Source organism: Suncus etruscus, chromosome 3, assembly GCF_024139225.1.
Source record: "Suncus etruscus isolate mSunEtr1 chromosome 3, mSunEtr1.pri.cur, whole genome shotgun sequence".
NCBI classification, from domain to species: Eukaryota; Metazoa; Chordata; class Mammalia; order Eulipotyphla; family Soricidae; genus Suncus; species Suncus etruscus.
Genome location: NC_064850.1, coordinates 57550403 through 57622250, shown reverse-complemented (window position 1 = coordinate 57622250; position 71848 = coordinate 57550403). Strand labels below are relative to the sequence as shown.

The 71848-nt window shown below is 41.8% G+C and overlaps 2 protein-coding genes across 3 annotated transcripts in view; one reads left to right on the top strand and one right to left on the bottom strand.

The window, feature by feature from the left end:
• The window catches only part of RO60 (Ro60, Y RNA binding protein), a 14164-nt gene extending 5080 nt beyond the window's left edge, over window positions 1–9084 (bottom strand). The window contains exons 1-5 of the mRNA XM_049769727.1: window positions 8463–9084; window positions 5146–5366; window positions 3742–3888; window positions 3188–3325; window positions 612–728 (exon numbers count right to left, since the gene is read on the bottom strand). Of these exons, the coding sequence (XP_049625684.1) occupies window positions 612–728; window positions 3188–3325; window positions 3742–3888; window positions 5146–5366; window positions 8463–9042 (1203 nt within the window). The 5' untranslated portion in view covers window positions 9043–9084. The remainder of the gene's footprint in view (window positions 1–611; window positions 729–3187; window positions 3326–3741; window positions 3889–5145; window positions 5367–8462) is intronic.
• Window positions 9085–20034: 10950 nt separating this feature from the next.
• UCHL5 (ubiquitin C-terminal hydrolase L5) lies at window positions 20035–67093 on the top strand. 2 transcript variants are annotated; one of them, XM_049769735.1, is made up of 11 exons: window positions 20035–20210; window positions 27443–27506; window positions 29118–29223; window positions 36657–36782; window positions 36897–36958; window positions 37037–37167; window positions 45648–45711; window positions 53815–53917; window positions 56648–56758; window positions 61552–61650; window positions 66650–67093. In XM_049769735.1, the coding sequence occupies exons 1-11, from the start codon at window positions 20135–20137 to the stop codon at window positions 66692–66694; spliced, it is 987 nt and encodes a 328-aa protein (XP_049625692.1). In that variant the 5' UTR covers window positions 20035–20134; the 3' UTR covers window positions 66695–67093. The 2 variants fall into 2 exon arrangements, with proteins under 2 accessions (XP_049625692.1, XP_049625691.1); XM_049769734.1 differs by having other exon boundaries at window positions 20038–20210; window positions 56645–56758.
• The last annotated feature ends 4755 nt before the right edge of the window (window positions 67094–71848 follow it).

The window sequence follows — 71848 nt, the reverse complement described above, 5'->3', positions numbered from 1 at the left end:
TCACATCTTACTGTTCGCTCTTCGTGTGGAGGACGCAGCACATCCTCACCATCACTGCAGGATTTTAACCCTCACTCAAAATAGCAAAATGCAATATGTATTTAATATATTATTGTTAAAATTATATGCTTTAGTGTGAGTATTTGTTTGTTTTGGCAGGTCACTGTGTGGTGTGGCTCTCTGACTCTCAGTGTAAAATTTTGGCTTTGTGTTGAACTTGTTCGCCACCCCTGAGCTAGCTCCCAATTCTCTAGAATCAATGTTCTTTGAACTTCTCTATGAACTAAATAATTTTTCTTGGCGTTATCCACTTCCTCAAAGATATGACTAGTATTTGTTCTTTTGCTATAAAAACACATTTCTACTGTGAACTGTTCTTTAGGCCTGTTTATCAATATAGTCACAATGACATATATCTTAAGAATATAAGCACTAATTTATCTTTATTCTTAAGTGTAAAGCAACCATAATAAAAATGTGGCAGGCAGAAACAACAAAGGTGAGTGAAGCATATTAAACATGTTACTGGATCAGCTCCAGCTGTCTAGTCTGCTCCAGAGGAAAGAATAAGTTTGTGAGATGGCAACAATTCTCAAGATTGCTGCCCTCACCATGCACATGTATGCAGCAATGGCACTGGCATTGAGGACACTACCCAAGACTCTCTGGTGCATAGATTCACTGACATCAACGGCAAGCAAGAAACGTTTCTCAGTGGGCTCGACAGTCTAAAGAGAAAAAATAAACAATTAGAATTAAGTATTTCTAATAGCTTATATTTACTTTTCTCTCATTAAAATTTTTTCCTAAAGGCAAAGAGGTGGCTCAAAGGGATGGAGCAAATGCTGTGCAAGTGAAAATCCTGGGTTTGATCCCTGCCACTACATCATTCCCTGAATACTGATGTGAGTGCCCCTTGAGCACTGAGCAGGGACTGGCCCCCCAAAAAAACTAAACTGAATATAAAAGGCTTCTAATTTCAGAATTTCCAACTCATTGACAAGTATCTAAAATACTTAGAAATTTGCTAAATGTGCATCAACAGATAACTAGATAAAGTGGCAATCTATGCATAAACAATGGAATACTATTCAACTATACAAAAGGTGAAACTGAGGATTGGGATCTTTTTTTTTTTTTTTGGTTTTTGGGCCACACCCAGTAGTGCTCAGGGGTTACTCCCGGCTGTCTGCTCAGAAATAGGTCCTGGCAGGCACGGGGACCATATGGGACACTGGGATTCGAACCAACCACCTTTGGTCCTGGATTGGCTGCTTGCAAGGTAAACACCGCTGTGCTATCTCTCTGGGCCCCGGATTGGGATATGTTTTAAGTGGTAAAGAAAGCACTTATCATGTGCAAGGCTCTAAATCTGAACCCCAGTACTGCTGGCTCTCTAAACTTCCTGCCTGAGCACCTGTCAGACTTGCATTCTAGGTGAGCCTCTCTATACAAAGGAAAAGATGAAATTGTAACTGGAAATCCAAATTAGTGATTACCTGATGGGAAGGGAGAAGAAAGATAGGTAAACAGGGTGAAAGAGGCCAAATACAAGATAAGGAATGAAAGTGGACATTTAGTGGTGAACTTAATGTTGCAAATGTTAATATTTTTATGATACATAGCTAAACAATAATGCAAAATTTACTTTAGATTTTGATGTTTGTATACTGGGAAATCCTTTCATTTTGATAATGAATCTCATGTGTATGATCTTTTCAACTAATATTCAGTCTGACTGATAGTATTCCATTAAGTAGCAACAAATTCTTTTAGCTTGTTGTTTTGGGGCCACACTCAGTGTTACTCAGGAGCTACTTCTGGCTCTGAACTCAGGAATCACTCCTGACAGTGCTTGGGAGATTATATGGAATGCAGGGATCAAACTCAGGTCTTGTGTAAAGCAAGTGTCCTACCCCTGCTCTCCTATCTATCTCTCCCTCCAGCCTAAAACAATTTTTTTTAAAAACAAACATTTAACTTAATGGCTCTGGGTTAATTCCTGTTTCTTTCTTTCTTTCTTTTCTCTTTTTTTGTTTTTGGTTTTTGGGCCACACCCGGCGGTGCTCAGGGATTACTCCTGGCTGTCTGCTCAGAAATAGCTCCTGGCAGGCATGGGGGACCATATGGGACACCGGGATTCGAACCCACCACCTTCAAGGCAGTGCTATCTCTCCGGGCCCAATTCCTGTTTCTAATACAGTATTTTTCCTTCTTTCCTTCCTTCCTTCCTTCCTTCCTTCCTTCCTTCCTTCCTTCCTTCCTTCCTTCCTTCCTTCCTTCCTTCCTTCCTTCCTTCCTTCCTTCCTCCCTCCCTCCCTCCCTCCCTCCCTCCCTCCCTCCCCCTCCCTCCCTCCCTCCCTCCCTCCCTCCCTCTCTCCCTCCCTCCTTCCTTCCTTCCTCTCTCCCCCTCCCTCCCTCCCCTCTCCCTCTCTTCTCCCCCTCTCTCCCTCTCCCTCTCCCTCTCCCTCCATTCCCCCCCCCCCCCCGTCTCTCTCAGGCTTGGGGGACCATCTAGGATGCTGGGGATGGAACCCAGGCTGGTCATGTGTAAGGCAAATGCCTACCCACTGCGTTATTGCTCCAACCCTAGTAAGAGATTTTTTTTTTTTGAGTCACACCCAGTGACTCCTGGCAGGCTTGGGAGACCATATGGGATGTTGGGATTCAAACCACTGTCCGTTATGAATTGACTGCATGCAAGGCAAACGCCTTACGGCTGTGTTATCTCTCCGGCCCCAAATAAGAGAATTTCTTAAAGAGACAGAGGAGTAAACAGGAACAAAAGAGAAGATGCAAAACTAAGTCAAACAACTTCACAGGAATTAAAACAAAAATTTTGGTAATTTAAGGATCTTAGGATAACTGGTTGTTTCCAAAGATAGAAATACTTTAGGGCCCAGAGCAATAGCACAGTGGGTAGGTTGTTTGCTTTGCATGTAGCCAACCCAGGTTTAGATCCCTGGCATCCCATTGGTCCCTGAGCCTACCAGGAGTGAGCAGTGAGCACCGCTGGATGTAGCCCCAACCCCCCCAAAAAAAAACTTTATCAAGAAACTGAAAATCCTAATTACACACCACCTTCACACAAACTCCAGAAAAATGAGTATCTCGTCAGAAAAGCTGTAATTATTAGCTTTAATTATTGACAAAAGAAAGTAAGTCCTAACTGAGCCATTTGTTTTACCTTAAATGATTTGTAAAAAGCAGCATCCAGTGCTTTTAGAAGTTCTCTATCTGGGTGCCACTTGTGTTTTCCTCGGAGGCTGCGACCCTTATTGTAAGTTTCTAACGCAATCAAAATATGAAACGGATGTATGCGAGCCTAGAGAGAGACCAAGGTATAGTTAAAAAATGCAAATAAAAACAATCATGTCTCTGTTAGATTTATCAGCATATTAAAAAATGTATTTTACAAATCAAACAAAAATGAGAACAAAACTCTTAGATTTCATAATCGAACACAGCACTCTGAATGTAGCTCAAAAGGCTAGAACACATACATGTCTTCAATGTGTGGAGTTCCAAGTTTAACCTGTGGCACCTTAAACTCACGAACACCACCACGTGTGCAAACCACCCCAAATAAAGAAAATTGAAAAACAACAATAACAACAACAACACAAACAAAATACAATTTAATAAATCTTAGGAAATCTATTAAGTATAATAATTATACTTCCAAAATGAAGGAACCAAAATTTCTTTTAGTGGTAATTACCAGAGATAAAAAACGCTAACCTTTTTTAACAGTTTCTCATTACACAGTTTTTCACACACTAAAGATACTTCTGGATATGCAGGTTCGAGCACAAAATTGGCGGCCATTTTCTCCAGATTTCTTAATAAATCAGTTAAAGGCATTTCTTTTAGCAAAGCTTCCCACACCTATTGAAGAAACAGGAAGAACTGTAAAACATATATAGAAAAAAATAACAAATGAAGCACATGAAACTTAGTGTAAAGATCCAATCAATAATAAAAACAATATATTTCTTTTTTTTTTTTACTTTATTTAAACACCTTGATTACATACATGATTGTGTTTGGGTTTCAGTCATGTAAAGAACACCACCCATCACCAGTGCAACATTCCCATCACCAATGAAACAATATATTTCTTAAAGTATTTACTTACAGTCCAAAACACTTTCGATAATTTTTGTTTGTTTGTTTGTTTTTGGGACATGCCCAATGAGCTCATGAGTTATTCCTGGTTATGCACTCAGAAATAGTTCCTGGCTTGAGGGACCATGTGGGATGCCAGGGATTGAACCCAGGTCCATCCTGGGTCATTCGTGTGCAAGACAAATGCCCTACTGCTGTGCTATAGCTCTGGCCCAACACTTTCGATATTTTGATATAAAGTTTGTGAGGTCAAAGCTTATCAAATTCATTTCATCTTTACTTCACTAAGAAATTTAAGTATATATTATGAGAAACTATATAAAATTTCATTTATTTAAATTAGTAAGACAAATCAACCAGCATTTTCTGGAGAATACTGAGTGCCAGTTATACCAGGCCGTATTTTATGTATACATTCATTTCAAGATACATACATTTTATTTTTTTTAATTACTTTATTTAAGCACCGTGGTTACAAAATAGTTCATGATTTGAGTTTCTATCATAGTGCACTTTTCCTGCCATCAATGTTCCCAGCTTCCCACTCGTCCCCACTTGTCTCTGGAGCAGGCGTTTTGCTTCTCTCTCTGACACTGTGGTCTATACTACTGTTAATGAAGGGGTACTATGCATGTCACTTTATCCCCTTTCAGAACCCAGTTCTTGCCCAGCCGATCAGTTCCAACTGTCACTGTCATAACCACTCTATCCTAACTCCACTCACCGTTCTTTGTGGCAAGCTTCATATGATGGACTGGTTCTCCCAGACACCCGTTCTATTGTCTCTGGATATTATTATCATACTATCTTTTATTTTTCCCATATCCCACAAATGAATGAGATTATTCTGCCTATCCTTCTTCCTCTGAATCATTTCATTCAGCCTAATCTATCCATGTAAACAGAAGTAACTTTCAAGACTTCATTTTTCCTAACAGCTGCACAGTATTCATAGTGTAAATGTACCTAGTTTCTTTAGCCACTCAACAATATGAATACATTTTCTAATGGACTTACCTCTTCAGACTTGAGGTGATCTGTTAGAAGATGTTCCCTTACTAATCCATGCTCCTCTATTAGGTGGATAACTTCCAGTTCATCTTTTGTTCGCTTCACTTTTTCTACAGCCTCCAAATACTTTAATAATTTTTCATTCTCCACAGAAAGTGCTTTTTCTTTATACAATTCATGGACCTCTTTCCAGCCTTTTGTGATGTATTTGGTCACGATAGCAAGTCCTTTAACAACAATAACAAAGGTATAAAGTATTACCAAGTATTTACTGTGAATACATTTGCCTATGAGGCACAACCAGATGCAGTTTCTTGGTTTGTTATTGGGCCACATATGGCAGTGCTGGGAGCTATTACAAGCACTACTGTAAGCGTTAGAATCTGAGGTTTTAGTCTTAAGACCTCCTAGACAGGGAGTCAAGTCCTGAATGATCACAGGGCTTAGAAATGGCTACAGCCCTTACACTTTCAGGGTCTCAGTCTGTTGCTTTTTAACAGTGCGGAGGAAATGGACACATACATTCTCTTTATTTGGCCTGTTCCTGGCTCAACTACAAACGAAGAAGCTCCTGCTACATATGGGGCTGAGTGCTGCCTTTATGTGTGAGGCTCCACATTTGCTGATACTTCACAGCATCCCCCATACATGTGCTCCTCAACAGCTCTGGGTGTGATCCTAGTGTGCCTGAGCAGAGCTAGTGAAGGCTTCTTCTGCACAGCAACAAAGTTTTAAAGCAATCCACCACCTGTCCGCTGCACTGATGTGCTGTTCACAAGAATATTTTTGGATTCAAGTTACTATTCAAGAGGGGAGAGAGTAAGCAGGTAGAGCACTTGCCTCACATGTAGCTGTACTAGGTTTGAGCCTACCACGAGTGATTTCTGAGAACAAAACCTAGAGTAAACCCTGAGTCCAGCCAGGTGTGACCCCCAAAATAAATGACTTGGAATAGATTTTTTTTTCCTTCAAGTTCTCATCAGAAAAGCTCCAGAAGTGGTTAACCAGAACTGGTTGTCTAAGAGTGTTAATTTCATTAAAAACAGCATTGAGCCTGGGAGATAGCTCAGACAGCAGGGTTCATGTTCTTGTGGGAGCAGAAGCGGTCTTTTAGCATGATGATTTAGCCTGGTAAACTAGAGTGTTTTCCTTGACTGAAATATCTGCAAAGTGAGGGCTTCAAACTATTCCCAAATTCATATTCATGAGAAGCCAAAATATAGATTTTTATGTTCCCTTCTGAATTTTAAATGCTGGCATTTTTTTCTTTGTGTTTACGCACGATGGTGCTCAGGGACTCTGCCTAGGCTCTGTGCTGGGGGTGGGGAGGGACATGTGAAATCTCTTAAACTCCTGCATGCAAAGCATGTGTCCTAGCTGGCTGAGTAATTTTTTCAGTCCCCCTTTATCTCTAACATACCTGGCAGGCAAAAAAGACAGCTCTAAGCAGACAGGTCCAATGTGCCATTTCTAAGCTCATTTAAATATAATCCAATCCAAAGTTGATATACTTCAAGGTAGAGCATTTTAAGTCCCCTGACTCTTGCTATCAGTCTTGCATTATCCTAATGATCACATGTTTCATATGAACATGTCTTCTATTTTTTCTTTCCAATTAAAATAAAATTACCTAAAGTGTAACTTTTTATCTTATTCAGCTTCTAGAACTGTGCTAGTCAGAGTATCTACACACTAAACACTTGAGGAATTACACCACACTTTGACTTGAATTTCTCAGTTAAAATGTGTATTATGTTATTAAAATATTAATAAAAGTTATTAAAATAAAATTCAAATAATCATGCCTGTTAGATTAGTCAGTATAGGAAAAAGAAACCCAGTATTCACAGATCAAACAAAAAATATGACACCATAACTTTTTTTTTTTTGGTTTTTGGGCCACACCCGGCGGTGCTCAGGGGTTACTCCCGGCTGTCTGCTCAGAAATAGCTCCTGGCAGGCACAGGGGACCATATGGGACACTGGGATTCGAACCAACCACCTTAGGTCCTGGATCGGCTGCTTGCAAGGCAAACACCGCTGTGCTATCTCTCTGGACCCGACACCATAACTCTTAGATTTAATAATCAAACACAGGACTATAGATATAGCTCACTTTGAACAAAACAAAAACTATTTTCTTAGATGCTTCTGCTTTGAATTTGTCCTGCCTCAGTGCTTTCAATCTTTCTGTAAGAAAAACTAAGTAATTATTGCAGCTATACCTAACTCCTCAAGTCGTTTACTGTACACACAGAGAAACTGTCCCTAATTAGCATGTCCCCTGCTGACTGGCTGAAGCTAATTAACATCCTGCATTAAGACAGACACTATTTCATCTTCTTTTTTTGGCTGGTTTTCGGTCACACCCAGCGGCAGTGTTCAGGGGTTACTTCTGGCTCTGCACTCAGAAATTACTCCTGGCAGTCTCGGGGACCATATGGAATGCTGGGGTTTGACCCTGGGTCAGCGATGTGCAAGGCAAATGCCCTACCTGCTGTGCTATTGCTCTGGCCCATGAATGGTTGCTTTTAAGTTCCCAGCACATATGGCCTAGGAAGACAGGAGGAAGGAGGTGAGATGAGCAAGAGCAGTGGAGCCTAACTCTCTGCCATCCACTGACAACAATGGTTCTCTTCCAACTGAATTTTTTGTTTGTTTGTTTGTTTAGTTTTTGGGCTACACCTGGTGGTGCTCTGAGATTATGACTGGCTCCGCATTCAGAAATTACTCCTGGCAAACTCGGGACTCTATGGGATGCTCAGGATTCAACCTAGGTTGGCCACGTGCAAGACAAACACCTTACCTACTATGCTATAGCTCTGGCCCATATAACTTGAACACTCATTTCACTGCCAGTCACCAGGGATTGAGTACCCTAGATGGCATGGTACCACTTTGGGAAACTGAGTATTATTATCATTATCATTATTATTATTTTTTGGTTTTTAGGTCACACCCAGCAATGCTCAGGGGTTACTCCTCGCTCTATGCTCAGAAATCGCTCCTGGCAGGCTCAGGGGACCATATGGGATGCTGGAATTCGAACCAATGACCTTGTGCTTGACAGGCAAACGCCTTACCTCCAAGTTATCTCTCCGGCCCGAAGCTGAGTATTATTAAGATCATTTGGCATGTGATTCCTGATTACAAAAGTCTGGATTATCTTTGTTAGGTGTCCGACTCCAAGCTGTCATTTGACACAACTGAATTAACAAGATGCTTTGAGGATTGCAATCTCACTTCTAGAAAAGGTTGATTCCAAAGCTATGTGTTCACTGCTTGCCTTCAGCAGTCCCTCTGCCCCCCAGATTCCTGCTTACCTTCACTGGAAGGCTTAAGGTGTGACAAGCGTAAAAGATCCTTGTGAGACCAGCCATTCCTCTGTTTATATTTGGTGACAGCCAGGGCCAGGGCCATGCCGCCCTTCTCATTGTACCAGTCTGCTATGGCCTTGCGGAGGGCGCGGCCCCACATGCCACATTTCATGCTTTCCTTCAGGTCTTTCTTGAACTGAACGAAAGTGAAGAGGTGCGTAGGGATGCGGCACACTTCAGGCACAGCTTTGAAGGCAGCCTGCTTGGTGCTCTTGTCAGAGCACTGTGAACAGATGGCCAGTGCGAAGAGCATAGGCTCATACTTGGCGGTTCGTCCTTCTTGGCTGAACGACTTTATTTCTTGGATCACATCACAGCCTCGGCCATCCTCAATTAGTCGGATTAAAGCCTTGGCGTTTTCCAGGCCCAGCTTCTGCTCTTTGATGTAGTATGTTCCACCCTCAGAGCCAAAGCATAAGAAGCGGCGTAGTCGGTTCAAGTCAGTGACTGGCCAGACGAAGCCATCCCCGGAATTGGCCACCTGCTTCTCACTCAGCGGCTGACTCTGATTTGTGGACTCCTCCATCTCTGTTTTTTTAGACCACTCAAAGGACCAGACTGGTATTAGAACTGGGTAGAGACAGTAAAATGCATTATTATTAAACTGCTGCTTGAAATGACAATTTTTGTTTTTGAATTGGGCCACACCCAGCAGTTCTCAGGGGTTACTCCTGGTTCTGTGGTGGACTTATTCCTGGTGGTGCTTAGAGGATGATATGGGATGCCTAGATCAAACCCAGTTTGGTCAGGTGCAAAGCAAGCACTCTGCCTGCTGTACTATCTCTATGGCCCCTAAAATCACTTTTATTTTTTGATATTTGGGATGCCCCCAGCAGTACTCAGGGGTTGTTCTGTGAGTACCTTGTAGGTAGCACTTCCCACATGAAAAGCCTTCATTCAGGACAGCTGTGATATCCGTGGCCTTTTATTTTAATAGTTTTTTCAATTAACTCACCATATTACAAAGTTGTTCATGATCGAGTTTCAGTCATACAATGTTCAACACCTTCACCAGTACTCGGATGTGGCCTTTTAACAATATTTCTGAGAAAAATATGGTCTGAGAGACAGTACAGCAGGGACGGTGTTTGCAGTGCAAGCAGCTTACTTTGGTTTGATTTCTGGCATCCTATAAGGTTTCTCAGCAACACCGGATAATTCCTGAGTGCGGAGCCAGGAGTAATCCCTGTGTATCACCATCTGTATTCCCCAAACAAAAGCAAACAACAAACCAAAATTTCTTAAGATTACTAAGGAGTCACATTTTACTACAGCTGACTGCTTCAGAGACTAGCAAGTAGGCAAGCATGAAGCACTGAGGTGCGGAAGAGATCCATGGTGCCAGGGAGAACAACAGTAACAATGGACACTAAAAATGGCCTTTTTTTTCTTGGAAAACAAAAGACTTATTGGGTTAAGAAACCTCCACCTGTGCTCTCCCTCCCCTTCATGACCTTCTGCTGTCCTTGAAGGAAGGCCAGGTCTTTTCCAGTCCCAAGGGCCAGATCTTGATTCCCCTAATCCAGTGACAATCAAACTCCCAATCAAAATTACTTGTAATAATTCACAGTAACATTAATGGAAATAATGTTTTAGACAGAGAATGGTGGGACCACCCAATACTTGTAAGGTTTCATAAATTCATGGTTTGTTTTAAAAAAATCAAACTCGCAACTGGGCTGGAACCCGAGTAACTATACTTATCACAAGCTACCAGGTAATGCTCAAAACCCTTGCCTAGTGACTGGCCAGTGTGACACTATCGCTGAGATTATTTGGGAGGGGGCGTGGCGTTGTGGGGAATTGGACCACACTTAGTGGTCTTCAGGGGACCATGTGGTTCAAGATAAATACCTCAACCCGTACTGTATATCTGGACTAACTTGTTAAGTTTTGTTTTGATTTGATTTTTTTTTTGGGGGGGGAGGTGTCATACCCGGCAATGCTCGGGGGTTACTCCTGGCTCTGCTCAGAAATCGCTCCTGGCAGGCATGGGGGACCATATGAGATGCTAGAATTCAAACCACTGTTGGTCCTAGGTCTGCCGCTTACAAGGCAAACGTCCTACCACTATGCTGTCTCTCTGGCCCCTGGACTTGTTAAGTTGTTGAAGTTTATTTTTTTTTTACTCTTCAAAGACAGAATTGGACTCTTACAATGAAGACTCCCTTCCCTTGTTTTAAGATATTAATTTGCAAATGTACCTCCCATGAGGCATCAACTATGAAATATGGGTGAGCCAGTTTAAGAAGATCCAGCTACTTATAAGAATGGCATAAAAAAAAATCAATTGATCTTGGGACTTGGTATCCTAAAACTATCTGGAATGATTCTATTTAGAAACTTCCTGATTTCTGAATATATCATTTATCTTTGTTTAAATCATCTATATTATTTGTTGATAGCATCCCAGCTGCTGTCTTCTATAACTACCCACATTCTCTTTCTTCCATTATCACTAACAGTGACCAGAATTAGTTGTCTGGCAACGATACTTTTCTTTATATTCCTGATAGAACATCTGCAATGACCCTGTATCAGTCTAAGGCCAGTAAGAACCTGAAGTTTCCAGCCCATAACCACCACCAACCAACCCAACCAGCAATTATTGTATCTCAGAGATAAGCTATGAGAGTAGCACTGTTAGGAATTACCAATTGGGTATGGCCCCAAATCAACAACCCCCATACTCCCGTCCCCAAGATATGAAAGAGATAACTGTTCTATTAAAACATTTTTTCCCTGCCTTCAGAGAAATCACACTACATTTGGTTAGGTAGGACCATACAGGAAGGAAATAGCAAAGTGGAATGAAGCACTAGCACTGGTGACAGATAAACTCTTAACCCCGGTGACAGCAGGAGACCTACTCACTAGCCCAAGACCAGGGCTTTCTAGCACTGTGGAAAGATCACTGATCTATTTAGTATCAACACCAGGTAAGCACAGGATGAAATAAAGCTGTCTCAAATCCAGTAAGATTCGTGCAGAGAAGACAAACTGAAATACTGGTTGACTTGAGTTCAGGAGAAGGTATTCCAGAAGAGATTCAGAAGCCTGGTTTTGCCTTGGATTTTAGAAAAATAAGCATCTGTAGGGCAGAGCCATCTTGGTTCTGAAGATGGTTGCAAGCCTGAGCATGTTTATACACAGTGGGGGAAAAAGGATGGAATTCTGACAACTATCTCACAACCACTAGAAAGCAAACTTTTAAAGGGACAAAATTCAAAACTAGAATATGATGTGTTGGATAGGTGGGCAGCACGCTAACTTTGGGTTAAAACCCAGCACAGAGAATGGTCACCTCTGAGCACAGGGTAGGACTAACCCCTAAGTACCACTATGTGTGGTACTCCCCACAAAAAAAAAAAAAAACCAAAAAACAAAAAACAAGAAACAAAAAACACTAGTATGGTACCAAGGGCCTTAAGCAGGAGCATTTCACGGAGTAAACAGGTAATAATGTCAGACTGCTTGGAGATCAAGTACACTGGGCCTGGAAACCATTATATTTAACTCACAAGAACGTGGAAAAATACCAGATACTGGAGGAGCTTATTATAGTGAGGCTAAAACAGAATACATATATATGCTTCACATCAAGAGCTCTGTCATAAGCAGCCAAGTTCCAAAAGAAAGGGTGGCACTATGGGAACAGAGCAGCATGGGGATGCTGAGGCTGAAACACTGAACTTGGAGAGGTGGAGCCCACCTAGGAAGGGGAGATCCACGGTTCTGAGACTCCTGAATGGATTCTGGAGCATCCAGTGTGAGTCCAGCTGTAGCTGGTGAAATACAAGCTTCACCATGTATTATGTGGCTTAGGGATGAAGGTAAGAAAATGAAGAAAGTGCTTAGGTGGGGAGGAGGGTACTGGAATGGGTGCCTAGCTGGGGAGGGCAGGCAAGGGGATAAGGCAGAGTGGGTCACTGATCATGCCTGATGTGTAGGGAAGGGCAGGGAAGAATGGGAAGCTCACAAACTGAGCTGATGAAAAGACAGCGATTCCAGTGGAGCTGGGAAGACCTGAGTATCCCATTATCTCTGGTGGAAAGTGGCTCGGAGCTGTGGAGGCTGAGGGAAAGGTCTGGTTTTGGCAGTCATAACATCCTTTCTGTCTTTGAGCAGGTGAGGCAGAACCTCCCAGGTGAAAACATTTCTTCTATTTAATCTTATTTCCTTTCACTATGGCTTCAATCTAAAACACTAAAAGTCCAAGACACACCTCAGTATTTATGCCTCAATTGTTCATTTCAGTACAAGACTTTCTATTATATTTTTATTTCTATGTTATGTTAGCCAGTATAAGCCTCCAGCTTTTTTACAATAATACTCACTAATGGTATTTCATGTGTTTATTCCTCCTTAAGGTAGATAAGAATACAGCAATTACATTTAATACCAAATATCCTAATACTTCTGCTATCCTTTCCAAGGTGTCCAAATGGTAAAGGTTTAAAGGTTCTTTTTTGTTTTGGGGCCATACCCGGTGACCCTCAGAGTCTACTCCTGGCTATGTGTTGGAGACTGTTTGGCATAACTAAAAGCCCTTCATTCTAAAATCAAAATGGAGTCTCTGGAGAGACCTAAAGAAAAGGGAGTCATTGCATTCCTCAGAGCTAGGGGAGTCAGCCACAGGCACCAAGATGCTCCCATAAAGATAGAGGTGGGCCTGGGCAGAGATTAGATCTTATACTTTATTGCTCTAACAACTTGGGCCTCATGATTAATGAATACCAGCTTCGTGATGTACAGCCTTGCTAATTTTGAAAAAACATAATGTGCCTGTGGAAAGTTACAATTATTCCAAGAATGCCTTGCCCCTTTCTCTTTGTTTGGCCTGACTATAAAAGGCTGTCCCCCTCCCCAAATAAACGGACTCTTGATCAGAACATTTCGCCTTGAGTCTCCTTTATCTTCCCAAACCCCTCTTTTCTTTCAGACTGGAATCCACTTAGTGGACCGTGAATAACTGTTGTGGTCCCCAGCCTGGACGAGGTCTCTGGGGGGCCGCAGCTATGCACTCTGAGATTGCTCCTGGCTTGGGGACCATATGGGACGCCTGGGGATCAAACATCGGTCCGTCTTGGGCTAGCACGTGCAATGCAGACGCCTTACCGCTTGCGCCACTGCTTAGGGCCAAAAGTTAAAGGTTCTAAACCAAAATGCACAATCATTTCCTCTGGAATTCTTTTCCTTTGTATATCATTTCCTGTGACTAGAATTAACTACATCATTGGGATCAGGGAACAAGTCTGAGATGTATCCCTGTCTCTAGAGCACCACTTTCATAAAATCAGTTAACATACTTAAGAAACTAAGCATTAAGGTTGATTTTCAGAAACATTTGTCTTTGGCTTTTCTTTGCCATATCCTTTCTTATGAAAATATGCTTCAAAACAAATAATATTTTTAAAATGTAATTAAATATTTTAGATAAATTCTGATTAGAAAGACAATTGTAATATATGTAGATGATCAAAATAATTCTTGCTTTGGGGTCATACTCAGCTATGCTCAGGGCTTACTCCTCCTGGCTCTGTGTTCAGGATTCACTGGTGATGTGGTATTCAGGAGACACATGAAATGCCAGAGTAAACTTGGGTGAGCTATGTGCAAGGCAAGTGCCTTCCCTGGCAATAAAATAAATTGTGAACAATTTACAGAGAAAGTATTTTAAGTATAATTTGAAGTCTAATCCTAAAGTTTAAATGGTATTATAAACCAATGATGAATCATTAACATTTTACAAAATGTCACCTTGGGCCAGAGAGATAGAGCAAATAAGGTACTTGCCTTGCACGTGCCCACACCCTGGGCTCAGTCCTGAGCACCACAAATTAATATTGACATGGGTGGGCAGAGAGCGCATGAGACTGGAGCACTAGACTGGAGGGGAGGAGCTTGATCACCTGGTGGAAAATTAACCAATCCTCTTCAGCAATGAAACCCAAATACAAGCCAGGACAACATCTATCTCTGTGGGAGCTGCCAAGTTGACAAGGGAACTGCTAAAAGGAAGCTGCACCAGGATTTCAGGACGGGCGCCCTTCCTCCCAACCCCCCATTCTGCGTTCCTACTGGGTATTCTATTTGAGGGCTCCTGTGCCTGCAATGGTAAAGATGTCACTGTGGAGAGTTCCTGTGGCAAGTCCTGAGTCTAGACCTGGCTGGGAGGAACTAGGGTAGTAGGAATACTTTTGTATGTGGCTGGTGTAGTCAGGAAGGGGCACCTGGGCCATCACTGCCAGGAACCTGAAAAGGTGCCACCCTACTGCTAGCTTAGAGGAAGGTAAGACGCCTCTGAGAAGCCACAAAGGCCTTGATTGCCTGGGAAAAAATAAAAAGAGCCTCCAGAGCTCCAAAACCTTTAGAAAAAGCAAAAGCTCTCACCCATACAGGAGCTCCAAAGAGCCTCCCTGTGCAATGAGGGTCCCCTCTAGAGCTGCTTACAGTCCACTATAGGTGCCCATTTACCTTCCAGCTCTCTGGAGACCGTCCCATTCTCTGGAGGCCTATCCCTTAATTAAACTCGTGTTTTGCAGTCTGTGTCTCCTGGAGTTCTTTCCAGTGACAAGACTGGGCCATGAGTAGTAGCTGGTAATTTCTCATACGGTGCTGCCCAGACACAGCACCTTAAGAACTTGGGGGCAGTAAGGACCTCCCAGCTGTGCAGATTAAAGGAGCTTCCAGAGCAGGGTGGTAACGGCTATAGTAGTAAAGTGGGCAGGACCCCTGTGCATACATTCCCTTACTGACAACAGGAAGGACATCTGGAGGTGTTGGCCTTCTTGTCTCCCGCCCCCCAGCTAATGCTCACTTGTGCAGGAAAAGAACAGCCCAATTGAGTAGAACTATGTGGACAGTTAGCTGGTGCCAGGGTATCCATCTCTTGCCACCAGCATCACAAGTATCAGAGACAAAAAACACACTGCGCTTCAAGTGTGCGATTTGTGATAGAAAGTAGGAGGAACAAGAAAAGAAAGATGTTGCAGAGTTGGGAGAAAACTGCAAAAAACATACACAGGGATGAGGGGCCTTTATTAAGAACAGATCAAACTAATCAGTCCATATCAAAATAACACATCTAACTGAAAAGATACACAAATGTCCAATCGACTCAAAAAAGGGTACTGAGCATTATTAATCATCAGGGAAATTACAAATGACAATGGAGAGTGGTGAGAGAACACAGCAACTAAGGCACCTGACTTGTACATGGCCAGCCCAGGTTTGATTCTGAGACCCTTGGTCACCTAAGTACTACCAGGAGTCATCCCAAAGTGCAGAAATTGGAGATTACCAGGTGTGCCACCCCAACAAAACAACAATAACAAAAAAATAAACAGACAGCAAAATACTAATCTATACCCGCTAGAATGGTAATAATCAAAATGACATGAAGTGTTGGTGAGGAATTGGAGAAATCATAAGCATCATTATATTGCTAAAGGGAAGTAAATGATAATTCAAACAGCAATTCTTTAATAATCTTTTAAGAAACTGAGAGTGTTTTCTTTCCCTAAGTAATTTCTTTCTAGGTGATGCAAATGTCCTGAAATTAGTGGTGATGATTTCACAACACTCTGAATATACTAACAACCATTGAATTACTTAAAAAGTAAGTATTCATGATTTGTGAATTCCATACAAAAAAATACTAGCCAGGGCTGCAGAGCTAGCTGCAAGGGTTGAGTACATACTCTGCAAGTGGGAGGCCAGATTAGACCTTTGGCACCAGATGGCTCAGTGTGGGGTATCACTAGGTGTGACCACCAAAATCACAATAGCAAAAACACTAACTAAATGAAAACATATTTGAATTATGTAAATAATGTTGCTTACTCAATATTTTCTTTTGGCTTTGTTTTATTTTGGGGGCCACAACCAGCCCCAGTCAAGAAATACTTTGGGCTCATTGCTCAGGGATCACTCATGGGCTAGGCTTGGGGTGGGGAGGGGTAAAAAGACATTGCTTAGAATCAAATCAGGGTCATCTGCATGCATGGCAAGCCTATTAATCACTGTACTGTCTCTCCAGCCCAATTCTTTATTTGTAATATTTGTCTTTAGAAAGCAATTTGATATACACACAAAAACAAAATCACAATTTCTTTTTCCAAACAAATAGGAATGATCTCCTTCTTCAGAACTTAAACCCCATAGTCAATGGTGAAGGGGCAACTGGGCAGTGCCTGAGGAGCCTGGCTAGCAATTAATCCACATCCGAATAACCAAGCACTCTAAATCCAGATTAACAACCAAAAAAAAAAAGATAGCTAATTCTTCCTTGGACTTGTCTGACCTGGACAATGCTCTTAGCAGATGAAGTATTAAAGTTACGTAAAGTTTTGGGAAGAAAGGAAACACTGCTGTTATTAAATGCATGGTCACAATCTGAAACTGATCGTGGACATCTTTTTTTTTTTAAACTTTAGTTATTTATAGATTCATTGATTGATTGGTTTCTGAGCCACACCCAGCAATGCTCACGGGTCACTACTCCTGGCTCTGCACTCAGAAAAAGCTCCTGGCAGGCTGGGGAACCATGTGGGATGACAGGAATTGAACCAGGTCCCTCCTGGGTTGGCTGCATGCAAGGCAAATGCCCTACAGCTGTGCTATCTCTTTGCCCAGATCATGGACATCTTACATATTGATCACTTCCTTCTTTCTTAATTCTGCATGTAAAATCAGCAAATACTAGCAATGCACAATTTGTAACAACATTTTTTATTTTTCTTGTTTCTTGGCTTGGAGGACCATATGGGATGCTGGGGATTGAACTTCAGTCCATCCTAGGCTAGCACAGGCAAGGCAGACACCTTATCACTTGAGCCATCACTCCAGCCCCTATAACAACCTCCCCTTTTTTTTTTGGTTTTTTTGTGCTCAGAAGTGGCTTGTGGTAGGCTTGGGATATGGCATGTCGGGATTGGAGCCAGAGTCTGTCCTGTGTTGGCTGAAAGCAAGGCAATGCCTTACCGCTGTGCTATCGCTCCGGCCCCTGTAACAACACTTCTTTCAGTAAAATTTGAACATATATTACTGAGGTAATAAGTTTTATTTAAAGAAATTTACTGGACCCGGAGAGATAGCACAGCGGTGTTTGCCTTGCAAATAGCCGATTCAGGACCAAAGGTGGTTGGTTCGAATCCCGGTGTCCCATATGGTCCCCCGTGCCTGCCAGGAGCTGTTTCTGAGCAGACAGCCAGGAGTAACCCCTGAGCAACGCCGGGTGTGGCCCAAAAACCAAAAAAAAAAAAAAAAAAAAAAAAGAAATTTACTTAGAAAAATATGAGAGGGAGATACTCCAGAGTGGAAATAACCCACATATATCTTCCATAATACTAAAATCATGTTTAAGGATTCCTACATTTTAGGGGGAGACATATGCATCTCAGCAACTTTCCAAAGTCTCCTGAGCAGTTCCTAATGAAAACTGCTACCCATTTATGGCAGGCTAACAAGCACGCTGTTTATTCTTTTTTTCATTAACACTCCAAGTTGACTAACAATGTAAAAGAAATAATACTGGAAAAACAGGAACTGAAAATTCAAAGAACTTTTTCTGAGGGTGAGAGACAGGAGCGCAATCAAATGTGATGAATGAGTTTTTGCACTGTGGCAGATGAATGCCTGCCTACCACCCTCAAAGGCACATTCGGCCTCCTGGTTGCCAGATCTCATTTTGCTCAACCAACCCAGAAACCTGAGATTCCCCCCAACATCTTGGATTTTGAAATGTTGGCATTGTTAGAATCAATAATGATCTCCACCCCTGCACCTATTTCCATTTAAGTACACTTTACAGGGCCCTCTTGAAATGAGCTTCTATTTTTGTTTGGATTACTTCATACTTCATACCAATTTTGGCTTCTACCCCTTAAAGTGGCCAGGCCTGTTTTCATACAAAACCCGCTTTGTGGTTTTGCACCCGGCAACAGGGAGGATCGGGATTTGGGATTTTCTGCTTTGACTTCATAAGACAGGTCACAGGAGACCCTCCAACTCCCAAGTACAGGAGGCCTGGTTGAGAAAAGCAGTAAGGAATAGAATAGAAGTTCTGTCTCCTCAAGTGTTCTGTTCTGCATGCCTTCTCAGAACTTGGAGCTTTCCAGGCGATGCAAAAACAATATAATAAAAAAAATGTAAAAACAAGTTACATACATATATGTATAAGTATATAATACATATAGTATATATATTCTTCAAAGAATGTAACACTAATGTTCTGCATAGTCTGAGAGCAGTTTTTGAATCTCTTTTGGGGAGTGATTAGGAACAGGGATAGATGTTTTACCTTATCATTTCATTTTAGGACCACTGTGGGGGGGAAGACTGATTATTTCCAAGATAAATACAGAGTATGGTCTTTTTGACCACCTTTTGATAGGAACAAAAGGTGGGGGCACCCAGGCTAGGACAATGACAAAAATATGGCCGGGGTGGGGGGCGATGAAGAATAAAAAGGAATTATTGGTCTGGACTGTCTCAAGGGGGTGGGGGAACCTAGATGGGGCCTAATCATCCGAGGGACCCAATACCTCCTCCAAGATCACAAGCACCGAGATTCCCAAGGCCATTGTAACACCCTTCACCCTGGTGCTCAGGGCTCCTCCCAGTTTAAATAAACTCCCGGGACAAAATGCTCCCCCGGCCGTTCGCCTTTGTTCGAGAAGAGCTGCAAAAGGAGGAAGGCAGGCTCCTTTGCTACTGCTCGGGAATTCCGCGCTCGGGAACACCCGGGGCTGCCTCCCTGGCCTTCAATCCAACCTAGCAAATGCTAGCTGGCATCTCCGGACACATCCGAGGGCGCTGATTTATTTCCCGGGCTTCCCCGGACAACCCGGCGAGGGAGTGATCTGCTTTCCCCGCGACGCAGCAGGGGGCGGCGGTGCAAGAGCGGGCAGGCGCGGTCGACACGGGAGCGGGGCCGGGCCTCGGGCCTCGAGCCCGGGTTCCAGAGCGAGATCCCCGCAGCGAGGCCGCTCCCGCGCGTCTCCAGGCCCGCTCCCAACGCACAAAGGGGCCGAAGCCCGTGCTCGGCCTCACCTGGCGCCCGGCGGCCGAAGTTCCGAGCCCGATGACGAGACTGCAGCGACAACGGCAGCGGCAGCGGCGGCTCCGACTCGCCCTGAACCTCAACGCAGCCTCCAGGTTGGGTTCCCAGGACCGAGCCCCGCCCCTTTCGGGCCTCGCCCTGCCTTCGCCCACTCACTCCCCCCCCCCCCTCGCACCGCGAGGTCCCGGATGTTTCCTCGGCAGCCCCGCCCCTCAGCGCTCGGGTCCCGCCCCCACGGCTTAGCCGCTCGGGCCCTACCTAGGAAGTTTCACCGTCGACGGTCTCCAGGCTGGCTGACTCGCGGGCTAGAGCGTCCTCCAACGCGCCGCTCTGTTGGCTGCGCGGCAGGTGACGGCGCGCGGAGGCTGCCGGGAAGTGGGCGGGGCGACGTGGGCCGGGCCGGGCCGCGCCGCGCCGGGCGAGCGCGCTGGGCAGCGGCGGCCGCGCAGTTGCGCGCGCGGGGCGGCGCCGCGGGCCACGGCACCCAACCAGGCGCCAGAGCGAGGCGAGGCGGTGCGGCGCGGATCGGTGCGGTGCGTGGCCGGCCGGGGCCATGTCGGGCAATGCCGGGGAGTGGTGCCTTATGGAGAGCGACCCCGGGGTCTTCACGGAGCTCATTAAAGGATTCGGTGAGCGCCCAGAGGGGGACTGGGCAGACTGGGCTCGCAGCAGCGCGAGTCCCGGCTTGGTCCTGGCTGGCTGGGGCCGGGGGGACGGACACGGCCGTGCCTGCAGCCCTGCAGCCCTGCAGCCCTGGTTCCCTTTTCCGTCCTGGGCGCGCCTCACGCAGGGTGGGTGGACCTGGGCCCGAGCGCCTTGGTGCTGACCATTCCGATTTGCGCGATCCGCTAAATGGGGACCCACCAGCCCGATCAGGAGCGCCCCTACGCGACGCCCATCCCCATGCCCCGAGCGCGCCTCCCGGGCCCTGCTGCGCCCCCCGGGCCCATGTGGTTGGTGTGTATGTCACAGGCGCGTGGCCGGGTCCGCCTCATGCCTGGCAAGCCACATGCTCGCGCTCCTCGCCGCATTCCTTTACCTGCGCTGGATCGCGCTCTGTGTCCATGCTTTCTCCTCTCATCAGCCCCTCTCCCCGACCCCCCACCCACCCCCGATCGTTTATTTCATTTCAATTTGACATTTCCTCAAGTACGAAGGAGTTCTAGCCGCGTGTTGGGGAAACGTGCACCGCCCGTCCGCCCGCCCGCCCTCCTCTTGGCTCCAGCGTCATCTGTAGAACTTCGCCTATCTCCCCGGAGTTCTCTGATGTGAATCAAGCAGGACTGACTGACTGTCTTTCGAAGGAACCCAACGGGGCACCCGATGGTGTGTGTTGATTGCCGTGTTAAGAGTCCGGACAGATTATACTAAGATCGTGCCAGAGCCCAGGCCGGAGGAAAAGCCCAAGTTACTGCGACAGTCTGTATGTTTTGCTGAGCCTGAGAGATGATGGCCCAGCGACTGCTTTTTCATTTGGGTGCCCATGTTCGATCTTCCGCACTTTATCAGTCTGTGGGACATTAGCTTCGAGCCCAGAGAAAGTGTAGTTCCCCCCGCTCCCCCCAGCATCGCTGGGTGTGGCCCCCAAAGTTTAAAATCTACCACCACGTGTTTTAGAGAGCCCACTGGGAAAAGTGACCAAACCAACTTAATGTACTGGAGGGCATTTTGATGAACTGAGGTTAAATGGTTAGCTTGTATGATTTGGATAGTTGTCACTGTGGCTTAAATGCTTTAGATGTTTGGATGTTGACAGGACACTTTTATAATTATAAGTGTTTTATAAGTCGTTGTACAAGCTCGATTGGAATGAAATGGGAGCAATTATAAGTCTCTTAGAATGGAGGCTGAAATGATTGATTTGACCTAAGAGGTTTTTTATTTTTTTTAGGGGGCCACACCTACCTATGTGTAGGGTTTACTTCTAGCTCTGTACTCAGGGCTTTCACCAGGCAGGTTCAACAGATGGTATGTGGTGGGGATTGAACTGCATAGGCAAATGCTCGCCCCACTCTTGTTATTGCTCTGGCCCCTGACCTAAACCTATAAAGAGAAGAGTAAATAAATCATCTCTATATTTAAATCTTGGGGCCGCTGACTGAATGTAGACTCCCCATGCTTTCAAACATAGGATATTGGTGAAGTGCAAGAAGAGGGCTTTGCTACACAAGAAGATGGGTTCAAGCTTTGGACATAAACAGGGTCTGAGATGATTGTAGGTTTTCATGAAATTTTGCCTTCAAATCCTCAACTATAATGACAAACTAAAGTTAAATTTAAGAACTAAAGAGTGCACCAGCCACATTTATTTTAAAGTGAATCAATATGCAGTTAATAGCTGACGTTTCCTTTTTTTTTTTTTTTTTTGGTTTTTGGGTCACACCTGGCAGTGCTCAAGGTTTACTCCTGGCTCTATGCTCAGAAATTGCCCCTGGCAGGCACAGGGGACCATATGGGAGGCCGGGATTCAAACCACGGTCCTTCTGCATGAAAGACAAACACTTACCTCCATGCTATCTCTCCAGCCCTGACATTTCAATTTCTCTTTTTTTTTTTTTTTTTTTTTGGTTTTTTGGGTCACACTCGGCAGTGCTCAGGAGTTACTCCTGGTTCTATGCTCAGAAATCGCTCCTGGCAGGCTCGGGGGACCATATGGGATACTGGAATTCGAACCAGTGACCTTCTGCATGAAAGGCAAACACTACCTCCATGCAATCTCTCCAACCCTCCGACGTTTCAATTTCATTTGGGCATAAAAGTCAGGCTTAAAAATAGTTTAGTTATTCTTTTTTTTTTTTTTTTTTTTTTTGGTTTTTGGGCCACACCTGGCGATGCTCAGGGGTTACTCCTGGCTGTCTGCTCAGAAATAGCTCCTGGCAGGCTCGGGGGACCATATGGGACACCGGGATTCGAACTAACCACCTTTGAACCTGGATCGGCTGCTTGCAAGGCAAACGCCGCTGTGCTATCTCTCCGGGCCCGGTTTAGTTATTCTTAAGGGAGTGATGTGAATACATTTTGCACCTGCACATGTGAAAAGTGAAACAGCAGTTATTAGTGGATTGGCTCTACTCGCAGAATTTTGCAAATAGGTAAATGATGGTCGTTGCCTCTTACCATATTTCCAAGGGCCAGTTTATTCCTGTTTAACTGTATGAGTTAAAAAGCTTTTGGAAAGATCATTCTCTCAAAAGTGAAATATCTTTGTGGCTTGGAGAAGTTAAAGCTCTTGCATTGTATATGCAGATCTGGTTTTCCTGGAGTGGCCACCATCCTGGAAACACCACCAGAAGTGGCCACTAAAAGTGGCCCAACCCCCCTCTCCCAAGTGAAATGTCGATTTAGTATATGTGCTGTTCTCAATGTATTTTTATTTTTTTTTATTTAACTTTTGGTTCTGGGGCCACACCTGGCTTGCTCAGGGGTAATTCCTGGCTCTGCACACAGAAATTATTCCTGGCAGGCTGAGGGGACCATATGTGATGCTGAGAATTGAACCTGGGTTAACTGCATGCAAAGCAAATACCCTACCCTTTGTGCTATCATATCACTCTGGCCCCTAAATGTATTTTTATTGGGGTGTCAGGCTACATCCAGTAGTGTCAGGGGTTACTCCTCACTCTGTGCTCAGAATTTTTTTGAGCAGGCTTGGGGTACCATATGGGATGCTGGGTTTGGTCCCAGGTCAGCCACTTGCAAAGCAAATGCCCTACTCTCTGTGCTATTTCTTCAACCCTAAATGTATTTTTAAGGTGGAAACTGCAGATGCAGCAAATGGACATTTTCACGGAATGTAACATTTTGGTTAGGCAGAATTTTTATTAAATTATGAATCTGATGAGGGCTGGAGAGAGCTCTAAATGGGCTGACACACATGCTTTGCATCTAGGAAGCCTCATTAGTACTGCATGTTCTGCTTACCACATTGTCCCCTGGGGGTAGCCCCTGAGCACCACTGGGTTTTGTCCCCCAAACAAATGGATGGAGTAGGACTGTGATTTTTATGGATAATAAATTGTTCCTACATGATGTAACAAAAAAAATTGTGATAAATATTTACTCATAAAAATGGAAGCTATTTGATGATGGGCAAGTCCTGGTGTCTGAGTGATTCCCAGGGTCCAGCATATTTTCAGAGCCTTGAAGACAAGGGGCAACACCCCAAAATATGGACTCATTTCCACTCTACTTTCATTGGTCGAGCAGCTGCCATGAACAAAGGCCGCATCTCCTGATACCTGGCAAACAAATGCAGTATTGCCTCACGAATAGATTGCTTCTCTGAGGTGCCCACAAGTGTGTTTGGCGAGAAACTTCGAGAGCAAGTTGAGGAGCGACTATCCTTCTATGAGACGGGAGTGACTCCACGGAAGAATCTGGTTGTCATGAAGGAGGCAATGGTTGAGCTAGAGGAAGCGGCTGCTGAGATTGCCAGAAAACTGCAGAAGGAAGAGAAGAAACGCTTGAAGAAGGAAAAGAAACGCTTGGCCGCAGCTGCCCTTGCCTCTTCAGAAAACAGCACCCCTGAGACCACTACCCCTGAGGAGTGTGAGGAGCCAAGTGAAAGGCCCAAAAAGAAGAAAAAGAAAAAAAACCGGGAGGTTCCTCAAGAGAACGGGATGGATGAAGAACCCTCTGCCTCCAAACCCAAGAAGAAAAAGGCATTTTCCATGGAGGAGCAAATTAATAGTGATGATCTTGAAGAGACCACTGTCACTGTAAGTCTTCCTAAGAGGAAGAGGTCACCAGCTAGTGATCAGGAAGAAGCTGAAAACAAGGTTTCCAAGAAAAAGAAGCGGAAATTCTCCCTTAAGGAGGAGCCACTCAGCAGCCCTGAAGAAACTGGGTGCAGCATTAAGAGTAATGGCAGTGCCAAGAAAAAGAAAAAGTCACAAAAACAATCTCAGGAAGACTAAAAGGACACTTGGGTGACACCCTGTACCCCCAATAAAGACATTTAAATTCCAAAAAAAGAAAAAAAAAGGAAGCTATTTAGGCCAGAGAGATAATACTGGGATCCATGCACTTGCTTTACTTGATGCCCACCTAGGGAGTGAAACCTGACTACCACAGGATGCGCCCTCCCCATCCTTGCCAACCCCAATAAAAGCTTATATTTTAAGTCAACATGGAACAATAATGGAAACTGGATTTACTTTCTTTTAATTTTAAGCACCATGATTACAAGCATATTTGTAGTGGGGTTCCAGTCATAAACAGAATTACCCTCCCCCATTCACCAGTGCAACATTTACTTTTCTTATAATAAAAGTGTGCTCATCTTTCACTTTAGGAAACTGGAAAAAAGGAGAGCTAATGAAATGTAGCTCATGTTAGTAGAGGAAAAGAAATAATGAACACCAGTTAAATTACTGAGAGAGGGGGCCGGAGAGATAGCATGGAGGTAAGGCGTTTGCCTTTCATGCAGGAGGTCATCGGTTCGAATCCCGGCATCCCATATGGTCCCCTGTGCCTGCCAGGGGCAGTTTCTGAGCCTGGAGCCAGGAATAACCCCTGAGCACTGCCGGGTGTGACCCAAAAACCAAAAAAAAAAAAAATTACTGAGAGAGAAAAGAGAAACTAATGAAACCAAATGCTGATTGCCCCAAATCAGTAAAATGGATAAATCTCTGGCCAGAATGATGAAAAGAGATGACAATAGATACCATCAGTAATAAAATGTTAATGTAAAATAGAAATGTTAAAGGATAATGAAGAATATTTTGAACAACGTAATTTAAGTGTGGGCCTCATTACTGTAATATCAGAACCAAAGACATTACAAGAAAAGGAAGTAACAGGTCTATAATCATCATCATCAGCATAAATGCAGAAATTCTAATCTAGCAAATCCAACCCACTAATTATTAAAAGGACACTGCATCATCGAGTGGAGTGTAATTAGCCACATTGAACTCATCAGAAATGCCAAGTAGTTTTCTTTGTACAAAAAGTATTCTACAAATTCCAACATCTGTTAAGTATAAAGTGATGGGCTTTCCTCTGCTTGTCAGTTGGCAAGTTAGCCTGCCTGTATTCTATCTAGCTGCTGGCGGTTGGTTGGTTTAGGATTGTACTACTGATGGATATTATGCATATTTATAGGAGTTCTCCCCATGTCCAAGTTCACAGGGGTTGCTGTGGATTAAGGCAGACGCTATGCACAAATTTGACCCTGGGACCTTTATACCCAGGGCACCCCCAGAGTTCTGAATGTGCTGCTGCCAGCCTGCTCAACCATGGGCTCATTTGGGACTGCAAAGGAGGGTTTCCTCTGACCTGGAGGGGGTCCAGCCTCTTTCCTTTCAGTACTCAGTTCTAACTTCCTTGAAGAGTTCAGAGCACATCTGTTCCTCTTAGAAGATGAACAGACCCATGAGAAAGAGGAAAATCCCAATAAAATTCACCTTTTCTTTCTACAAAAGCAGTTTATCAATCTGATCTTATCGGTCTTATCAATATGATCTGACCACAGGCTGGGCCAAACCTATAAAATGGATCTCTTGGAGTATTTACATTAGAGGGATAAGAGAGCCAATATATAGTAGTTAGGCCTCTTGCCTTCTACCTGGCTGATATAGGTTAGATCTCTGGCATCTCATATGGTCCCCTGAGCACCACCAAGAGTGACCCTTGACCACTGCCAGCTGAGGTATCCAAACTTAAAAAATGTGCAAACTTTCAGAACATAGCATCATAGCCTGCCACACAGTCAGTCAAACTTGTGTTGTTTATTTAGAGGCCATACCTATGTTCAAGGAAACTTGGCTCTGTACTGTCAGGGATCATCCCTGACAGTGCTTAGGGGACCAATTATACTATAGGTGGTAAAGTAGTTTGTGAGTAATTTTTGTACAACCACTAGTATACTAGTCAGTTGTACTAGTCGACACATAAATATTGTACTAGTTAATACATAGATATTTCAAGTCTTACATTTGAACAGTGTTTTGGTTTGTATGACAAATTTTAGCCATCTCTCCGCTCTACCCCTTCTCTTTCATTACTGTGTGGATTTGAGGTCTTCTTGGGGTCTTGGTGGCAGCTTACACTATTGGTTGTGAACCTAGTAGCAGTAGTGCACGTGTTTTGCAGTGCTTGCACATGTTTGGCTGTGCTGTATCAGGTTGGCTGGGATCCCAGAGACAGGTTGCTTGGAGCAACTTGGAGCAGGCCTGTGTACTGGTTCCTGTGTACTGGGATCCATTCACAGCTTTAGGACTGCAGGGATTGGGGATCAAACCTGGGTTGGCCACGTGTAAGGCAAGCACCCTACCTGCTGTGCTCTCACTCCCACCCTACCAGATAAGGGTTTTAACTAGGTTTCTGGCATAAATGATTGTGAAAATGTTCACTACATGTCTAAAAACATTTTTTTAAAATGAGACACAGATGAAACTGCTGGTGAGTGGAAAGTGGACAAAGTTTAGCCAGTGTGTAGGAACTGGCTAAAGAACGAAAGAACACTCTGATGGGCCTGTGAGAAGAAATGGGTGAAACTTTGAAAGACTAAAAATAAGGCAGTCTCATTAAGAATGACTAGGAAGTAGGACAAGTTATAATAGGATTTGATTGTGAACTTTGCTATTTTACTCTCCCGGCAACACCTGGTAGCGCTCAGCATTTACTCTTGGATCTGTGCTCATGGCTCTGGGGGACCATAATCTGCATAATACAGGATGGTGGGATTGAACCCAGGTCATGCAAGGCAAATGCCTACTTACTGTACTGTCTCTTTGGCCTCAAAGTTTGCCACTTTTACCCTTTTAACTTGTTGCTTCCAAATGTGCATTTTTTTCATTTATTATTTAATGTGAAAAGGAGAAGATTATATTTCTGAAGAAGTAATTTCTATTTTCAGGTTGCCGAGGAGCCCAAGTTGAAGAAATCTGGAGTTTAGAGCCTGAGAATTTTGAAAAATTAAAGTAAGTCTGATTTCAATGTATTAAAAAAAAATCTGTACTAAAGAGCAAACTTTGGTATGTCTATTTTCCTTGACTGACTTACTTGAGGCTGAATCCTCTCTCCAGTAAATCTCTTTCCTATTCCCATGAGATATTATGATTGTTCCTGGTTCTCACCAAGAACCCAGGACACAAAGACTGGTAACTTTGCAGTGATTCACAGCTATTTGTTCATTCTTTCTTCCTAGGCTTGGCAATGAGGGAGAGGGATTGAGAGCCAGAAGAGTGTTGCTTGTGAGGGGGGGCTGCTGCCCATTGTTTGCATGTGAGGTGCAGGGGTATTGGGGCTCATTTGGGCTGCAGTGCCTTTAATAGGTCTTGGGTATTGAAGCCCTGATCTCTTCCCGGGTGCCCATGTTTTTCTGTTATCAGAGAAGAGTGATGCAAAATAGTTTCAATAAAGAATTATGGGAGAGAATAGAGAGCCCTGAAAGGTTAGGAAAGGTTCTCCACCCCAGGGCCACAGCAAGACAGGAGTGGGCTTTAAAAGGGAGGGAGGAACTCAGGAACTCAGGTTGGTGTTTAATCTTCCACAGCAAGAAGGTAGTTTCTGGGAACGGAGAGATAGCATGGAGGTAAGGCGTTTGCCTTTCATGTAGAAGGTCATTGGTTCGAATCCCGGCACTGGTCCCCCGAGCCTGCCATGAGCAATTTCTGAGCGTGGAGCCAGGAGTAACCCCTGAGCCCTGCCGGGTGTGACCCAAAAACCAAAAAAAAAAAAAAAAAGGTAGTTTCTGGGGGTGGACTGATAGCACAGTGATAGGGCTTTTGCCTTGCACGGCCAACCTGGGACCAACTGAGTTTGATTCCTTGGCATCCCGTATGGTCCTCTAGCCCACTAAGATTGATTTCTGAATGCCAGAGCCAGGAGCAATCTCTGAGCCCCACCAGGTGTGCCCCAAAACAAAAACAAACACATGAAAAAAGGTAGTTTCCTTCTAGCTGCTTGTTCTTCAAAAAAACGAATCAGTAGATGTGGGTGTAGTAAAACATCAGTTTATTGAAGAGTAAGCAGGGAAAGTCAAGTCAATTAAAAATGCACCATGTGGCTGTCTTTATACCATTTTGAAAGACTGGAAAGAAACCATATGAACTTGTGTTCCTTTGGGAAAGTAGATGATCATCATTTATACTTTACTTTGAGAATTGTTTGTAAATTCAATAATTAGATGAAGGTGCTTATCGTTCATAATTACACACTACCATTCATTTATCTTGAAACACTTTACACAAACTTTAAATAATATTGGAACTCAGTCTGGGACTAATACCTTTTTAGAGTTTTGACATATTCTTTTTCTTCTATCTATTAATGACTGATATAAGATAAAAATCAGTAATCTACAGATTGGAGACTGAGCTACTCATTTACTTAACTGAAGTGGTTTGAAATTTTATTCGCTTTCTTTTTGCCAAATTTTAGTGATGTACTAACAATAGAAATATTGTTCAAATGCCCCCAAGTTGGATTTCATTTGCATTGTATTTGTTAAGTAGCTGATTAAGATTTAATGGGCAATCTTTTAAAAGAGAAGTGGGGTTCTATGCACTAATTTGTATTTTATTTTGTAGGCCAGTTCATGGACTAATTTTTCTTTTCAAGTGGCAGCCAGGAGAAGAACCAGCAGGCTCTGTGGTTCAGGACTCCAGACTTGACACGATATTTTTTGCCAAGCAGGTATGGCCCATGGGTGCTTTGAGCTCTGAGTGACTCTACATGAGCAGATTCTAAAATCTGTTCTGCTGAGTCTTTAGTGCAATAAGCTCTCACTTTCTTTCTTCTCTTTCTTTTTAAAAGTTCTCTAGTGACTGTAATGTACTATTCAGTATTGTTAATATTATGGTTTCATGCATAGATTGTTCAGCCTCACACTCTGGTGGATCAGAGTGTCATCTTCTGCCCAACATTGTCCTGGGTCCCCCCCTGAACTCCAACCCTGTTTATGCTCTTTAATACTGTTGAGCTTCTACTGTTGAGCTCCCAAAGATCTTTTTCCTATTTGAATTACAACTATCTGTAATTATCTGTATTTATCATATTAGACATTAAAGGAGGCATTTAAAAATATAATCAATTTAAACTAACAGTGAATCTATTGTATATGAACAGAACGTTTTGGGTGAGAGTGGGGTGCCAGGAACCAAACCCAGGGTCTTGAGCATATAAAGCTGAGGTTTCATCCTTTTCATTCAAAAAAAAAATTTAAAAAATTGTATTTCTTTAATCCCACAACCTCTTGAGGAGTTTTCAAAGTTTGGCTTTGGACCTGCCCTTCCAGCCTATGTTCTCTCATGAATGTGGATCTCCCTTGCTTGTCCTTGTGTTTCTCTGTTGTAGGGTTCTCTTGAACACATTGCCACTTTTAAAATAATTTTCAATAAAAAATCTTATCTTCACTTTACACACACACGTTTGACTGTGCAGTTGAGGAGATAGTACACACACACACACACACACACACACACAGACACACTCTCTCTCTCTCTCTCTCTCTCTCTCTCTTTTGATTCTGGGGTCGAGGAGATAGTACAACCTGTAAGTTATTTGCTTTTTATGCAGCACACACACACACACACACACGTTTGAGTCTGGGGTCGAGGAGATCACAAACACATGTTTGATTCTGGGGCCGAGGAGATAGTACAACCCAACCACTGGTAAGACACACACCTTTGACTCGGGTCGAGGAGATCACACACATGTTTGACTCTGGGGTTGAGGAGATACTACAATCACCTGTCAGTTATTTGCGTATAGTACAACCACCTGTAAGACACACGTTTGACTCTGGGGTCGAGGAGATAGTACAACACACACACACACACACACACACACACACACACACACTCTCTGGAGTCGAGGAGATAGTACAACACACACGCACATTTGACTCTGGGGTTCGAGGAGATAGTACAACCACCTGTAAGTTATTTGCTTTTTATGCAACTGTTAGGGTATTTGCCTTGCATGCTGCCAACCTGGATTCAATTCCCGATATCCCATGTGTTTCCTCGAGCCTGCCAGGAGTAACCTCTGAGTGCCACCAGATGTGGCCCAAAAACAAACCAAAAAAAAAAAAAAAATGCCAGTGTATGGAGAAGGGCAGTAAGGGCCAGTAAAGGATTTGACTAATTGCAGTACTTAAATTTATTGAGGTACATAGTCTCTATTACAGGACATTTTGTGACATTAACTGAAATAAAATTTTTTCAAAGTAGATGTTTAATTTTAGTGAATTTTATGAGAATCATGACATTTCACCTGTTAAATTTTTATTAAATATATGAACCTTCACTTTAAAAAAAAATTGTGATCTGTCATATAACCACATGGTGGCACTAAACTAATTTTAAAACCTGGTTTTTTGGTTGTTTTTAATGTGCCAGACTTTAGATGCAGTATCACACATGCCTGGGGGATCCTCACACTCCAAGCATTTGTCATACCACTGCATTTCAGTGAACTGCAAAAAAAAAAAGATAGTTTATAATGAAGTACATGGTCATTAGTATTTGCATTACATACACAAAATGAGCTGTAGTAAGTCATGAAAAATGTAAATTATTTGGGCCAAAGTGGTAGCACAGCAGTAGAACATTTACCTTGCACACAGCTGACCCAGGATGGACCTGTTTGGTCCCAGTATCCCATATGGTCCCCCAAGCCAGGAGCAATATCTGAGCTCAGCAAGGAGTAACCACTGAGCACAGCCTGATATGGCCTGAAAGCCAAAAAAAAAGAAAATGTAAATTACTATAATTATCAAAAGAGAAATGACAGTGACCAGAATTTCTTTTCTTTGTTGGAAGGGTGTGGCCTATGGTGCATGTGGCAGAGGCCTGACTGTTCAGGAGTAGCTCACAGTGGTTCACAGGGAACAATATGGTGCCAGGGACCGAACTGGAGTCAGCCTTTAATGCAGTGATGGCTAACCTTTTTGAGCCAGAGTGCCTAAACTGCCGCACAAAACCAAATAATTTCCTCAAAAGTGCCAGCACGTCAATTAAGCCTTAATAACAAGATTTTAGTATCTAAAAACTATGCGGCATGCGCTGCATATTTTAATTGCGGACCTTCCTGCGCGCCAGCTGCAAAGCCTTCTCATGCCACTGCTGGCACGCATGCCATAGGTTCGCCATAGTGGCTTTAATGGATTATAATTTTTGAAAGGATGTCTGAAAGAATATAAATTTTAATTTCTGACTTCACTCTTGCTATCCCATCTCCACATAATCTCAATTCAGGTACTTTGGTCCGAAAGGTGTAATATTAAAGCTTAAAAATTTTAGTTTATGCTTGGACAAGCCAGCGAGGTGGGTCCCGATGAGGAGCTTAAGGGTTACCCTAGGCTTTCCCCATTTCCCACCTGGCTTCCAAGGGAGGGTTTGGGTGGGGGCTTTGAACTTCCGGGCATCCACTTCTTGAAGGATCTCTTTCCTTCCTGGGAGCTGGGAGTTTTTGCTAGCATGATGAATGGCAGCACAGAGGTTCTGGCTTTAGGAAGTCCCAGGAAAGTTTCCTTACTAACCCTGTCCATTGTGAAACAACGCCCCCGCGCGGAACATATAGACAAATATTTGGATATCATTGTGTTTGATCTGTTTGTCATATTCAGAATGCCGCCCAGAGCTCATTTTTTTTTCCTTTACTCCCTCACTCCCACCTCCTATTACTCCACATTTAACCTTTTTTTTTTTTGTACTAATGATTTTTGTTTTGGCCAAGGTGGATTGCATATCTTTCATAGTAATGCTTTGGGGGGGGAGTCGGAAGCTTCAGCAGGCAACACGGGCCCGACATGGCTCCACGCGGTAGGCTTTTAGCCAAGCTTAGGGGAAGATGCAGCCTTGGCTGCCCCACACAGCCTTCTCTTTCCTTCCTTCCAGTCCCCAGGGTTACCCCTGGCTGCCTGCTCAGGGTCCCAGCAAGTGGGTTTCATCGATGAGCAGTTTAAAGGAGACCCCAGGCTTCCCGTTCCTTCAGGGGGCAAGGAAGGGACTGGTGCAGCAATTAGGAAGCAAACGCCTCTCGGGGAGTCAAAAGCTTCAGCAGGCAACACGGGATGACATGGCTCCATGCGCTCTTCGCTTGGCCAAATCACAGACCAAAGTGGTGTCTCGGAAACAACACCCTCCCTTTTGACTATTTCTAAAACATCAAAGGGACACGTGTATCTCCTTTGTATATCTCAGATGTATTCCCTTAACATCTATAACTCTTCCTTGCGCAGGGGCCATGCTCCAGTTTTTGTATATGTGCTGCCGAAGCAAGCACAACATCTATAACTCTTTTCAAATATCCTCTTATATAGTGACAATTTTGCCAATTGGTTTTATTTATTTGATTGTTTGTTTGCTTTTCCCCCTTTGAGATATGTTTTATAAGCAATATTGGTAGAAGAATATCTCTGTATAGAATTCATGTTTGAAACAAGTTACGGGGAATGTTGGACTTTATTCGTCGGCTCCCAGATGCACCAACAGTATCTTGTGGCATTGTTTCTCTTGTATAGGCACATTAAAATGGAAAAATAATACATATGCATACAAGTTCTTATCGTATAGAGATGGGAACATAAATTTGGTAATGCAGTTAGGCCTTATACCTTGAACATTATCATAATGATTTGGCTTAGGCCTCAGAAGAATGGGCATTACCCATACACCCCAGAACAATGGATACCATCTATGGAAACAACCACAGTTATCTATAACATTACCAGGATCCAAACCTCTACCAGGGAAGACCTACCACTGCTCTGGCATTGACTTACTCCAAAGAGTGCTCTCAACACACAGAGACTTAGCAACAGACTGTTGTGTATGTAAATATTTTAGGGGATTATTGTGTTACTGACCCTAACCTGATCGGTGATTGTACCCTACCCTAGGGTGTGACCTGGCATTCTGCCCCAACCCCAGGTAGTACCTGATTCTGCTTCCACCATTGGGTGGTATCTGATCCCACCATTGGGTGATACCAGATTCTGGGGGATAAAAACAAGGGTCTGTGGAAGGCGAGAGGCTTTTGGCAGGAACTGATGCTGAGGCTTTGGACTTCAGTCTTGTCCACCGAATAAAGCTAATATTTCCACAAGCATGACTGTCTGCGAGCTGTTTACCCGCCATTTCACCTCAGAACCGTTGGCTAGACAGGGTGGCAGACGCATGCTCCGAGCTGAAGGGGAAAGACCTCATCCTCCATTCCTCCATCAGTCAACCTCTTCAGGTTGCTTGCAACAACAGCGTGCTTGCAGGGCAGATCACTCCGCATCTAATGGTGTGCTGAAACTAGAGGATGCTCCACACATCAGCCTGACTTCAATGAAAGAAATACATAGAATCCAGAATCTTTAAATATAGGAACCTGATACTAACACAGCTAAAGTGTGAAGAAGTTTCACTGGGACCATGGAGAATGACTTGGGTTGGACAGACTGGTATGCCTGGAGCCCAGAGTCAGTTTTAATGCCAATAAACTTCTGGGTTGAGGCCTTCTTGTAATCAGGCCAAGGATTCTTTCCCGTTTTCCCCATATTTTTCTGGGCCTGTGCAAACAACGGCAATTGCCACTGTCAACCTTTACAATTTTTTTAAACCCTTATCCTTTAAGGAAAAAAAATTTACTGAACTTAAAAACAAATAACTGTAGTAGAATGCCTGTCTCGAATACAGGCAGGGGATGGAAAGGGGGAAGGGAGGCATTGAGAGGGGGGAATGTTACACTGGTGAAGGGGGGGTGTTCTGTTTGTGACTGTAACCCAACTATAATCATGTTACTTAAATAAAAAATATATTAAAAAAGTTTTAGTTTATAAAATTTAGTTTATCTTATCAACATTTATTCAGATTTACTGAAAAGGTGGATTCAGATCAAAATATATAATATTGATAGTGTTAATTGGATTTCAGATCTTTTGCTACTTTCCTTTCATCAATTATAAGACAGTTTCGAATATAAAATACTGTAAGGGGAAATTATAGAAGTATGGTGGCATTACTTGTTTGAGAATTAAGTGAGGGTGCTCTTTTATGGAAGCACTCTTTTTTTTTTTTTTTTTTTTTTTTTGGTTTTTGGGTCACCCCTGGCAGTGCTCAGGGGTTACTCCTGGCTCCAAGTTCAGAAATCGCTCCTGGCAGGCTCGGGGGACCATATGGGATGCCGGGATTCGAACCAATGACCTTCTGCATGAAAGGCAAACGCCTTACCTCCATGCTATCTCTCCGGCCACGGAAGCACTCATTTTTATGGAAAGAGTAGAGTTTTAAAAAAACTACTCAAGGGGCCGGGCGGTGGCGCTCGAGGTAAGGTGCCTGCCTTACCTGCGCTAGCCTAGGAGACGGACCGCGGTTCGATCCCCCGGCATCCCATATGGTCCCCCAAGCCAGGAGCGACTTCTGAGCGCATAGCCAGGAGTAACCCCTGAGCGTCACCGGGTGTGGCCCAAAAACCAAAAAAAAAAAAAAAAAAAACTACTCAAACATTATATACTAATAATTGTGAGAATTAGTGGCTATTCATAAGACCTCAAAAGCATCTGTTAATACAAAAAGTGGGGTAAGAATTAAAAAAAGGTAATTTAAAATTTCTTCTGAAATCAGGTAGGGTGTACAAACAGCCAGACTGTAAAGTCATAAATGCATAAACACCAGTCATACAACTAAGTTAAAAAAGATTTGATCATCAAGGAGTAGCAAATTTAGCCATTAGGGCTAAGTCATAATTTTTTGTTTGGTTTTTCGGTCACACCTGGAAATGCTCAGGAGTGACTCTGACCAAGCTCATGAGACCATATGGGGTGCCTGAGATCATGTGTTGATCATGTGCAAGGCACATACCTGACTTGCTTTAGCCCAGCTATAATTTTTAAAAATCACTTACCATGTTTCTTTGAATCCTAACATTAACCTCCTAGCATCTTTACTGGTCTCAAGACATTAGAGAGCAGAATGAAACCTTTCTCCATAGCAAGCTGTTTTCTTTTTTTTTTTTTTTTTAAATTATATCTTTAAACACCTTGATTACAAACATGATTGTAGTTGGGTTTCAGTCCTGTAAAATCACCCCCTTCACCAGTGCAGCATTCCCATCACCAATGTCCCAAATCCCCCTCTTCCCCACCCCACCCCCGACTGTACTCTAGACTGGCTTTCTACTTCCCTCATTCATTCACTTTGTTATGTTAGTTCTCAATGTAGTTATTTCTCTAACTGCACTTATCACTCTTTGTGGTGAGCTTCCTGTCGTGAGCTGGACTTTCCAGCTCTCCTCTCTTTTATCTCTGTGAATTATTGCAAAAATGTCTTCTGTTTTTCTTAAAACCCATAGATGAGTGAGTCTATTCTACGTTTATCTCTCTCCCACTGACTTATTTCACTCACCATAATAGATTCCATGTACATAGATGTATAGGAAAATTTCATGACTTCTTCTCTCCTGACGGCTTCATAATATTCCATTGTGTATATGTACAACAGTTTCTTAGCCATATATCTATTGAAGGGCATGCAAGCTGTTTTCTTAGACATTTTCATGGTACAGAACCAAACCAGGTTGATATACAAGTTACAGAACCAGACGACCTGCTTTTTGTTATTTAACCTTTTTGTGACTCAAACTTTCAGAGATGTAAAATGAGGATAATCTTACTACTTTTTGCTCAATAGGTTTTTGACAGGATTAAGAAAACTAATTTGGGGCCGGAGAGATAGCATGGAGGTAGGGTGTTTGCCTTGCTTGCAGAAGGATGGTGGTTCAAATCCCGGCATCCATATGGTCCCCCGAGCCTGCCAGGGGTGATTTCTGAGCATAGAGCCAGGAGTAACCCCTGAGCGCTGCCAGGTGTGACCCAAAAACAAAATGAAAACAAAAGAAAACTAGTTTGTAGTATCCAGGGAAATACCTGACACATGGCAAGTGCCATCTAAATATGTGTACATAGCCTACTCATTATACTTCAGTCCCTCAACATAAATTTAAATGGAATTAAAATACATTAAGTTTATGTGAAGACTATGAAATGAAATTGAGAGCTATTTGGGGGATTATTGTTACTAGTTAAAGGTTTCTTTTGAATGAAACAAATTGGTAATGACTTCGTATTTTTCTAGGTAATTAATAATGCTTGTGCTACTCAAGCAATAGTGAGTGTGTTACTGAACTGTACCCATCAAGATGTCCACTTAGGAGAAACATTATCAGAATTTAAAGAATTTTCACAAAGTTTTGATGCAGCTGTGAGTACAGTCTCATTATTTCCAAAATGCTTTCATTTGTCATAGTTCTTATTTTTTTTCCACGTTTGGCTGTGCTAGTTCTTATTAATAAACTACTCTTAAAAATAATTTCAGATGAAAGGTTTGGCACTGAGCAATTCTGACGTGATTCGGCAAGTGCACAACAGTTTTGCCAGGTAAAGAAACTTTCTGCTTAATAAATACTGTTTCCTCCTTTGCTTGTTGGTCTTTCACTTTTTTCTTCTTTACTTTAGACAGCAAATGTTTGAATTTGATGCAAAGACAACAGCAAAAGAAGAAGATGCTTTTCACTTTGTCAGTTATGTTCCTGTTAATGGAAGATTATATGAACTAGACGGGTTAAGAGAAGGACCAATTGATTTAGGTAATCTAGTTTCTGTTTATAGTATTTTCCTTTTAAAGAAAAAAGAAAAAGGACAGGAACGTAGTTTAATGTTTAGAGCTCTTGCCTTACATGTGTGACACCCTGTATTCCATCCCAGTACCACCAGGGAATCAATAAAGATGAGATCTTTACATTTGCTTAGCAAAATGGTTCTTAAATTCTGTAGAACATTGACAGAAAAATTGCATGCTATTATAAAGACCTTAAGCTTTTCAGTACTTAGCAGGGATCTCAAACTCAATTTACCTGGGGACCGCAGGAGGCAAAGTTGGGGTATTCCTTGAGTGCAAAGTCAGTAGTAAGCCTTGAACATTGGGGGGTGTGACCCGAACAACTAAAACAAAACAAAACAGAAAAAGATTCCTCTAGGGCAAGGCCACAAAATATTGTACGGAGGGCCGTTTGCAGCCCACGGGCCACAAGTTTGAGACCCCACTTAGTGAAATTAAATAACATAAAAGAAAGGGCATATTCATAACATTAGTTCATTTGGGATCTTTAGTTTTCTTCTAAAAGGAACTTGCCCTTTTTTTTTGGGGGGGGGGGTTCACACCTGGCAGTGCTCAGGGGTTACTCCTGGCTCTGAGCACAGATATACCATATTTTCTGGTGTATAAGACGACTTTTAAAACAAAAAAAGTCAACCGAAAATCGGGGGTCATCTTATACGCTGAGTATATCCCGAAAAATGTTTTAATATGGTGCTAAACGAAATAAACAAACAAAAAAAATCAGGTCGCAGAGCTTCCAAATCTCTTTCTTGGGGGCTCCCAAACAGTACTTAGGAGATCTGGGGGCCACTTCTGGCAAAACCCAGCTAACCATGTTGGTGGTTCAGTGCTAGGGTCCGAGGATGGGGTGTTGTTTGGTTCATGTAGTGGGGGAGATTAACTGACGCCACCAGGGAATTGCCAGAAAAGGTGCCTATGATAAGGGTCCAATCACTGCAAGGCTGCTCGGACCGCCTCTCTAACTCAGCCAATCCAAGCACGTTTTTTATGCATGCAAATTAGACAATGTTCTCCACCCGAATCTACACTGTAAAAAGCCTGCTCAGATTGGCCAGAGTCAGAGAGGATGTCTATTACAGTATAACCTTTGAACCTTTGCTTGTTGTGATTGGCTCACTGTGGTACATACAGTTGCAGCACAGGAGCGTTCTGTCTGATACAGCGAATATATACCTAAACCTATGTTTTAACTGCAAAATTAGGGGGTCGTCTTGTTTTGGTTTTTGGTTTTTGGGTCACACCCGGCAGTGCTTAGGGGTTACTCCTGGCTCTATGCTCAGAAATCGCTCCTGGGAGGCACGGGGGACCATATGGGATGCCGGGATTCGAACCACGGACCTTCTGCATGAAAGGTCCATGCATGAAACCTCCATGCTATCTCTCCGGCCCTGGGGGGTCGTCTTATATGCCAGAAAATACGGTAGCTCTTAGCAGGCTTGGGGGAACCCTATGGTATGGTGGGAATTGAACCAGGGTCCATTCCGTGTTGGCTGCATGCAAGGTATATGCCCTATCACTGTGCTAACACTCTGGCTCCTCAACCCTTTATTTTTTTTTTTAATTTTAATTTTATTGAAACCTTTGTGATTCACAAAGTCCTTTATAAATGGGTTTCAGACATAAATTATGGCCAATCCTACCACCAGTGTCCACCTCTCCCCACCAATGTTTCCTAAGTGTATCCCATCCCATCCCACCACCCCATGTTCCTCAGCCTGCCAGTATAACAGGACTATTTTAAGTTTAGATTGTTATAATTTGGGTCTTTTTGTTAATTTGTTTTGGGCACACCTGGTGATGCTCAGGGGTTACTCCTAGTTATGTGCTCAGAATTACTCCTGGCTCGGGGAACCAAATGGGATGCTGGGAATCGAACCCAAGTTCCTCCTGGGTCAGCTGTGTGCAAGGCAAATACCCTACCACTGCACTATCGATCCGGCCCCAAGTTTGGGTCTCTTGATTCTATTTTTGTTGCCTTTGGCTTGGATATTTAGTTCTGTCCTTTTTTAGCACTTCCAGTGTACCTGAGATCACTTGGTTCCTGGCCCCCATCCTTTCATATTTGTGTTTCTCTTCTTCCACTTAGTTTCTTTCTTTTGCACTATACTCTAGTGCCAAGGATAGTCAAGGTAACTCCCATTTAGACTATTGAATTTCTTCATGCAGTTATTCAAATACCACATATAAGTGATATCATTCTGTATTTATCCTTTTTCTGACTTCATTTAACATAACATCTTCCAGTTCCATCCATGTAGCTGCAAAATGTGTGATTGCATCATTCCTTATAGCTATGTAATATTTCATTGTATATATGTGCCATATATACAATGTGGATCTTCACGATCCACTCTTCATTGTTAGACATCTAGATTGATTCCAAGTCTTGGCTATTGTACTGAGTGCTGTAGTGAATAGCAGTGGGCATACATTCTTTTGAATGAATGTTTTTTGTCCTGAGGATAGATTCCCAAAAGAAGGATTGCTGGGTTGTATGGTAGTTCAATTTTGAGTTTCTTGAGAACCTTCCATACTGTTTTCCATAGGAATTGGACCAGGCTGTTTTCCCACTAAGTGGATGAGAGTTCTTTTCTCACCATATCCCCGCCAATAGAGATTATTCTCAATATTTTTGATATGTACCATCCTCACTAATTTAAGATGATATCTCATTGTTGTCTTGATTTGGATTTCCCTAAATGATAAGTGATGATGATCATTTTTTCATGTATATGTTGGCATCTGTTGGTCTTCCTCAGAGAAGTGTCTGTTCATTTCCTCTCCCCATTTTTAGATGGGAGTTTTTAGGATTTGTGGAATTAACCTTTGTAAGTACTTGCATATCTTTATTTGATGTGTTAGAGTTAAAAAAAAACCTCTCCCCCCCCCCAATTTTTCCCATTCAGTTAGCTGTCCTCTAATTTTAGCTCGTGTTTCTTTTACCATACAGAAACTTTTTAGTTTGATGTAGTCTCCCCGTTTATTCAAGTTTGATACTATAGCTCTTGCCATTGGCATCCTAGAACTGAAGACTTCTTTTAGGTCTAAGTCTTGGGAGTATTCTGCTTATGTTTTCCTCAGTGAACTTTAACAATTCGGGTCTAATCTCAATGTAATCCACTTTACATTGACTTTTGTGTAAGGAGTGAGATATGGATCAATCTTTGATATTGTTCCAATATCATTTGTTAAAGAGATTGTCTTTATTCCATTTCAAGTTCTTGGCTCCTTTGTCAAAGAGTAGTTGACCAGATACTTGAAATTTTGTCACTGGATATTCTTTTCTAACCTATTGGTCTGAAAGTCTGTCTTTGTTCCATTACCATGCTGGGTTTTCTTTTCTCGTATTTTTTTTTTTTTTTTTTGGTTTTTGGTTTTTGGTTTTTGGGCCACACCGGCAGTGCTCAGGGATTACTCCTGGCTGTCTGCTCATAAATAGCTCCTGGCAGGCACAGGGGACCATATGGGACACTGGGATTTGAACCAACCACTTTTGGTTCTGGATCGGCTGCTTGCAAGGCAAACGCCACTGTGCTATCTCTCCGGACCCTTCTCATATTTTTTTACTGTATCACTACCATGCTGTTTTGATCACTATATAGATCTTCAAGTTAGGTAATGAGATGCCTCCCGGTTTATTGTTTATCACTATGGATTTGACTAACTTACGTCTCTTCTGGTTCCACACAAACTTTACAATTGATCTAAGTCCTTGAAGAATATTGCTTGAATTTTAATAGAAATTACATTGAATCTATATATAGTAATTTAGGTAAGATGGTCATTTTTTGATGATATTGATTCTTCCAATGCATGAAAGATATATATATATATGAATGAATTTTTGTGGGGGAGGCTTTTGGGCCTCACCTGGTGGTGCTCAGGGATTACTCCTGGCTCTGAGCTCAGAAATCACTCCTGGCAGGCTCAGGGATCATATGGGATGCTAGGGATAAAATCAGGGTCCATTCTGGGTCAGCCATATGCAAGGCAAATGCCATACCACTGTGCTCTCTCTAGCCTTTCTATCTGAAATATTTTGAAGTTTTTGTAGTATAGGTCTCTCATCTTTCTTGTTAGGTTGATTCCTAGGTACTTTGGACACTTTTAAATGGGATAGACTCTTTGGTCTCTTTCTCCTTTGAGTTGTTATTTGTATATAGGAATGCAGCTGTCTATACATTGACTTGATAGCCAGTAACTTTGCTATATTGGTTTATTGTCTAGGAGCTTTTTTGTGAACTCCTTAGTGTCTTTAATGTCATCATGTCATCTGCAAATAGAGATAGTTTGACTTTCTCTTTTCCTATTTGGATTCCTTTGATTTATTTCTGTTGTCTTATTTCTATTCCTAGAACTTTTTTTTTTAATTATCTTTATTTAAACACTGATTACAAATATAATTGTAGCCTGTCTTGAGTACAGGTGTGGGTGGGGTGGCGAGGAGGGAGATCTGGGAAATTGGTGGTGGGAACCTTGCACTGGTGAAGGGGGGTGTTCTTTACATGACTGTTATCATACAGCTAGAACTTCTAATACTATGATGAATAAGAATAGAGATTGTGGAATCCTTGCCTCATACCTGACCTTAGTGGAAATGCTTTCAGTTTTTCGTCATTAAGAATAATGTTGGCTGTGGGCTTTTTATAGATAGCTGTTACTATCTTGGGGAAGTTTTCTTTCACACCTATTTGTTTGAGGGTTTTCATCATGAATAGGTGATGGATTTTTTTTCAAATGCTTTCTCTGCATCGACTGATATGATCATGTGATTTTTATCCTTCCTTTTACGGATTTAGTGTCTAATGTTGCTTGATTTGTCTTTCTTGCATCCCTGGGATGAGACCCCTTTGGTCCTGGAGTATAATCTTTTTTGATGTATTGTTGGATGCCGTTTGTTAAGATTTTGTTATGGATTTTCACTTCAATATTCATCAGTCAGATTGGTCTGTAGTTTTCTTTCTTGGTGATATCTTTGTTACAACTTCATTGACGGCATTAGGGAGGGTTCCTGTCTTTTCTTTTGGAAGAGTCTAAGGATCGGTAGTAGTAACTCGTCTCTGAATGTTTGATAAAAGTCACCTGTAAACGCTTCTGGTCTGGACTTATTGGGCAAGTTTTTAAATTACTGTTTCAGTTTCCTTACTTGTGATTGGCCTGTTTAGGTTTTCTATAATTGGGAAATTATATTTTTCCAGAAACATGTCCATTTCTTCTAGGTTCTCTAGTTTAACAGATTACAGTTGTTCATAATAAGCTCTCATGATGTCTTGGATCTCTTGGGGTTCTGTTGTAATCGCTCCCCTTTGATTTCTGATTGATTTATTTGAGTATTTTTCCTTATTTTCCCTTGTGAGTCTTGCCAATGGTTTGTCTATCTTGCTTATTCTTTCAAAAAATCAGCTCCTTGTTTTATCAGTTCTTTGTATTGTTTTTCTTTTTCCTATATTGTTAAGTTTTGCTCTGGTTTTATTATTTTTTTTTCTTCTGAGTGTGTTTGGGTTCCTTTGCTGTTGGTTGTCCAGATGTTTAAGGTATGCCTTTAGGTTGTTGGTTTTGTCTTTTTCTTCTTTCCTAATGTAGCCTGTATTGCTGAGTTTTCCCCAATTACATCTTTTCTTGTGTCCCATAGATTTTGCCAATTTGTTTCTTCATTATCATTAGTCTCAAGGAAAATTTTTATTTCTACCTTGATCTCTGAGCATTGTGGTCTGCTTTGTATAATTCTTATATTTTTGAATTTATGTAAGTTAGAGTTGTGTGTTAAAATGTAGTTTGTCCTAGAGAAGGTTCCATGTGCACTTGAGAAGAATGTGCTTTCAGCTTCTTGAGGATGAAAGGCTCTGTATAGATCCATTAGTCCCAGTTCTTCTAGTTTCTTATTTAGGGCTCTTTTGTCTTTGCTAATGTTCTGCTTAGTGGATCTATCCAGTAGCTACAGTGTTGTGTTGAAATCTCCCATACTTTGTTTCTCAAGGTTTGTGTGCAAAAGCCTTACATATTTTGCTGACTCTACATTTGGTGCATAAATGTTGATCAGAGTTAGTACTTCTTGGTATATTGTCCATCCTTGTCTCTAAGTACTTACTTAAGGTTGAATGCAATGTGGCTGTCCCAGTTTTATTGTATTTGCCAGTGGTTTGTATTATTGTTCCATTCTTTTACTCTGAGCCTGTGTCTATCCTGAAATTTTAAATGTGTTTCCTATAGGCAGCAGATGGCTGGGTTTTGTTTCCTGATCCAACCTGCTACTCTGTGCCTTTTAATGTGAGAGTTTAGTCTGTTGGCATTTAAGAAAACTATTGACAGAATGGGTTGTTGAACCATTATATTGTATAGGGTTGTTGTTTTTACAACTGGGTATTTGGTTTATATAATTGATCACTGAGTAGTTCATTTATAGTCTGTTTGGTTAGCGCCAAGTTAGCAAGTTCATTTTTGTCTAAGAATGCTTTTATCCATTCTTCCCATATAAAAGCTTGCTGGATAGTGAACTCTAGGTTTCATTCAACCTGAAACTACTACTTTCATTCAGAAGTTTGAATATGTCCATTTCACTCTTTTCTTCCCTGGATTGTTTCATATGGGAGATCTGGTTTGATTCTTATGTTTCTTCTTTATTACTTAAGCTTTTTCTTTTCCCTTATTTCTATTATTTTAAAGAGTCTATCACTCTCTTTGTTTTTTGCCATTTGGATTACTGTTGTTGTGGTGGTGTTCTGTCTGTTTTGTTTGGCACTTTTTTTTGCCTCTTAGATTTGTACAGTAGTCTCTTTCCAGAGATTGGGAAAGTTCTGTGCTATTATCTCCCTCACTAGTTGTTTTCCCTTTCTTGTATTCCTATAATTCGTAGATTATTTCTTTTGTCTTTGTTCATTAAGTACCTTACATTTTCTTCCATTGTTTTGTCTCTCCTTTTTTGACTTCTTTATTAATACTGGCTTATAATTTGTCTTCAAGTTCATTTATGTGATTTTCCACCTATGTAATGTTTTTTTTTTTTTTTTTTTTGGTTTTTTGGGCCACACCCGGCTAAGCGCTCAGAAATTGCCCCTGGCTTGGGGGGAGCATATGGCACACCGGGGATCGAACCGCGGTTGCGATCTTTCCTTGGCTAGTGCTCGCAAGGCAGACACCTTACCTCTAGCGCCACCTCGCCGGTCCCCACCTATGTAATTCTGCTAACATGCTTTTTTATTTTGCTAACATGTTTTTTAGTTTCTTCAATTCCATTTGTATGAATTCTCTCATCTTCTGGAAGTGTTCTTTGAGTTGATTGAATTGTTCATCTGTAGATTGATTAATTTTGTGGGCTAGTGACTTTGATTTCTGTTGTTAAAACATTGAATGCTAATTTTAGGTCCTCATCAGGTGTTTTGGTGGGCTTTGAGATTTGCCAGGGCTTCTCTGTATGTCCCCAATTGCAGTTGTTTTCTTTAGTTTTTCTATTCTTTCTATTTAGTGGGTTGTAATGCTCGAGTTTCAGGTGTTTTAAGAAAATGATCTATTGAATTGGTTGTCTAAAAGGTGCCTAGAGGTATATCTGCTTTAGAAGTTTTTTTTCTAAACATGGGCCGGAGAGATAGCACAGTGGTAGGGCATTTATCTTGCATGCAGCCAACTTGGGAGTGACCTGGTTTGATTCCCGGCATCACATATGGTCCCCCAGCCTGCCAGGAGTGATCCCTGAGTGCTGCCTGGTGTGACCCAAAAACCAAAATAAATAAATAAAGTATTAAACTTAAAAAAAAAATAAAGAAGTTATTTTCCTAAACATTGCGAGGTTATTTAAATATGATAACAATATTGCTAACTAATTCATTGGTTTGTTTAACTGACTATTGAATGTATATTTTCTATGAGAAAGAAGTGCTAGGTCCAGTTTGCCTAGACATAACTCAAATAAATTGAGATAAATTAAAATGAATGTTTTCAGGGTGTGGGAAGTGGAGGATTGATGGGAAGGGGCTGGGGAGTCTCTTTCTGTGCAGACAAACCTGAGATGGAATGAGAGACAGCAGGTAGATCAGGACCTATGGTGGGATGCAGAAATAGCTTGGGGGAAGACTTTGGAGGTGGCAACTGGCTGTTTGATGGAAGGGATCAGAGGGTCCCTTTCTTTGCAGACAAAACTGAAGTGGGATGAGAGACAGCAGGGAGATCAGGCATTGCTCAACTGTTTGAGCCGCCTTTCAGCCCCTGGAATATGAGTATTAACGACAGTTTATCAGTCATTTGTGAATGACCTGCAATCATGGGTCTGTGTAAGTAGGATGGTGTTCTTTCCCCTTCTGTTTTCTAAAATATTTGTAAAAATGAGGTTTTGCTTTGTTATACTAAAAGAGTTAATACTGTCTCAAAATTTGCTAAAGTATCTATAAAAGGATACTGTCACCGAACTTGGGAAACCGTTGATTTTTATCTAAGTGTTTGAAAATTTCTTTCTAGGTGCATGCAATCAAGATGACTGGATCAGCGCAGTGAGACCAGTAATAGAAAAAAGAATACAAAAGTAAATATTCAGCTAACTTTAATGGCATGAAGTTCTGTTATTTTATTTTTTTTTATAAAATTAGCTTAAACATTTTCTTTTTGCAATGTTATTGAACATAGTTCACTAATTGAAATTCATTTAATTCAGGAATGTGTTTCAGAAAATTCCTAAATTTTGCATCAGTAACTTGACAGTTTGTCTTTTAGAGATGTTGAACATAAAAGTCCTTGTGAAGTTGGAAGAGATTTCGTAAATTATCTTGTAGAGTTTTCCTCTGTTCTATTGGTTTTTGGGCCACACTGGCAGTAGTGAGGGTGGAGGGATCACTCCTGATAGTGTAGCAGTTGGGGGGACACATTGAGATACCAGGAGTGAAACCCAGGCTCCAGCATTAGTGTAGTCTTTGATCTGTCTCCCTTACCCTGAGCATGTGTGACTTTTAAAAATTAAACTTGGGAGTTTGAGAGATAGCACAATGGTAGGTCATTTGCTTTGCACACAGCCAATCCAGGACGGATGGTGGTTTGAATCTAGGCATCCCATATTGTCCCCCATGCCTAGTAGGAATGATTTCTGAGTGCAGAGCCAGGAGTAATCCCTGAGCGCTGCTGGGTGTGACCAAAGAACCAAAAAAAAAAATTAAACTAGTTATTTTGAGATAATTATATATTCACATTTAATTACAGTTCCCGTTATTTTGTAATGGTAACATGCAAAACATGTGCCAGATAGAGTCAGAATCTTGACAGGGCCACAGTCAAGATACAGAGTGATTTGGTGTCTTTGCCTTCTTTGGGAATGAGTGTGATATTAGCCTCATTAAAAGAGTTGGGGAGGATTCCTGTTTTTTCTATGGTTTGGAAAAGCCTATGGAAAAGTGGTAGTAAGTCTTCTTGAAATGTTTGATAGAATTCACTTGTAAATCCATCTGGGCCTGGGCTTTTGTTCTTAGGGAGTTTTTTTATTACGTCTTCAATTTCCTCTGAGGTGATTGGTCTGTTTAGGCTTTCTAGATCTTCCTTTTCCAGTCTTGGAAGAGGGTGTTTGTCTAAGAATCTGTCGATTTCTACTGGGTTCTCTAGCCTAGTTGAGTATAGTTGTTCATAGTATGATCTCATGATATGTTGTATTTCTTGGGGTTCTGTTGTAATCTCTCCCCTTTCATTTGTGATCCTGTTGATTTGGGTGTTTTCCCTCTTTTTTTTGGTGAGTTTTGCCAATGGTTTGTCTATCTTGTTTATTTTTTCGAAAAACCAACTCCTGGTCTCATTGATTTTTTTGTATTGTTTTCTTGGTTTCGATGTTGTTTATTTCTGCTCTGGTTTTTATTATTTCTTGCCTTCTGGTTGTGGTTGGATTTCTCTGTTGCTGTTGTTCCAATTCTTTGAGGTGATCTTTTAAACTGTTGGTTTTGTTATTTTCCTGTTTCTTGACATAGGCCTCTATTGCTATGAGTTTCCCCCTAATTACTGCTTTTGCTGTGTCCCATAAATTTTGACATGTTGTCTCTTCATTGTCATTTGTCTCAAGGAATCTTTTTATTTCTTCCTTGAGTTGTTCTTTGATCCAGCTGTTGTTGAGCAGGATGTTGTTTAATCTCCAGGTACTAGTTTTCCTCCATTGCTTCTTCTTGACATCAATTTTAACCTCTGTTGCATAGTGATCTGAAAGGGTACTTCTTATGATCCTTACCTTTGTGGTCTTATATAGGTTGGCTTTGTATCCTAATACATGGTCTATTCTGGAGAAGGTTCCATGTGGGTTTGAGAAGAATGTGTATTCTGCTTTCTGGGGATGGAGGGCTCTATATAAATCTATTAGCCATAAATCTTCTAATTTTTCATTTAGAGCTCTTATTTCTTTGCTATTTTTCTGTTTGGTGGATCTGTCCAGTGGTGATAGTGGAGTATTGAGGTCCCCTACTATTATCACATTTCCCTTCATGTGTTTCTCCAGGTTTGCCAGTAGTTGCCTCACATATTTTGCTGACTCTACATTAGGTGCATAGATATTGATCAGGGTTAGTGTTTCTTGATCTAATGTTCCCCTAATCAGTAAGTAGTGTCCCTCTTTGTCTCTGATCACTTTCTTGAGGTTGAATACAATTTGGTCTGATATAAGAATGGCTGTCCCTGCTCTTTTTTGTTTTCCATTGGCCTGAATAATTACTTTCCATCCTTTTATTCTAAGCCTGTGCTTATCCTGTAGCTGTAGGTGTGTTTCTTGCAGACAGCAGAAGTCCGGTTTATTTTTCCTAACCCAGTTCTCTACTATGTGTCTTTTAAATGGAGAGTTTAGTCCGTTCACATTTAGGGAAATTATTGATAGAGAGGACTGTTGTGCAGTTGTATTGTGTGCAGTGGTTGTTGTTACAATCGGGGGTTTGGATTGTGTAATTCATCTCTGAGTAAGTCGCTTAGGATCGGCTTAGTTTGCACAAATAGTTCAAGTTCGTTCATGTTTGAGAATGTTTTTAGTCTGCCCTCCCATATGAATGATAGTTTTGCTGGGTATTGCACCCTGGGTTGGAAGTTTCTTTCATTCAGTCGTGTAAATATGTCATTCCACTGTCTTCTTGCTTGAATTATTTCAAATGGAAGATCCGGTTTGATTCTTATGTCCTTTCCTTTGTACTTGAGGTTTTTTTTCTCCCTTATTGCCTTTAGGAGTTCCTCTTTCTCTTTGTTTTTTGCCATTTGGATTATTATGTGTCTTGGTGTGGGTTTATTAGGGTCTATTTTATTAGGGACTCTCTTGACTTCCTGGATTTGTCCTGAAGTGTCTTTCCAGAGTGTGGGGAAGTTCTCTGTTATTATCTCCCTGACTACCTGTTCTTCCCCCTTCCCTATTTCCTCCCCTTCTGGTATACCCACAATTCTTAGATTGTTTCTTTTGTCTTTGTTCATTAGATATTGGATTTTTCCTTCCAGTGCTTTGCCTTTTATTTCTTTGTTGGTTTCTTGATCATTTTTTGATTGTAGTTTTCCTTCGAGTTCTTCGATGTGCTTCTCCAACTCTGTGTTTCTGCTCATAAGACTTGCTACTTTGTCTTTTAAGTCCTTCACTTCTTTTTGTATGGAATCTCTCATGTTCTTTGACATTTCTTCTTTAATTTGGCTGATTCGTTCGTCCATGGATTTCTTATACTCGGTTGCTAGGGTTTCTTTCAATTCTTTTATTAATTCTTGCATTTCCTTCCTCATGACAGCTTTTAGGTCTTCTTCCCGTGGATCTGTGCGTTTTGGTGGACTTGGAAATTTGATAGGGTTTGTCATGGTGTCTCCAGTTATTAGCGATTTCCTTGCTTTACGCATTGTTCTTTGTATTTAATGGTGTATTTTGGAGTGCTGTGGCTTCTACTTTTGGCCTGCTTTGACCCCTTCCTGAAGGTGTTTCTAGAGGGGCCTGTTGGGTGAGTTTGTTGAGCCTAGCCCTTTCTCCTCCCCTTTGCTTCCTAGAGTTCAGCCTTCCTGCTGTGGGTCTTTTCCCTTTTCTGCTCCTTATTTCTGTCAGCGGTGCAGTTCTACTCCTGGCCACAATGGTTACTGGCGCTGTTGAGCCTAGCTCTCAATCCCCCCTCCTTTCTCTGGGAGTCAATGGATTTCCGCCCCCTCCAAACCTCCCTTGATGGAGTTCCCTCAGTCTACCCTTTCAGGCTCTGCCCTCACCCTTGGGGAGTCCCTGATCCGCTCCAGGGCCCAAGGGGGTGGATTGCTCTAGGTCACCTGAGAGTCCAGATAGCTGGCCCTATCTCCCCCGACTATTCCGGTTGCTCAACTTGCCTTTCCAGGCGCCCACCCGGGGGAAGGGACTCACTGGGGGGGGGGGGGGAGTCAGTCCTGACGACAAGGAAACAAAGTCTCACCCAAGCCGCACAGGAAACAAAGTCTCCCCCAGGTCGCACAAGGGAGCAAAATCTCACCCAAGCCGCACAGAAAACCCTGTCTCCCCCGAGCCGCACAAGGGAGCAAAACTCTCACCCAAGCCCCACAGGGAACCAAGTTTCCTCCGAGCCGCACAAGGGAGCAAAACTCTCACCCAAGCCGCACAGAAAACCCTGTCTCCCCCGAGCCGCACAAGGGAGCAAAACTCTCACCCAAGCCGCACAGGGAACCAAGTTTCCTCCGAGCCGCACAAGGGAGGGAACTCTCACCCAAGCCACACAGGAAACAAAGTTTCCCCCGAGCCGCACAAGGGAGCAAAACTCTCACCCAAGCCGCACAGGAAACAAAGTTTCCCCCGAGCCGCACAAGGGAGCAAAACTCTCACCCAAGCCGCACAGAAAACCCTGTCTCCCCCGAGTCGCACAAGGGAGCAAAACTCTCACCCAGGCCGCACAGGGAACCAAGTTTCCTCCCAGCCGCACAAGGGAGGGAACTCTCACCCAAGCCACACAGGAAACAAAGTTTCCTCCGAGCCGCACAAGGGAGCAAAACTCTCACCCAAGCCGCACAGGAAACAAAGTTTCCCCCGAGCCGCACAAGGGAGCAAAACTCTCACCCAAGCCGCACAGGGAACCAAGTTTCCCCCAAGCCGCACAAGGGAGCAAAACTCTCACCCAAGCCGCACAGAAAACCCTGTCTCCCCCGAGCCGCACAAGGGAGCAAAACTCTCACCCAAGCTGCACAGTAAACCCTGTCTCCCCCGAGCCGCACAAGGGAGCAAAACTCTCACCCAAGCCGCACAGAAAACCCTGTCTCCCCCGAGTCGCACAAGGGAGCAAAACTCTCACCCAAGCCGCACAGGGAACCAAGTTTCCTCCGAGCCGCACAAGGGAGGGAACTCTCACCCAAGCCACACAGGAAACAAAGTTTCCCCCGAGCCGCACAAGGGAGCAAAACTCTCACCCAAGCCGCACAGCCCTGTCTCCCCCGAGCCGCACAAGGGAGCAAAACTCTCACCCAAGCCGCACAGAAAACCCTGTCTCCCCCGAGTCGCACAAGGGAGCAAAACTCTCACCCAAGCCGCACAGGGAACCAAGTTTCCCCCAAGCCGCACAAGGGAGCAAAACTCTCACCCAAGCCACACAGGAAACAAAGTTTCCCCCAAGCCGCACAAGGGAGCAAAACTCTCACCCAAGCCGCACAGGAAACAAAGTTTCCCCCGAGCCGCACAAGGGAGCAAAACTCTCACCCAAGCCGCACAGGGAACCAAGTTTCCCCCAAGCCGCACAAGGGAGCAAAACTCTCACCCAAGCCGCACAGAAAACCCTGTCTCCCCCGAGCCGCACAAGGGAGCAAAACTCTCACCCAAGCTGCACAGTAAACCCTGTCTCCCCCGAGCCGCACAAGGGAGCAAAACTCTCACCCAAGCCGCACAGAAAACCCTGTCTCCCCCGAGTCGCACAAGGGAGCAAAACTCTCACCCAAGCCGCACAGGGAACCAAGTTTCCTCCGAGCCGCACAAGGGAGGGAACTCTCACCCAAGCCACACAGGAAACAAAGTTTCCCCCGAGCCGCACAAGGGAGCAAAACTCTCACCCAAGCCGCACAGCCCTGTCTCCCCCGAGCCGCACAAGGGAGCAAAACTCTCACCCAAGCCGCACAGAAAACCCTGTCTCCCCCGAGCCGCACAAGGGAGCAAAACTCTCACCCAAGCTGCACAGAAAACCCTGTCTCCCCCGAGCCGCACAAGGGAGCAAAACTCTCACCCAAGCCGCACAGAAAACCCTGTCTCCCCCGAGTCGCACAAGGGAGCAAAACTCTCACCCAAGCCGCACAGGGAACCAAGTTTCCTCCGAGCCGCACAAGGGAGGGAACTCTCACCCAAGCCACACAGGAAACAAAGTTTCCCCCGAGCCGCACAAGGGAGCAAAACTCTCACCCAAGCCGCACAGCCCTGTCTCCCCCGAGCCGCACAAGGGAGCAAAACTCTCACCCAAGCCGCACAGGGAACCAAGTTTCCCCCAAGCCGCACAAGGGAGCAAAACTCTCACCCAAGCCGCACAGAAAACCCTGTCTCCCCCGAGCCGCACAAGGGAGCAAAACCCTATTTCTTTTATTGTCAGATAATATATCATTTTGGTCAATTTATGTACATTTAGTTTGTACAATAAGCAGTTGAATAAAACCTTTTCTGGAAATAATTTTAACTACTGTGATTTAGCATTTAGGTAGAAAAATGAATATTATTAGTTTAGAAACCAACTTAAATATTACATACATGCTTTTAACCAAAATAATTCCCACTATCATTTAAAAGTCATTATTTTAATTTTAATTAAAGACAATTTTAAAAGAAAATATTAAACACAATCATTTAGCCAATTTTGTGAAACTGATTTATGCCAAAGAAAGGATTCAAGGAAGATTAATTTAAGCATAAGCATTTACTTACTAGAATTAGAAAAAAAATGAGTGTTATTTCAGGTTTGTTTGACTACTGTGTGATGAGAAATATTCACCAAAGTTATTATGGAGCTACTTTTCTGTAGCTTTTTCTATACTTTTCTGGCTTTCTTTAAAATTTTTTTTTTTAATTTAAACACCATGGTTTTAAGGTTGTTCATACCCCAGTGTTTTCTTCACAGATGCAATTGTGTATTGATTGAGTTATAGTCATACAATCTACCACCTTCACCAGTGCGAATTTCCTGTCTTGGTTCAGTTTTAGAAACAACAATTTTTATAGTTCAAAACAGTCACATTCTTTTCAATGACTAGAAATATGTAAGAGAAACTTATGAGTGAACTACTGTAGAATCAGGTTTGTGTTCTCATATATCTTAATTTGCCTAGTCACTGTCTATAGGTTATTGGTGACTTTTTTTCTCCTAAAGTCACTCTCTGTTGTAAACAAGGTAATACAGTGAAATTTTCAAGGTCAAAGAAGGAAAAAAACAACATTGAAAATTTTAGAAACACGTGGTAAGAAATTGTATGTTTAAGAGGCTGGAGAGATAGTACAGTGGGTTGGACACTTGCTTTGCATCAAGCCAACCCAGCTTTGATTCCCAGCATCACATAAAATTCCCATACTTGGGGATAGAACACTGACTTTGCTTTTTTGAGCCCCTGTATCCAATCTTTAGCACCACTAAAATAAATAACCTGCATTAGATCAAGTCTTGGGGAAAAAATATAAGGTGAGGATATAGTCAGTTACCCTTAAGAAACAGGCATAGGGCCCAGAGAGATAGCACAGTGGCGTTTGCCTTGCAAGCAATCGATCCAGGACCAAAGGTGATTGGTTCGAATCCCGGTGTCTCATATAGTTCCCCGTCTCATATAGTTCCCTGTGCCTGCCAGGAACTATTTCTGAACAGACAGCCAGTAACCCCTCAGCACCGCCAGGTGTGGCCCAAAAAACAAAAAAAAAACAAAAAAGAAACAGGCATAATTGGCCTTATACCTGTGGTTCTTTGTGTGTGTGTGTGTGTGTGTGTGTGTGTGTGTGTGTGTGTGTGTGTGTGCATGTATTTTGATTTTTGGGTCACACCCGGCAGCACTCAGGGATTACTCCTGGCTCTACACTCAGAAATCACTCCTGGCAGGCTCGGGGGACCATATGGGATGCCAGGACTCAAACCACCGTCCTTATGCATGCAAGGCAAATGCCTTACCTCCATGCTATCTCTCCGGCCTCTTTGTATATTTTTATAAGATCCTAAGTGAAATGCTTATTTTCATTTTGAGAACTGATGGAAGTATTCAAATTGGGAGCTAGAGAGATAGCTAGAGAGGTAGTGCACTTGCCTTGCATGAGGCTGATGAGGGTTTCATCCCCAGCACCTCATGTAGTCCTTAAACCTTGCCAGGAATAAGCCAGGAGTAAGCCCTGAGCACAGCCAAGTGTGGCCCAGAAACAATCAAACTAAGAAGAAAACAACAAAAAGAGTTATTTTAAATGTTTAAGAGGTGATAATGTTATTTAAAATATGCAAGCATATTTGATGGATGTTATGGGGTTTTTTTGTTGCTGTAATTGAATTATTTTTCATATATAAGTGCTTTTCTACAAGGGCAATTTTTATTGTGAGTCAAAGGATAGATTTATATATACCCAGGAAGGAGAGTTGTGGATTATCACAGTTATCTTAATTATAGTGGTTAATATTTACAAATCTCTACATTTATAGCATTATAAACTTCTTTTTTTTTCTTCCCCCCTCTTTTTTTTAAGGTACAGTGAAGGTGAGATTCGCTTTAACTTAATGGCTATTGTGTCTGACAGAAAGATGATTTACGAGCAGAAGATAGCGGAGTTGCAGAGGCAGCTTGCCGAGGTTCGTGGTGCTTGGCTCTTTCTTCTTTGGTAGGCCTCGTTTCGGGATGGTAGCTGTGAGTGTGGTGCCCAAAAGCCACTCCTGGTGTCCTTCAGGGCTGAACACGCTCTTCTGCAGGCACAGTAAGTGCCCTGCAAGTGGAGCCACCTACCCTTCCCCAAGGCCCAAGTTTTACTTTCTTTTCTTTTTTTGGTTTTTGGGCCACACCCGTTGACACTCAGGGGTTACTCCTGGCTATTTGCTTAGAAATCACTCCTGGCTTGGGTGACCATATGGAACACCCAGGGATCGAACCTTGGTCCATCCTAGGTTAGTATGTGCAAGGCAGATGCCCTACTGCTTGTGCCACCACTCTGGCTCCTACTTTATCTTTGTTTTGTTTTGGAGCCACACCCAGCGGTGCTCAGGGATTACTGCTGACTCTGCACTCAGAAATTGCTCTTGGCAGGCTTGGGGGACCATATGGGATTTTGGGAATAGATCCCAGGTCTGTTGTGTGCAAGGCAAATGGCATACCCAGGTACCCACAGTGCTATCGCTCTGGCACTGAGGCCCAAGTTTTAAATAAAAAATTCTAGTTATGGGCCCGGAGAGATAGCACAGCAGTGTTTGCCTTGCAAGCAGCCGATCCAGGACCAAAGGTGGTTGGTTCGAATCCCGGTGTCCCATACGGTCCCCCGTGCCTGCCAGGAGCTATTTCTGAGCAGACAGCCAGGAGTAACCCCTGAGCACCACCGGGTGTGGCCCCCCCCCAAAAAAAAATTCTAGTTATGTTTTATCAGGGAAAATATTTACTAGCCTTCCTCTCTTCATTCCATCTTTTAAAATAATAAGTAGTTGAGGGCCAAAATGATAGTACAGTGGTGAGGGCGTTTGCCTTTCAGATGGCTAACCTGGGTTCAATTCCTGGCATTCTCTATGGTCTCCCAAGCCTGCCAGAAGTAATTTCTGAGTACAGAGCCAGGAGTAACCCCTGAGCATCACTGATGTGGCCAAAAAAATAAAAAGATCAAACAAAAAGTAAAAATAGGTAGTTGCTTGTGTTTAGCTCTTAGCATTGCCACTTAATGAATATGTAACTTTTTGGTCTGTTTTCTCTTGCCTCAGTTTTCTCGTGTAAAATGAGAATAGTGGTATTTTTTTTTTTTTGGTTTTTGGTGTTTTGGGCCACACCCATTTGATGCCCAGGGGTTACTCCTGGCTATGCACTCAGAAGTCGCTCCTGGCTTGGGGGACCATATGGGACGCCGAGGGATCGGTCCGTCCTAGGCTAGCGCAGGTAAGGCAGGCACCTTACGTCTAGCGCCACCGCCCGGCCCCAGAATAGTGGTATTTTTAAGGTACAAGTCACTTAAAACACTGAATGACACATAGTATATGCCCACTATTAAAATGAGAGCTTTACTCTAAATTTATTATATTATTAAATAAGTTTAAATTTTTTCAAATTGGGAGTTGGACAAATCACATAGCATGGAGGGAATTTGCCTGGCATGTTCACAACCTTAGTTTGATCCCTGGCATCCCTATGGTCTTCTGAGCATTGCCAGGAGTAATTACTGAGTGCAGAGTCAAGAGTAAGTCTTTACTGGCTGTGGCCAGAAAAAAAACCCTAAAAAAGGAAATGTAATGAGCCAGAGCAATAGCACACTGGGTAGGGCATTTGTACATGTGGCCAACCTGGTTTCCATCCTTGGCATCCTAGATGGTCCCCTAAGCCTTCTATGAGTAATTTCAGAGTGAAGAGCAGGAATAATGTCTAAGTGCTGCCTAGTGTGGTCCCAAGCTAAAGTAAATAAATAAATAAAAATTTATCTAAATTGACTAGATGTATTTAGGTTCACTTGCAGTTTCTTGGTTCATTATCTTTTCTAATAAATATGGTTGGAAAAGACAATTATCAAAACATTTTTATTTTCTCATGATTTTTTTGGGAGGGTCACTCCCTGCAGTGCTCAGGCTCACTCTTGGCTCTGTGCTCAGAAATTTTTCCTGACAAGCTTGGGGACCACATGGCATGATGCCCAGGATAGAACCCAACTAAGCCTTGTGCCCAACCCTCTGTGCTATCACTTTGTCCCCAGTTTCATTTTCTTAAATACATATTTAAACAAATTTATTATGTAGCTGTATAGAAATTTTATTAAAGTGGTATCATAGATTGATTTTAGGTGAAAATTTGCAGGTATTTTTATACAACATAGAACATGGAACACACTATTTAGGTCATCTCTATAGTAACTGGCATTTGGGCCATTTTGGCCACACCTTGTGGTATTTACGAGTTACTCCTGTCTCAGTACTCAGGGACATTCCTGGCAGTGCTGAGTGGGGAGGATTATGCAGTGTCTGGGATGGAGTCCAGGCCTCCTTTTGTGCAGAACACCGACTGTTGTGCTTTCTCACTGACCTGGACGCTTATCTATAGAGTTTAGGGTCACATCCAGCATTGCCCAGGTTTTACTCCTACTCTTGGGTTCTGCATTCAAGGATCATTCTTGGTGGGACTCAGGGATATGGTGTGCTGGGGACTGAAGTCAGGTAAGCCTTTTGTAAGGCAAATGCCCTAACCACTGGACTCTCTTTCTAGCCCCTGGACTTTTATCTTTTAATATTACAGTTTTATTAGGTTAGTCTGTGTCACCAATATTAAGAATAAGAATTTGAAACTATTTTTTATATGTCCTGGGCTTAATCATGAGGGTGTGCTACTTTCTTCTTCCCAAGGAGGAACCCATGGATACAGACCAGGGTAATAACATGTTAAGTGCAATTCAGTCAGAGGTTGCCAAGAACCAGATGCTCATTGAAGAAGAGGTGCAGAAATTAAAAAGATACAAGGTAGGTTTTATGAATTTGTTTAACTGATTTATAATTTACTCTATCAGAATGAATTGATTCTGTCACAGAGGTAACTAGTGAGGTTTTTTTCTTTTTTCATTTTGCAATGTATTATTAATGCATGCAGATTTTTGTTTTTGGGGGGTGGGGCCCACACTGGTTAGATTTACTCCCGGCTCTGCACTCAGAGATCACTCCTGATGGAGCTCCAGGGAACACTATGGGGAGCCTGAGATCAAACTGGGGTCTGTTGCGAGCAAGACCAGTTAGTTTCCTGCCTGCTGTATGTAACATGTTTAGATTTTTTACCTATTTGATGCTTTGTGGGTGCTCATTAGCTCATTTTTGACCATAAGAGTCACTTTACACTGATTCCTCTAAGTTCTTCTGCCTTAATTCTTTATCTTCCTTGATTTTTGTTTTTTTCCTCTCCCCTATTGTTGCAGTGTATTAGGGTTCACGTATATGATTGCAATGCATCTGAGGTCATCTGCACATTGATACAGGGCTCCTGGGGTTACACGTTTGTTTGTGATGCATGGAAAGTCATGCCCCTTGGCTATGGTTTACGCAGGGTGTACACAGTTCTTTTCAGCACAGCTGTGTATCTGGAGCTCATTCTGTACTTTAAGGAATTGCTTTGCTCTGGGGGGAGATGTGGGCTGAAGCTAGGACCCAGCTAAGAACCAGCTCACTACCTCATGCTGTCAGACTCCAGCATGAGCCACACTCGTGCCCAATGCTCTTGTTTCAGTGTTAGCAGCTTCATCATGTTGCAAAGGGACAGAATGTTTCGAGCTCCGCACCCACATTTCCTCTGTCAGACTTAGCTGCGGTGTTTGTGCATATTCTTTTATTTCTGTTTTGGGGCCACACTACTGTAGTTCTCAGGTCTTATTCCTGACTCTGTGCTCAGGGATAACTCCTGGTGGGAATAATACATGTTGCCAGGTCTCATACACTGGTGGGCTGTTATATAAGGCAAGTGCCTTACCCATTGTATTATTTCTTGGCCTCTCAGAATTTGTTTTTATTTGTTTGTTTGTTTTTGAGCCACATATCCAGCAGTGCTCAGGGTTTACTCCTGGTTCCTTGCTTAGAAATTACTCCTGTCAAGCTCGGGGGACCAGATGGACCAGGGCTTCTTGAATGTCTTCTACTTCTTTCCATTTTCTGTTAATAATTTTTTAATGTATTTTTTTATTAAATATATTTTTTATTTAAGTAATATGATCATATTTGGGTTACAGTCATAACCAGAACACCCCCCTTCACCAGTGCAACATTACCCCTTCCCCCTTCCCCCTTCCCATCCCCTACCTGCATTCGCGACAGGCACTCTACTACAGTAATTTGTTTTTAAGTTCAGTAAGTTGTATTTTTTTTCTTTAAAGGATAAGAGTAAAAAAAAATATATATAGTAAAGGTGTGATAGTGGCAATCGCCAATGTTTGCATAGGTCCAGAAAAATGGAGAAAATGGAAAAAAAGTCCTTGACCTGATTACAAAAAGGCCTCACCCCAGAAGTTTTATTGGCATAAGACAAACTCTGGGTTCCAGGCATACCAGTCTATCCAACTACAGTCATTCTCAAGGTCCCGGTGAAACTTTTGCACACTTTAGCTATAGTTGGTATCAGACTTTTATATTTAAAGACTCTGGATTCTGTGCATTTCTTTCGTCGATGTCAGGCTGATGTGGAGCATCCTCTAGTTTCAGCATATCATTAAATGCAGAGCGATCTGCCCTGCCTGCAGACTGTTGCTGAGTCGCCTGGGTGTTGGGAGTACTCTTTGGAGTAAGTCAATACCAAAGCAGTGATAGGTCTTCTCTGGTAGAGGCTTGGATCCTGGGAATGTTAAAGACAATTGTGGTTGTTTCCATAGATCAGGTGTGTGTGGGCGATGCCCATTCTTCTGAGACCTGAGCCAAATCATTATGCCAATGTTCAGGGTAAAAGGCCTAATTACATTACCAAATTTGTGTTCCCATCTCTATTAGATAAAAACTTGTTTGCATATGTATTATTTTCCCATTTTAATGTGCCTATGCAAAAGAGAAGCAATGCCACAAGATACTGTTGGTGCATCTGCGGGTCAACGAATAAAGTCCAACATTTCCCGTAACTTGGTATAAACGTGAAATCTATACAGAATTACTCTTCTACCAGTATTGCTTATAAAACAGATCTCACAGGGGGAAAATCAAACAATCAAATAACTAATCTAGTGGGCAAAATTGTCACTATATGAGGATATTTGAAAAGAGTTATAGATGTAAGGGAATACATCTGAGATATACAAAAGAGATGCATGTGACCCTTTTATGTTTTAAAAAGAAAAAAAAAGAAAGAAAACAAGGGTATTTGAAGACAACAGGTGATAGTTGAGTTTGAGACATGTTTTGTGGCATTACAGAACCCTATATTGTCCTTGAACTAGGGGTTATGTTGAAGCTGATTCCGGTATCATGCAACAGTCCATAGTTTGATGGAGGCATGAGGGGCCACCAAGCATGGGTCAACAGGCGTGTTGGTTGTAGTTGTTTGTATAGGCATGAGCTGAGGACCGAGAGGGTGTCATTCAATGAGGAACTGGATGGTGGTGTTGGAGCAGAAGGTCAGTCTTGGTGTCTACCCAATCAGGAACTGAGGATAAGGAGGGTTGAATAAGGGGAAGATAATGGTTCAGGGTTTGGGTATGAGGAGGTAGGAGAGACAAAGGGGTGAGGGGAGAGGCAATACATAAAAGACTAGACAATAAAGGTCAATTTGAGTGTTTTATCAGAATCTTGGGCATCCTGATTCTATTCCTAGGAACAGTCTAGTATCAGGAACGTTTTTGGATAATGCTTAAAAAGTACATTTGTCTGCGCCCGCACAGGTTTGAAATATCGTATTACTAGCAAACAAAACGGGGTCGAATATACATAAAGGAGAGGTTTCCCTCCTCCGCCTGCCCACCAGGGCCTGAGTTGCCAGGGCCGGCCATGAAGACCCGCCTGGCGTGGGGGGGGTCCCAGTCTCCTGGACCAAGTGTTCAACCCAGGAGATCTGTGGCCCGCTGTCTGACCAGCGACCCTAACATACCAGAAAAACAGAGGGATGGCTTTCCTGGCATGTGCCCATTTTCTGTTAATAATTTTTACACAACACAAACAAATCAAGATTTATTGATAACAAATCAGAAATTTGTTTGGAAACAGTGTGATCCTTCCTGCTGTCTGTGGTGTGATCTCAGGGTTTTAACTAGACTGAGCAATGCCTAGTTTCCCCTGCATTCTCGATAGGAAATAATTCAAGGAGGGCCTGTGCTTCAAGCCCACCTTCTCCCCTGAAAGGGATTCTCTCTCCTTTGGCTATTTCCACTCTGGAGAAGCCCGTGTTTCTCTTTGTTATGTTTTATTTTGGGGCTCAGGGATTACTCCTGGCTATGCACTCAGAAATTGCTCCTGGCTCTGGGGACATATGGGATGCTGGGGATCGAACTCAGGCCTGTTCAGGGTCAGCCAGCCATATGCAAGGCAAACACCCTACTGCTGTGCTATCACTCCAGCCCTAAGCCTATGTTTTTCTTCAAGCATGTACTTCTCTTTCTCTTCCTTCATTTCGTTTTACTAAAACTAACCAAAATATTTTCCGAAATATTTTTCTTTATAATTAATAATTTTTTATTGAGTCACCATGAGATACACAGCACAGAGTTGTTCATGGTTGACTTTACAGTTATATAATGTACAATAACAACCTTCACCAGTGCATATTTCTGACAACTAATGTCCCTAGTTTCTCTCCTGACTCCCTTTCCATACCTCTGTGGCAGACATTTTTCTACTCTTTTTTTCCCTTTTTTCTTTTAGGTACTGTGGTTTGCAATACTGCTACTGAAGGGGTATCATGCATATCACTACCTCATTTCGCACCCAGTTCTTGTCCAGAGTTTCCAACAATCATTGTCATAGTGGTCTCATCTCTGCCCTAACTTCACTCCCCACTCCCAAAGAGTATTCTTTTTTCGTTGTTGTTTGTTTTTGGGCTACACCCAATGACACTTGGGTTACTCCTGGCTCAGAAATCTCTCCTGGCTTGCAGGGACCATATGGAACGTGAGGGGATCGAACCGTGGTCTGCAAGGCAGATGCTCCGCCCCTCAAAGAGTATTCTTGATCACAAAATGAGGTTGATCTAAGTAGATTTGGACAGTTTTTTTTTTAACTGTTGTAGAATTTTAATTTATTAAGTAATTTGCTGTTGTAATAAACTCGTTTTTGTAGCCGAAATTGTTCTATGTATCTCAGACTTCATTTAAAAAACAAACGCCCTACCATTATGCTATCTCTTTGGCCTCATTGTTTTTTTGTTTTTTTTTAATTATTTAAGCACTGTGGTTACAAAATTGTTCATTGTTGGGTTTCAGTCATACAGTGTACAATACACATCCTTCAGCATGCTTTATTTTTTTTTATTTTTTTTTTTTTTTTGTGGTTTTTGGGTCACACCTGGCAGTGCTCAGGGGTTACTCCTGGCTCCATGCTCAGAAATTGCTCCTGGCAGGCACAGGGGACCATATGGGACGCCGGGATTCGAACCGATGACCTTCTGCATGAAAGGCAAACACCTTACCTCCATGCTATCTCTCCGGCCCCCAGCATGCTTTATTTTAATAGTCCTTATTCTTAGTGGGATAGAATAAGTATAACTTTTTTCCTTTGTGAATGGAGAATTTTTTCTTTTTGAACTGTATGAGAAATTAATCAGAAATGAATATGCAAAGATGTTTTATATTTATTTTCAGATTGAAAATATAAGAAGGAAGCATAATTACCTGCCTTTCATTATGGAATTGTTAAAGACATTAGCAGAACACCAGCAGTTAATACCCCTAGTGGAAAAGGTAAGTATTTCACTGATGAATCTGAAATTAGGCTTGGGTTGCTCAAAAGCAAAATTATTATTATATGTTTGTTTTGTTTTGGGGTTATACCTGGTGATGTTCAAGGCTTACTTTTGTCTCTGCACTCAATTCTCCCTTGCAGTGTTCTGTGATCATATGGGATGCTGGAGATTAAACTCAGGTCAGCTGTGCGAGCTGAGCAATCACCCTATCCACTATGTTATCACTCCAGCTCGTTTGAATAGAAATAAAAGTTTTGAAGCATTTTTATTTAAAATTTTTGCTTTTATTCATTGTTTTCTTTTCTGAATGAGTTTTAGTTCCACCTAGTATTGTAAAGTAAAATTAAGAATTCCTCCACTGCTTTAGTCTTCCATAATATTTAATATATGGATGTCAAATAATGCTGCTAGAATAAAATGTAAAACAGTTTATAAAGTGTGAAAATAAGTTTCTGATGTCAGTAATTGAAATAATTTATATATTTTCTTACTTAGCAAAAGATCAAAATTTTGGACATTAAAGTAGAACAAAATGTAGCCTAAACTAAAAAATAGGTTTTTATATTCAAATAAGCTGCCATCTTTCCCACTAGGGGAAAATGAGATTTAAAATGCTTAAATAAATAAAGTGAGATCAATTTATTTTAAGTTTATATTGCAAGCCATGTACTTCACTGTAAAGTGAAGCAATGCACTTCTAAATGTATGTTTACCTGGCCCTTCTCCAGACACTGATGTTTATGGGGGGAAAATCTTTAATAAATTCCTACATGTGGCTTTAGTGCAGCTGACCTATATACATTATTTGAGAACATATTTTGAGTATACTACTAAGCAAATAAATTTGTGAATCATTTATTTAAAAACTAGAATACATGTGAAGTTTTTTTGTATCATCTGTTCTAAGGGCCAGAGTGATAGCACAGTGGTAGGGTGTTTGTCTTGCAAACAGCTCATCCAGGACAAGCCTGGATTGGATTCCCAGCATCCCATATGGTCCCCTGAGCCTGCCAGGAGCGATTTTTGAGTGTAGAGCCAGGAGTAAACCCTGAGCACTGCTGGTTGTGGCCCCAAAACAAGTATACAAAAAGTACAATCACATATTTTATATCATCTTTTCTTTTTTTTTTGTTTTTTTTTGTTTTTTTGGTTTTTGGGCCACACCCGGCGTTGCTCAGGGGTTACTCCTGGCTGTCTGCTCAGAAATAGCTCCTGGCAGGCACGGGGGACCATATGGGACACCGGGATTCTAACCAACCACCTTTGGTCCTGGATCGGCTGCTTGCAAGGCAAACGCCCCTGTGCTATCTCTCCGGGCCCTATATATCATCTTTTCTAATCCAAGATATGAATTAAGATTTCTGTGTGGGGCCGGAGAGATAGCATGGAGGTAAGGCGTTTACCTTTCATGCAGAAGGTCATTGGTTCGAATACCGGTGTCCCATATGTTCCCCGTGCCTGCCAGGAGCATTTCTGAGCACGGAGCCAGGAAAAACCCCTGAGCACTGCCGGGTGTGACCCAAAAACTACAAAAAAAAAAAAGATTTCTGTGCCAAGTTCTTGAAGGTCACACCCCCAGGCCTCTCAAAAAGAGCTTGTTTGGCACTGATTGCAGATGTCATTGCAGATGACTCTTTCAGGTTTTCTGAGTGATGTTCAGGGTAATAAAGTTCTAAGAATCCCAGGTGGTAAACCACACTTTTTAAGTTTTAGATGATCAGGATTCTGACTCTCAAAATTTTAATGTTAACAGAGTACCTAGATGCTTTTTATTAAACACTACATAATTAATTGAAAATATTAAAATAATAGTGCTCTTGTTAAAACTGTTAAAACTAAAACTAATTATAATAGCAATTTGTTAAAAACATATATAAGATGTTAAGTATAGATAATTAGAGAAGTTTTAAGTTCTTTTGCTTTAATATTGTTTGGAATATAGTTTTCTTATGAAAATTAGGAAGAGGAACCTAAAACCCAAATATTTCTAAAGTTAGAATAGCTTTCAGCTTTTGCGTCAGTTGCAATTCTGCAGTTCCATTTGTTGGACACAGGGTGGCAGTATATGTCCGTCTAGTGCTGGTTCTGCGGTTTTTGCTTTATTGAAGGGGTAGCCACTGACTTTCCCATTTTTCTTCTATTTCTCCAAATTGCTCTTTTATTCACGATAAGCAGAATAGCTCTTTATTTCTTGTATAACCTTAGTTATCTGTTGTTCATTTGGATTCTGAAGAAATTTTTGAATACTGTACTTATTCCTAAGATATTTACCTAGTTAATTTCAGACACTCCTTTATAGACTGAATGCATATAGTCTTCTTTCTTAAGAAGATCTTGATAGAGCCAAGAAAAGGAATACAGAACTACAGTACTGAGCTAAATTACATATAAGATCATGCTAAAGGTTCTAGAAGCTAGCAGAGAAGTGGCTGGATGGCTTTATAGTTTGTATCTAATCTGTAGTAATAAACGATCAATCTCTGCTGATAAATCGGTTCTTTACACATATACATTTTTGTTTATTGTATTTTGAAAGAAGTAATCATATACTGAATAACCACTTTGTACTGATAAATGCAAATGTTAAAAAGAAGGGCCGGAGCAATAGCACAGTGTTAGGGCATTTGCCTTGTACGCAGCTGACCCAGGATGGACCTGGGTTCGAGCCCCCTCATCCCATTTGGTCCACTGAGCCAGGAGCAACCCCTGAGCGTCACCGGGTGTGGCCCAAAAACCAAAAAAGAAAAAAAGTTAAAAGCAGTTTATTTAGATTTAGACAATATTTTACATTTCTAATACAAACTTCGATAAGGATGCTAATACACTGAAGAAGGATTACACATAGTATTCTGAAGTGGGTTGTAAACTGAACCACTTTCCTCTCCTACAGGGGCATGTGGGATGAGTGAGCAAAATCTGAAAGAGGGTGAGAATGAACAGGGAGGCCAGGGCCAGCTGCTCCAGTACCACCGCCAGATGCCGACCTCTCCAAGGCTCTGATTCCTCAGTACCCAGAAAGCTGCTGACAGTTTGTGGTGGCAGGGAGTTGCTGAGCTACCAAAGTCCTTTCATTTTACAGAATAATAAAGAGACTGTGAAAACTGTTTCACTCAAAGGCCCTAAGAATCAGCTGGTAGTATTTTTAGCTATATGAGGGTTCTACCTTAGCTGATGGGTTCATTGACCTCACATTACCTTAAAATAGCTCAGGAGGTAACTAGCAATATATGGTTATAAAATGTTTTGTGCGGCCAGAGAGATAGTACAGTGGTCATGTGGCCAACCCAGGTTCAATCCCTGGCACTGTGTCTGGTACCTGAATCCCACCACGAGTAACTCCTGAGTTTGCTCAGAGCCCAGGAGTAAGCCCTCACTAGCACCAGGTGTGACCCAAAAAGAACAACAAAAAAAGGGAAAAACTTCACATACTGGATCTTCTCCTAAATAGGATCAGCAAAATTGATTTCATTTGGTGCTTTTATTTTCTCAGATATATTTAAAAATCTTAAAAAATTTGACTATTTTATGTAATTCTGAGTCATAGCCCATCCTGTTTTGAACACCACCAATAATGTGCCACAATTAAAACCATATTTTTGGTTGTATGGGAGATGAAAATTATAAAATTACATACTTTTATTTAATAAAATGATGCCTAAAATATAATTTTATTTATTTATTTATTTATTTTTGGTATTTGGTTTTTGGGTCACACCCAGCAGCGCTCAGGGGTTACTCCTGGCTTTATGCTCAGAAATCTCACCTGGCAGGCTCGGGGGACCATATGGGATGCTAGGATTTGAACCACCGACCTGCATGCAAGGCAGACACCTTACCTCCATGCTATCTTGGCCCCATATAATTGTATTTTCATAATATATAAATAAAATGTCTCAGTATAAGAAATCATATACACCTCTAATTATAAATTAGGGCTACTAACTGAAAACATTCATGCAGGCTTTTTTACGTATTTGCTCTGAAATATTCTAAGATAGGACTCAGCCTTGCCATACATTTTTGCAATAATCATGTCACCAATGCATTAAAAAAGTTGTAATTGGTCTAATTAACCTTATTGATAATGTAAGATTTCGAAAATTATAGCAGATGGTAGTGTTTGGTACTGTATGATTTAAGAGACACAATCGAAAGAAGAACCGAATAATTTAGTATCCAAAATATTTTCTAAAGTGTTGACTGAGGACTGGCAGAACTGGCATCTCCTGGGAAGATGTTAGAAATGTTGGATTCAGTATTTTTCAAAATCAGCCTGAGTTTTTACAAGGTCCCAGGCCATTGGTCTGTATATGAGAAGCACTGATGTAGAACACATGTAGTGTAACCTTTATCGAGGTTGTGATACACACTAGCTAAGAAGTGTGTCAGTTTTGCTATCTGTACATTTAGATAACTTTCAACTAAAAACATAAAATGTATGCTTTATTTATATTTATCTGTTATATTTATATATTTTTATTTATGTTCAAACTTTATAGTTAAGAGGGTCAAATGAAGTAAGTGTGAAACATGTTTTAGGTTGTGTAATAAGGTTTATCAACACCATGGATTTTATAGAGATATTATGTTAAACTCATGTAGACTATTATTTTAAACTTATTCCAGTATGTAGAAGCTGATAGAATTTTTCTTGCTCAATTTGAAAAATAGTCACAGATATAAATTCATTGTTTTGAAATACTTATAATGAATATGTTCTTATGGGATGAGTAATTATATATTTGCTAGTAATTATAACTCCAGTAACATATCTCACCTCTTCAAATAAGAACCGTAAACCAAACATGACCAAACTGAAGTAAAGCATAGATCTTTGATTTCATGTGTTAGCCTGTTGGCTGCCTCATGCTATAAGAGAACGCCCTATGAGCAGTGCATTTTAAAACAGTTAATGTTAAACTCCTCTTAGGTAGTTTATTTTAACAATATATAAAGCAAACTTCTAAGATGTTACAGCATACTGTCTTCAATTCTAGGCAAAAGAAAAACAGAATGCAAAGAAAGCACAGGAAACCAAATAAAGATGCTTTGGAAAGTGGACACATTTCTGCTTCTGCACATTATTTCCTGGAAAGCATTAAGTATCAAGAACTCTGAGTACCATCTTAATTGACTGCACGTTTGGCCATAGTACCCGTGTGTCTTGTCTTTACTGCATGGATCCGTAGACCTTTCCTTGCCTGCATCATGTGCATGGAGTACATAGTAAATAAAAGTGGTGGTAGAGTGCTTGCCCAAATTCCATTCTTTAACTGGACTCAAGAACTCTCGAAGACTTTCTGGATTAGAACTACTGTAATGAATGTAGAAAACGCACAAATGATGTTTTATTTCCTTCTTGTAATTAATTACGATTCATCTTTTGATTCTTAAATTCAATCAAGTGCTTAAAATTGATAAATGTCAAATCTTGACTAAAATGGGTCTCTGGTTTCATCATTAATGGGGGAAAAAGGATTTTTTACTTTTGATATTGAAGCGTTTTGAGAAATTTTGAATTTCTGATTTTGTCTCCTCTCCCAGTCATTTTTTGAGTGACGCCGGGTGTGGCCCAAAAACCAAAAACAAACAAACAAACAAAGAAAAAAGAAAGCATGATTTAATTGCAGATTGTTTTGAAAAGATGCGAAGACTCATGTGGTTTCGGTTGGTTTGTGGCCAAAAGAAAAAGTAATAAACATTCCACTTTTATTGTAGCACACTTTCTCTAAGGGTTTGCACTATTTATGATTTCTAATATAATTTCCAAGGAAATGTGAGTACTGTGTTTGATAATAAAATTTCAGGTGAACAGCAAGTGGTAATTTCCAAGTTTTTGATATTACTCTTAGTTGGGCAACTTCCCCCCAAGCTTGCAGGCTGAATCTTGAGTGACAATAAGAGATGTCACCACTGGGTCTTTGTGCTGGAGAACACAGTGCAGAGGCTGGTGGTTCCTTATCCAGTTTTGGCGGTTGTCTGTAACCCAGAAGTTTCCACAGATCATGGACTGCTGCCCATGCTGGAGTCCTTGATCTTTTCCATGTTAAACTTATTTTTATGAAACTATTTTTCTTTTATAAATCATTATTTAAAAAAAAAAAAAACTAACTCACTCCAGTATTCAGACGCCCTGCGGGATGTTTTTCCAGTGGTCCTGGGTGTGTGTGTGTGGGGAGTCGGGGGTGTCGCTGTATTGTTCTGGGGAAGGAACTAAGGGTCCACCCCCTGAGTTAGCCCTGACCTGGAAGGGAATGACTCTCATTTCATTAAGCCATTTTCTGAAACAGACTCCTGATACTTAATCTTAGGGAAGGGCTAGTTTTGATTTTTTCCCCCTTTGTTGATATGTTGTATAACTGGAGGTCACACTGTGTGGTGCTCACAGTTAGTGGTTACACTAATGGGGTGGCCTTGGGTTGCTGCACTGGAACTTGTGCTTGCAGGGTGAGTGGGTGAGGGACAGAGGTCACACAACCTCTTTGATGGTTGCAAATGTATGTGGCCTCTGGCTATCATTTCTGCCAGTGCATTCATAAGTTTGATGCTGCTGGCTCCGAAGTCCTGGAGTTGGTGGGAAGAGAGAATGGAGATATAAAGAATGACTCAGAAATGTAGGATCGGATTAGTGTTAACGCTCTAAGTTTAAGAAAAGGTGCATTTAGAAGAAATTTTTGGCTCGTTTTATTTTTGTCCTTTCCTAAAATTCTCTTTTAGTGATAGGATAGATGAAGGCACTCCAGTTTCAAGCCTTTTTATGCAGCCAATTGGTAGGAATTGACTTCTGCTATAAACAAGAAACGCTGGCCAGCAGCTTCAGTTCTGGCTAGAAACTTTCCTCTCATGCTGAGTTCCCAGGGTAGCTGGCCGTGTTCTCATCATAATCGGCCAGCTTGACTGCTCCTCTGTCTTTTAGTCTATGTTACTGTGGCATAACCTGCAGATTCATTTGCAGTTGCCTAAAGCATGTCAAAGTACATTCAGAAATTTTTTCTGTAGGAGGAATTTTAGGGCTTCTTATAGGATCCCCCAGTAGGAAGATCTTTAAAGAAAAAATGAATAAAACATAACTTTACTACCAAGGAGAACTACATTTATGTTTTAGTGTATTTAACAATTTAGTAAAAATAAATGTAAAAATAAAACAAGCTGAACTTGGGGCTCGAGCTGTGGTGCAGCGGTAGGGCATTTGCCTTGCACACGGCAAGACATTCGGAACTAGGATGGACCTCGGTTAGATCCCCGACATCCCAAATGGTAAAGTAGATGACACACAATTTATCACTTTTGTCTCAGTGACTCCCTTCAGACTGTTCTACTTATTTTATGGAGAGTGGGGATTAGCACTGAGAATTTCAAGATTGTAATTAACTCCTTACAAAGTCACTGGAAGATCTGAAAGAGACTCAAGTTGGGGTATGTAAGGATGGCTCCTAGCACTGCTTACGTTACTGGACCCCAGGTGGAGCTGCCATTTTTTTTTCCAACCACTATAGAGTTCTTCACAAAACGACTGAGGTTAGAAAACTCCATGGTAACTGTGTTCTAGGATTGCCTGTTGATAGTTTGTGACAACCCAGTATTTCTCACTATGGGTCTGTGAACCCTGTGGGCCCCCAGAACATTCTAAGGGAGCAGCAAATGAAAATGGGGAGAGCAGGCATGGTTGGGAAAAAGTAGAGAGACAGACTGTGAAGCGAATCTCAGGGGCTTGATCTGTGCTCAGAATAGTAAAGTAGCAGGCAAGGCATCCCTCACTTCTCTGCAGGGGACTCTGAGAAATGAGCGTTTTGCTGTCCAGTATCTAAAATGTAGACATCTAGAGGGTAGGATAGAAGGGGAAGGATGTTGAGTGCATGTCTACTCGTCTCACAGCTACTTTCTATTTCTTACTTTAGAAAGGACATAAAAATTACATCTTGTATTGCCCAAAGATAATCAGTGTTACTGTCTTGATGTCCATCTCTCCAGAGAGTGCATACCCACAAATGTAAATTTTTTATGAAAATGAAATATTTTGTTTCATTTTTAATATCAGCGTGCTTGCACGAACTTAAAAAAAGAAACCTGGTTGCTTAGTGTTCTGTTACAAATATGCTCTAATGTATTTAACAAGCCCTCAATTGTAATGAATAAAACAGAAGTTAAAAGGGCAAACTAGATGGTTTAATTTGTATGGAGGAATTTAATTTTTAAGAAAGTGATGTAAATTCTTAAATCAGTCACAGATGTGTATCCTTCAATTTGTTCCTTTTCTTAGCACATGGTTAACTGGCCTCAAGCCTGAATCAATAAAGACCTACCACACACAGCATATATTCATGTCTTGAGAACGTTAGTAATTTATTCAATATATATTTGAATTGTTTTACATGCTGACAAAATATAATAGTGAATAAGCTCTGCCCTCATGGTGATGTAGGCAGTACCCAAGTGTATAACATCAATTTTCAAGTAGTAAGAACAAAAAAAAGTAAGGCAGGGCCCAAGGATAAGGCACACTGAGACTGGTTATTTGGCAGGAGACTGGTTATTTCTAAGCAGAGGCCTATGGGAAAAGAATTTGTGGTACTGACTCAATTCTATTAAAGTGGACCCATACAGAGAAAAATTGTTCCATATATTTGCAGTAAATAAGGCTGAGGAAATTATTTGAGGTGATAACATGAAAGTAGATGAAAAGTTAAAATTTAAAGGTTAGGATTACTGACCACAGGTCCTAAAAATATCTTCAGATATTTTACATGATATACTTCTGACCCTTCTTTGTACTAATTATTATAGTATTGGCTAAACCATAAAACCAGGGGATAGAATGTATTTTAAAAATCAATTTGATACACACATCATGACGAAAATGAAAACAACTGGACCAGAGAGAGCTCAAAGAACTGGAGCTTTTGACCTGCTTCAGACCCTGCTTCAGGTGACGACATCGCTTCCCAGAGTTCCCTGAGCAAGGCTGGGAGTGGCCGCAAGAACAGCCATCCCATGGAACTGCCAGTTTAGTCTAAAGCCCAGACATTAAAAATAAAGTTATTTGGTTTTTATTTCTGTCTCTGACATATGCCACTGAACATACAACCAACCGTCAAGGTCCATTTTTTTTTTTTATTGCAATGGCAAGATTGCCTTTTTTTTTTTTTTTTTTGGTTTGAGGCCAGATATGACAGCTCAGGAGACCTTGTGGTGCCTGAGGATGACCTTGGGCCTCAAACCTGCAACATCTGTTCTATAATCCTTTGAGCATTTGGCCCATCGAGTTTATTCTTTTTCACGGCTGAGTAGTGTTCCACTGTATGTGTATATATAATCTCTCTCACACACACACTATGCCAATTCTTAAAAATATTGGAAGAATGTCTTTGTCTCATAAGATAAAGAAATTAAGAATATACAATTAAGATACTTAAGTGTGATTAAAGTTGAACAGGACTAGCATGCTTTCTATATTTGAATATTTATGTATCTGCTTCTATTTGTGACCTATTTGAATAATATATTGTCCCATCTAAGGACATACCTGCAATGCTTTCCACATAATACAGGTGGTTACTGGATACTCCCTGTTAATGGCCGTTCTCCTTGCATCTTAAATTGTTATTTTGCCTTTCTGTTTTTTCACTTTCAATGAAGGCATGTATATAACCATGTTCAAAGTGTGCTCTGTAGACCAACAATGTCTGACCTTGTTAGATATACAGAAATCCTGGCTCAGACCAGTAAAGTGAGAGTCTACATTTTAATAAACTTTCCAGCTGATTTCCAGTATATGAGAATTTAACAAGGATAGTCCCATATATTACTTTCATGTATGGAAATAAATATTATCTTCATCTCTGAGTGTTGTGTTATTTTCCCCTCACTTAAAATATGGGCTTGGCCACTATAGTTTGGCAGCAAAATGTAATTGATTTGAAAAATTTATAAGGAATAAGTTGCAGAATCATTCATAATCTTGTAGCCCTATCTTTATTTTGTCGTATTCTAATCCTTGTAAAAAATGAGGTATATTTTATTATTCCTATTTCTTAATTGAGAACACTAAGGTACCAAGATAGTAAAGTACTTGGCCAAGTTCACTTAGCTGGTAAGTGGGGTGAAGGATTCTAGTGCAAACTAATTGGCTTTTGAGCTCACACTACTCTCCCCTCCCCCTTACTTCCACTCCTTCCATTTATTTCTCCCCCATTTTT

What these genes read in the sequence shown, in the direction of transcription:
- UCHL5 (XM_049769734.1), top strand. Translation starts at nt 20,135, where the DNA reads ATGTCGGGCAATGCCGGGGAGTGGTGCCTTATGGAGAGCGACCCCGGG. An exon ending in CGATATTTTTTGCCAAGCAG is followed by an intron (nt 29,224 to 36,656) that starts GTATGGCCCATG and finishes GTATTTTTCTAG; the next exon opens with GTAATTAATAATGCTTGTGC. An exon ending in TGCAGAGGCAGCTTGCCGAG is followed by an intron (nt 53,918 to 56,644) that starts GTTCGTGGTGCT and finishes CTTCTTCCCAAG; the next exon opens with GAGGAACCCATGGATACAGA.